Here is a 71,205-nt window from a genome sequence, read left to right as displayed (position 1 = left end):
AGGGTCTGTGGGACTTTGCCCAGTGAAGGAGATAGGGCAAATACCTTAACCTCTTTATGCCTCAGATTCCTCATCTGTAAAATGGGATAATAATAATACCTACGGGGTTTGTATGATGACTGTATGAGTTAAAACGTACAAAATGCTTAGAGTAGTGCCAGGTACATTGAAAGCACCATGTAAATGTGAAATGAGTGAAGGAAATGATAAGCATTGTGTGTGTGTGTGTTGATAGAAGAACACATGTAACACATTAGGATAGTTAAAGAAGTTTACTGTGTCCTGGGAATGCCAGCTGCTTTGGCTGGGTGAGCTTGTGTGGAACTATGAATGTCAAACTTAAATGTGTGGACTTGTCCTTGTAGGTGATGGCTAGCCCTTTCTGAATCTGGATCTTTGCTATGGAGGTTGGCAGAGGACTCCTGTGTGAAATGCTAGTGCTCTTTCACCAGCCCAACAGGTGCTGGGTCCAAGAGATTGCTGGAGCCAGGAAACAGTCAGTTGCCACACATGAATGGAGAACCAGCTCCTGACTGGGTTATGGGGAGAAGACACTACATCTCTCCCCTCAAGGAGCTTCTCATCTCGTTGAAATAAAGTCTGCTTCTGCCAATTCAATTTTCCTGGTTTGAAGTTGTGGCAATGCATGGGTAAAAGGCTCTGTCGTGGCTGAAGAGGCAGTGTATATAGTGATTACTAACCAAAGCTGAAAGATTTGTCTGGGTTTAAAGCCCAGTGGTCACTTCCTAACTGTGCAGCTTTGGTCAAATTACTTAATCTCTCTGTGCTGCAATTTTCCCACCAAAATTGAGGGCAATGATAATAATTTGACCTCCTCACAGAGCTTTCATGATGCTTGAAGTGCGATCATACATGGAAAGTGTTTGTAACTTTGACTCACATAACAAGTGCTTCATAAATGTTACTGTCTATTCTCAGTGACTGAGGGCCTTCCATGTGCCAGGTGTTTGGTATCCCTGGGGTCTAAGGCAGGGGCTTAGAGGTGTATGGATGCACAGGACCAATGTGGCTCATCTTCCTGGAGTGTCAACTTTCCTCAAAGGCTTAAAGGATTAAAGCACCATTTTTATATGAAAACAATATGGATGTACACCGGAATTATTTGGAAAATTCAAGATGTTTAAGAGCAGGTATTTTAAAGACATTCCTTGCTTGGATTCAAAGCTTCGGGTTACAACTTCAGCCCCTGGGGATTCGACACATTCTTCCCCCTCAGCCTTATGGGTTCTTGGGTACAAAAGTTCCAACCAAACAAAAGTGAGCTCATGGAACTCTTACAGTGGAGTATTCTCTGGGGTAAGGGTGATCTCCATATCACATGGGTGAAAACTGAGGTTCAGTTGCCTAGGAAATCCCATGGATGGGAGGAGCCTGGTGGGCTGCAGTCCATGGGGTCGCTAAGAGTCAGACACGACTGAGCGACTTCACTTTCACTTTTCACTTTCATGCGTTAGAGAAGGACATGGCAACCCACTCCAGTGTTCTTGCCTGGAGAATCGCAGGGACTGGGGAGCCTGGTAGGAGGCCGTCTATGGGGTCTCACAGAGTCGGACACGACTGAAGCGACTTGGCAGCAACAGCAGCAGCAGCCTGCTCATAAGGTCCAAGGTATTCTTGACACTAGGAGAGTTTCAAGGGGTACCTTTTGGAACCCAGGGTCCAGTTGATCTTGTCAGACAGAAAACAGGGGTGGTGAGAAGTGTGGGAGCAGAGTAGGCTGAGGAGTGAGTCAGTCAGTCAGCCAAGAAGGCGGAAGCCATTGTTTCCTTGACCATCTGGCTGTTGCACAAGGTCTTCATGCCACATGGTCTGTGAGATCTGGGGTAGACAGGAGGTGGAGGGGCTGACTTGCTGACAAAGAAGACCATCACGATCTTGAACTGGAGTGGAAGAAATGGTGGTGGTGAGACACTTCTCAAATATGGGGTCCGGTGAAGGCCAGAGGGGGACTACAACATGGCCGGTTGGTGAAGCAACGCTGCTGCTGCTGCTGCTGCTAAGTTGCTTCAGTCGTGTCCGACTCTGTGCGACCCCATAGACGGCGGTCCACCAGGCTCCGCCATCCCTGGGATTCTCCAGGCAAGAACACTGGAGTGGGTTGCCATTTCCTCCTCCAATGCATGAAAGTGAAAAGTGAAAGTGAAGTCGCTCAGTCGTGTCCGACTCGAAGCGACCCCATGGACTGTAGCCTACCAGGCTCCTCCGTCCATGGGATTTCCCAGGCAAGAGTACTGGAGTGGGGTGCCATTGCCTTCTCCGGGCGAGGCAGCGCAGTGAAGCCAAATGACTGGAAGTCGGTGTAAGACCGCGAAGTGGGAGTTTCTGCTCAAGGTGGGGACGGGAGCTCGCTTGGCTCCTCCCACCCTCGGTGCTGCCAACCGCGCGCTGAGTCCCCGGCCGCCACCACCACCGGAGGCGCAAGCGCCGCCGAGAACTCATGGCCCAGGCTCTGGGCTGGGGGCGGGACTTGTGGATCCTGATGCTCCGGAGTGGGACGCCGCGGGATGTGAAGGGCACCCGCTGGGACCCGCAGAGCTGGAAACCCGGTGATCAGAGCCGAGCTGACCCTGCGGGAAGTCAGGGCTTGGCTGCACTGCCGCAGGCTCTGCACTCCCGTTCTCCTCGCAGCCTCCCATCTCATCTGTCCCATCTCAACCCCGCGCCTGACTGGCAGCCCACTCCCCCCGCCAACCCCGTTTCAGAGCTTTGACCCCCGCAGTCCGCTTGCTTATAATTCCTAGCCATCTCTCGCTCTGTCCCTGGGTACACCATACTTTGATCCCTATAGTCCGTCTGGCTTTGTCCCTCCCCACCTCTCCTTGGGCGGGCATCCTACTCTCAGAAAGAGTAAAAACTGCATACTATGGTTATTAACTGTGGAAAATTCTGAAAGAGATGGGAATACCAGACCACCTGACCTGTCTCTTGAGAAACCTACATGCAGGTCAGGAAGCAACAGTTAGAACTGGACATGGAACAACAGACTGGTTCCAAATAGGGAAAGGAGTACGTCAAGACTGTATATTGTCACCCTGCTTATTTAACTTCTATGCAGAGTACATCATGAGAAACGCTGGGCTGGAAGAAGTACAAACCGGAATCAAGATTGCCAGGAGAAATATCAATAACCCCAGATATGCAGATGACACCACCCTTATGGCAGAAAGTGAAGAGGAACTAAAAAGCCTCTTGATGAAAGTGAAAGAGGAGAGTGAAAAAGTTGGCTTAAAGCTCAACATTCAGAAAACTAAGATCATGGCATCCGGTCCCATCATTTCATGGGAAATAGATGGGGAAACACTGGAAACAGTGTCAGACTTTATTTTTTGGGGCTCCAAAATCACTGTGGATGGTGACTGCAGCCATGAAATTAAAAGACACTTACTCCTTGGGAGGAAAGTTACAACCACCCTAGATAGCCTATTCAAAAGCAGAAACATTACTTTGCCAACAAAGGTCTGTCTAGTCAAGGCTATGGTTTTTCCTGTGATCATGTATGGATGTGAGAGTTGGACTGTGAAGAAGGCTGAGTGCCGAAGAATTGATGCTTTGAACTGTGGTGTTGGAGAAGACTCTTAATCAAGTCCTGGATATTCATTGGAAGGACTGATGCTGAGGCTGAAACTCCAATACTTTGGCCACCTCATGCAAAGAGTTAACTTACTGGAAAAGACTCTGATGCTGGGAGGGATTGGGGGCAGGAGGAGAAGGGGATGACAGAGGATGAGATGGCTGGATGGCATCACCAACTCGATGCACATGAGTTTGGGTAAACTCCAGGAGTTGGTGATGGACAGGGAGGCCTGGCGTGCTGCGATTCATGGAGTCGCAAAGAGTCGGACATGACTGAGCGACTGAACTGAACTGATGGTCATTAACACATTGTAGGCAGTTTTAATAAATAGTATGTTCCCAGCTCCCTATTCCTCTAGTACTTTGTCGCTGCCTCTGGTATGGCATTTGCAGCCTCCTGTATGTCTTCCTGTTCCACTATATGTATTTTTATCTCTTCATTCGAATATCTGTCCATCCTATCCCATGTTTTGTCTCCATGTCTTACTACCGAACCCATAGCTCCCTACACTCTCCATCACTCCAAGAGCACTTTCCTTCCCCACTCTTTCCCACAGTTGTGTGACACAGCCCAGCCACCCTGGCAACACCTTTTTAGTCAGCTAGAAAAGCCTAAAAGCTCCATCTCCATGGTCTGTTTCCACTCCAGAAAGTCTCCAAGAGTGCCTGGCACTTTGTCGTTTTTCAAACGGAAAAAAAATATATATTTCTTTGAGCACTGAAAAAAACCTTTCATGTTCTGCCCGATCTTTCCCCCTGGTAATTTCCCCCTTGCTCCCACTCAAATGCCACATAAGGAATAACAAACCAGGTCTAGATTTGTCATGGAATGTGTGAATCCATTGAAGGATGGGGGCTATGGAGATCCTCAGATCAGACCATCTTATTATGTGGGCACTGAAGACCAGAGAGGGCAAGATTCTTAGCTTAGTCACACAGTATCCTTGTGGTAGAAGCAAGGTAGAAGCCAGAGTTGCAGTGTCCTGGCCCCTGATCCAGGAGTCTTGGTGGGAATGAGACCCAGGAGCAGCTTTCCTGGTGTTTCTTGGTGGGCTGCTTGATTCAGACACATCAGATGTCCAACCTTGCTGTCTTTTCTTTTCTCCCTGTCCTTTGGGACCTCACCTGGCTGCCTGCCTGCCTGGGTTGAGCATTCTCCATCTAGGGATGCTGTTGCCCTCTGCACTGGCGTGGTAGTTCCAGGAATGCAAGGACCCTTGTTGGGCCTGTCTACCCTGTTCCCTACCCAAGTCCCTAAGAGTGCCCACCATGTTGACTGACACGTTGTTGTGTATGAGTAGGGGAGCCCTGGCCCCGGCTCAGGGTCGAATCAGACTGTGTGTGTGTGTGTGTGTGTGTGTGTGTGTAGGGATACTGGGGAAGGGGGAGAGCTGTGCTTGCTGAAGGGAACATTGAAATGAAACAGGAGTCCAAAGTCAAAAATCCAAGCCATTACTGAGTGATCTTGGAGCCACATCACACATCCTATGACCTCTCTGATGCCATCCTGGGACCTCTGAGGGCTATCCTTCAAGGGAAGGAGACAGGGTGGATAGGTGGCCACACGTCTGGTACTGTCTGCCTGAGTTGAGATTACCAAACCCCAGAGACCCATAATCATGGGGTTAATCTGGGCCAGGCTGTGGGCAGGAACTGTAAAATCTACTCTCTGTCCCCTTCCACCCCCTTGCCCCAGCAGCCCTCCAACTTTGTGGGCTGCAGCATGAGGTCAGGCTGTGGTGGGCTGATGGCGGAGACTGTGGGTGGAAAAGAAGAACCCCTCTTCCTTCATCTCCTCCTCACACTCCCAGAGTTTGTCTTGGGAGCTGCTTCCCGGGAGGGACATGTGGAAGGATCCTGGCAAGGGGGCAGGATCTTGAGCTTAGTTCAGAGGCTCTGGGTGTCCACTACTGCAGGATGAGCTGAGGACAGCACCGGAGGCAGAGGACAAGTCTCCAGTCCTCTGGGCAGCTTGGCCTCAGCCCCTCCCTTTCTCTGAATCTCATCTCAGCCCCCTCTTCCTTTTTCACTCTTTCATCTGCTCTTTCTTGCCTGGCCCCCTGCTAATGCCTGCCCTCAGAGGACCCTTATACCCCACCATCCTTTCCTTTACAGAAGCTCCATGCATGTAATTTTCTGGAAGTCCTACTCCCACAGGAACACACAGAGAGACTCACAGGAGTAGAGAATAATCTGGAAAGAAGGGACCATAGAAACCAGGACCCAGTCCTGTTTTTTCAGATGAGGAAACTGAGCCTAGACAGGAAGGAGCAAGTTTGAGGACTGAAGCTAGACTGGACAGAGGTGGCTGTTGGGAAAGGTAGAGGGAGGTTCCTCTGACCTCAACTGTTGTTTGTGTGCATGGGGAAGATGCAGGGCAAGGTGACAGTCTCTAGCTGGAAGTGGGCTTGCTTCTGTTTATTTCCCTTCAACACACTGTGACCTTCCTCTGAAGGGCAGGAATGGCGTGGGCCGTGGGGCTGGGGGTGGACATCCTGCTCTGGGAGCGTGTACCCAGTGTGAACCCACCTATTTTTTTTTTTTTTGACCCAAGGCAGGCAGACCTCCCCAAGGGAACTAACTGAGCATCAGGGGGAGGTGGTATTGTGGGCCAAGGATGGGGGGCTTGCAGTAGAAAACCTCTAGCTCCTTTGAGACAGTCCTGTAAAGCCAGACCAGAGTCCCAGCCTGGATGTGAAAGGGCTTCATTGCTAGGTCTGTTGTGTGCATGCTGCAGGCCTTCAAGCTGACACTTTTATCTGGTGTTTGGAGACATTGAGGGGTGGGATGGGGGCAGGCTCTTGAATGTCTGGGGAAGAGCTGAGGATGGGGACTAAGTGGGCCTGGGTTTTCTGCCTCCAGTTGCCTAGTCCAAGTGTCCGGAGGCAGTCATGAGCTGCCCCAACACTCTCCTCCTGATGGCTGCAGAAGGCAGGTGGGAGGTAATGATTGCTTCTGTATCCTAGCTCAGAGAAGGCAAGTGACTCTTGAAACTCCCCTAGCCTGTGCTTGGCTCAGCCAGTGCTCAAGCTCCCCTTGCAGCCAGCCCAGGGGTCCCAGCCCAGCACAGAGCTCCTCCTTGCAGGGTGCTCTGGCATGTGGGATGAGCATAGCCATGGTGGTCCCCTGGGGTGTGGGCTGACAGGTGGGTCTTTGTGCTCTTCCCAGGACATAGCTCTCTGTCCCCCACCTGTACTTGGCAGTGCTCAGTGAGGTGTGCTCCTCACCTTTGGAAGCCACTCCCCCCACTACATTCCCGCCTCCCTACAGCTGGCCTTACTCCAGCTGCTCCTCTGAGTGTGAATCCCTGTGACGTGGCCATGGCTCTTCAGGAATTTTTTTTAACAAGCTGTAACAATCCCACATTGTGGCAACCTGATCAGAAGCCCCCTTTCATGAGGCTTGGGGGCCCTAAACCTCCAGGGAGCAGGCCTTTACCCTCCCAGGCCTGACTGGTGGGCTTTCCACGAGGCCTGTTTGAATGTGTGTGCAAGTGTGAATGCATGTGTCAAGGCACCCATGGTCATGTGCTGGGTGGGGCTGGTCTAATTTATTTTTCCCTCACAGCTCCTCCTCCCCTTATTTTCTTCCCTACTGAGTTCCCTGGAATTATTTGCTGCTGCTCTTTAGCTGCATGGGAAAGAGTAGTGGAAGAGTCTTTTGGGTTATTTCCTGATGTTACCCTGGACCATTCTGGAGTGGGACTATGCATCTGATGGCAGTAGCCCAAGAAATTCCCATCTAGACAGGGAGGGGTGTAGGGACTGTTGTTAATTTCTCAGATAGGCACTTATGGAGACCCAAGTGTCTCAGAGTAAGACTCAGGGTAACAGCCTATGGAGTTTCTCTCTACCACTGCCTAGAAGGAAAGTGTTGATTGGCTTTGGCAAAAGCTTAGCTTTGCAACACCTTCAGTGCCATCCTGTCACCCTTTATAGTACTCACATCCATTGTCTCAACTTTACCCACTAGAGATTGTGCTCTCCCCTGATTTTACAGATTAAACTGATGGTTGGAGTGGCACAATGACTTTTCCTGGGTGACACAGACAGAAAGCCATAGAGACTAGCACCCAACTTTCCTACTTCCTGATCCAGGACTCACTCCACCATTGCTCAGTGCCTCTATCATCATATCTGACACTTAGAAGCACATGGTAGGTGCCAGTCACTGTTCTAGGTAATTTAGTCTAGTGGATCTGCTTAGCAGCAATATAAGGTCAGGATTGTGATTATCATCCACACTTTAGCACAGAAAGCTGGAAAGTAAATTTGCCCAAGGTACACAGTTAGTAAGTAGCATTGTTGCACTTCCGTAACCAGGCTGTCTGACTCCAGAATCCACTGTCCTGACTTTTGTATGACACAGTGGGCTATGGTAGTGATAGAATGAGGGCAGCCCCATGCCTCAGGCATAGAAACACATGCATGCACCCTGAGACTTAGTCACCTGCCCTCAGCCTACCCTCATGAAGACTACACTTCTCTGCCTGATGGTTCAGCTGGCATCTAGGGCAGCAGCAACACTATAGGACACACAGGAAATGGGGGGTGGGGGTTATAGGAAAAGGGATGGCAAGAATCTGGAGGTTCCCATTATCTCCAGAGTTATTCAAGATGCTGCCCGGAAAGGGACCTGTGAAAAGGTACCATGTTCTCATCTTCCAGGAACCGTTGATGAATATCTGTTCATGCAAGACCCTGGCTTAGGTTGGGGATCTTGGGGAGCAAGGGGTGCTGGTGTTTGAAGGAGATGAGTTATCTTTGTTTTTCTGAAGAAACTGAGCTCTCCTTGATTTTCTGGAAGCTCATGGGATAAGGGAAAGAGATTTTTAAAAAAGACCCACATAAATAGCCTAGACATCTGCTTGGGCCATTTCAGAATGTCACAATGTGCATCGCAAATATTAGGATTGTAGCTTTTGCTGACTCTTGTGTTCATTCATGACCAGATGTTTTTATTGAGTACCTAGTCTATGATAGGCATTGTGAAGCTCTTGTTCTAACTATTTATAGCAATTGCTCCTTTTGTAATTTTTCTACTTTTTGTAGTTTTTCACTTCCTGTAGTTTTCCCTTTTGTAGTTTTCTGGTTTGATAACCTTTCCTTTTTTTTTTTTTTTAAAGAATTGGGTGTCTCAGAACCCATCATATCTGATTCACTTAAATTTATCTACCAAAAGGTAACTTGAGTTTTTTGCTCATCATTCATTTGATTTATTTATTCATGTATTTATTCATGGTTGTCCCTTGAGTATCTTTTAACATTCATTCACCCATTAGCAAACATTATTGAGAAGCTACTGTAGGCACTGTGCTTGGTGTCATGTGGTGGATGGAATCTGCTCTGATATGGTTTCCTGACTTTCAGTAGAGTACAGTTCAGTTCAGTTCAGTTCAGTTCAGTTGCTCATATGTGTCCAACTCTTTGCAACCCCATGGACTGCAGCACTTCAGGCCTCCCTGTCCATCACCAACTCCCGGAGTTTACTGAAACTCATATCCATTGAGTCGATGATGCAATCCAACCATCTCATCCTCTGTTGTCCCCTTCTCCTCCCACCTTTGAGCCTTCTCAGCATCAGGGTCTTTTCAAATGAGTCAGGTCTTCACATCAGCTTCAGCATCAGTCCTTCCAATGAATATTCAGGACTGATTTCCTTGAGGATGGACTGGTTGGATCTCCTTGCTGTCCAAGGGACTCTCCAGAGTCTTCTCCAACACCACAGTTCAAAAGCATCAATTCTTTGGCATTCAGCTTTCTTTATAGTCCAACTCTCACATCCACGCATGCTGCTGCTACTGCCACGAAGTCGCTTCAGTCGTGTCCGACTCTGTGAGACCCCATAGACGGCAGCCCACCAGGCTCCCCCATTCCTGGGATTCTCCAGGCAAGAACACTGGAGTGGGTTGTCATTTCCTTTTCCAATGCATGAAAGTGAAAAGTGAAAGTGAAGTCACTCAGTTGTGTCCGACTCTTAGCGACCCCATGGACTGCAGCCTACCAGGCTCCTCCATCCATGGGATTTTCCAGGCAAGAGTACTGGAGTGGGGTGCCATCACCTTCTCCACATCCACATATGACTACTGGGAAGACCATAGCTCTGACTAGATGGACCTTTGTTGGCAAAGTAATGTCTCTGCTTTTTAATAAGCTGTCTAGGTTAGTCATAACTTTTCTTCCAAGGAGCAAGCATCTTTTAATTTCATGGCTACAGTCACCATCTGCAGTGATTTTGGAGGCCAAAAAAAAAAAAAAAAGTCTGTCATTGTTTACACTGTTTGCCCATCTATCTGCCATGAAGTGATGGGACCAGATGCCATGATCTTAGTTTTCTGAGTGTTGAGTTTTAAGCCAACTTTTTCACTTTCCTCTTTCATTTTCATCATTAGGGAACCTATAGGACCACTGCAGGACCCACATTCTTATATCCCTCTAGCCTTTTCCAGAAACATGGTAAGTTTGGCTCCAACTCAGAGCCTTAGGGATGCTTACAAATATAGCAACCCAGTGTCAGGAAGAAAGTCATCTCCCTTTCCACCCATGATAAAGATTTCTGACTCTGGGTTGGATTTTGTTTCCAGGAGTTAGTTCTGGCATTCAGGCTTCATCCACACCCAAGACCCAAGAGGACATTGCTCATCTTGAACAAAGTGCCAGCTGTGTGCAGTCTTGTCATTGAGAAGAACAGACATGTACACACCTTGCTTCACCATTTCTCCCCTCATTCTCATCAGGGCTGGCAGGGAGGGAAGGTGGAAGAATTCCAATTTGGCCTAGTGTACTGAAGGCCAGGCAAAAGGGGGGCACCTGGGGCTAGGTCTAGTTCTGCCATTGCCTCAGACGACTTTAAGAAAGTTGCAGTGCTAAAAAATATTAAATTTTGCTCTCCTCTATGTTGTGTACTCTGGGCAACAAGTTGGATGCACTCCTTGCTTTCTAGGAACTTCAGCTTCATTTCTCCCATTTGTTAGGTATGAAATCTCCCATCTATTAGGAGAAAATGACTAGTGTGCAGGTATTATTCCTGCCATGGATTTGCTGGGAAAACTTGAGTGAGTCATTTCTTCTTAGTTTCTATTTTGTAAATGTAGAGGATAGTGATTGGATGGCATGGGGTCTTGGGTACTCCCATCCCTGACTAATAGGGGTCCCTGATTCAACAATGAAATGAAAGTGTGAAATTGTATTGGACCCTTGTGAGGAAAGGCAAGAGAGAAATCAAAACTTTACACTCTGTTTCTTACCAAATTTAAATAGGCTTTCTGGTGGTACTTGTCACAACTCTTGGGAGCCTTCTCATTTCATGATTAATGCATCTTCCCAACCCAGGGATCAAACCCAGGTCTCCTGCACTGTGGGAGGATTCTTTACCGGCTGAGCCACACAGGAAGCCCAAGAATACTGGAGTGGGTAGCCTATCCCTTCTCCAGCAGATCTTCCCGACCCAGGAATCGAACAGGGGTCTCCTGCATTGCAGGCAGATTCTTCACCAACTAAGCTATGGGGGATTTTTTAACATGATTAATGCAGATACCCCCAAATTTCCCTACATTTCTCTGCACAGAGTTTGGACACGGGCAGAGAGCTGGGAATCGTGGGGGAGTTACAGAATGCTGAGGCCTGAACAAGGTGGGAATGGCAACTTCCTTCTCAAATACCTAATGTTCTTTTGGTTGCCCCAACTAATCAGGGATCTCACCAAAGTTGTGTCTTCCGAACTCCTCGCAAATTATTCTCAGCAAGCAACTGAACCTTCCCGAGTGCATGGTCTAAGTATTTAAATTCCCCACACGAGTGCCAGACACAGAGCTTAATAGATATTAGTCTGCGCGCCAGTCACCCCGCTTCTTCACCCTTAGTTGCTGGCCCTGAGTTTGTACCTTCCCCCAATGCCCCCCTCCCCCTCAGCGGTGTGACCGGAGGTAGAGGCAGAGGCCCAGGGATTGGAAGAACTTGAAGGCAGAGCCCCACCCACCACAATTTGGGCCGCTTTCTGGGGAGTTCGGTGGGCCGGACTGCGCCCTCATTGGTTGAAGGTCCCGTAGGTGGGCGGGGCGTCCCCGCCGCCGGACTCGCAGCTGCTCTGTCCCCACCTGCGCCGCGAGTGGCTCCGGGTTGACAACAGCTAAGCGGCCGCAGCAGCTGCTCCTCTGGCTGGCACCGTTACCCCCGCCCGACCCCAGGCTCCGCGCGTGCCTCCCGCCCGCTGGTAGCTGCCTCGGGACTCGAACCCAAAGCGACGGACACGGCCTTCAGGTGGGAGTTAGGGCGACGGCCGGAGGAGGTCGGGGCCAGCGAGGCGCCAGGGCTCCCTCGCCTCGCTTCTCCAGCGCGCTCCGGCCCCGCTCTTAGCGGTTCGGCTGCGCGGCGTCCACGGGAGGCGCAAGGGGAGCGAGCCGAACCACTTGCGTCCCCGGATTTGAGGCCAGAGTCGCCGAAATTGGGGGACTCCCGGAGCCCGCCGTCCGCGATTATCCCGAGAAAGCTCCGCGAGTCAGGTGGTGGAAGACAGCTGTCCGCGCATTACCCCCGGGCCTGGTTGGAGCCCAGGGCCGCGGCTCTGGGGCTTCGGAGGCGGGCTGAAACTGAGCGGGGTGGCGGGGCTTGGGCTCTGTGGTCGAGTCACGCCGCTTCTCCTCTCCTATTCTCCTTCCTCTTCTGCTGAGCGCATTTCCAGGAAGCCCCTGGTTGGGCCGCCTGGGCTTTCCCCTCAGGCCACTGCCTTCCCTTCTGAGAAACGCCCGGACTTTCCTGATATTAAGACAGCGGCGGGGATCAAGCGAAATACTTTGGATAAGTCGCGTCTTTCAGGGCTCCGTTACCCCATGAAGTCCAAGATGGTTTTAGATTAGAGAACCTGTGAGCCATTTAGTAGAAGTTTAGGGGATTTCCCCATTTAGATAGTATGAGGTTCTCTCCTCCATTTCTGTTCTCCCAAGACTTTTTAAAGTACTGAGTTACAACTCAGAAAACCAAAGTTCAGCCACTAATTCATGTGACCTTAGGCGAGTCATGCTACTTCTGTGGGCCAGTGTTTTCAACTGCACCTTGGTTAGTGGGCTGGATTTCAGTATATAAGGGGCCAGTCTCTTCACCCTGACATCTGGTGACTTGCTGCGTGGGTCCAGGCTCTTAAGCTGGCAAAGTATTGTTTCTGAGATGCTTGGGGTGACAGGAGCTATGCAGATGGAGAGCCTTGTCGTGATTATGCAGCTAAGCCAGCTGGAAAACTAGTGGTACTGGGAAAGGCAACCAAGACAGCAGCCAGACTGAAGGTGGAGGTAGTGGGGCCAGCCCTGGGCCCCAGAGGTTGGGCTGGAGGGCCCTGGCTTGTCTCCATCTCACTCAGAGCGCCCATGTTGGGGGGCCCTGCAGGAGACGGTGAGGAATCATACCAAGGGCTATTTCCAAACCCTGACTCCTACTGTGGATCTGTTCCTGCCCCCACTCTAGGGGTTGATGTCCCCACCCATCGTCTGTCTTACTGCTCTCTGAATTTTCTCTTCACTTTCATCCTCCTGAAATAAAAGATAATTCTTGTCTGGGAATGAGAGGAGGCAGCACAAGAGTGTAGAGAAGTAGAGGAGATGGCATCTGCAGGTGCTTTCTGAGTGGTTGATGGAGTAACCCAGAAGAATGTGATGGGAATGATGATTTTGGGGAGTGGGGGACTCTCACCCGAAGGCTACAGCTACCATATTGCTAGACAATCTGGGCTGGTCCTTTGTCCAACTATGTCCTGGATTTGAGATTTGGAATTTCTGTTCCTTAAAAGCCAGAAAGTCCCAAAAGGAGGAGAGGATGGAGTCTATAATGGGGATGCTGTGGCAGATGTCAAGGTTCAGCAGGTGACAGGTTTAACAAAGGCAGGGTGTGCCTCTGCCTTCTTGGGGAAGGTGAGCCATGGGGTCTCTCACTAGAAGAAGGAGTTGTCTCTGGCTTGAATAGATTAAAGATAACTTTTCTTGGGCTCCCAGTTTTGGTAGGATCCTTTCGGAGGCTGTTATGAGATAAAGTAAAGAGGGGATGTGAAAGATGCAAGGGCTTTAGGATGGGATGTGTGAACTCCTCCCCCCTGCAACTGTTAACAGAGGAGTTGAGCACAGGGCTGGGCACATAGTTGTTGGTGTCAAGTGTTTTTGGCAGCTTTATTCATCTGTGATTTGGGGCCTTGGTTTATGTGTGTGTATTAAGGGGGAACAGGTCCTAGTAAATTTGAGTCACTGGATAGGAGGCCCCATTCTGGGTCCTTGTCACCAATCTGAAGTGCTGTGTGTATTGAGCCTCCTCCTGCCCAGCCTTTCACTTTGGAACTTGCATGCCCCACTGTTTCTGTCCCTATTTACCCCGACCTTGCTGGAACTGCAGAACTGAAGGTAAAGTTCCTCAGGAGTCTAGCGTGGTGTCAGGCAAAGAACAGGGGACTGGGAGCAGGACACATGGAGGTTCTACTTCAGGCTCTGTCGTTCCATTCAGTCTCTTAGACTCTTGGTTTCTCCCTGCTTTTTCCGCTTCAGTAGATTAAGTGAGAAGGTCCATGGCTAAGTGCTTGGTAAACTACCAAGTGCTGTATAAATTATTAGTCATTAAGTTCTTGGTACTAGTTCTTGTGAAGGACACAAAGTGTAACCCCCACCTTCCGGAAATCTGTCATCTAGTAGATGGGAGTTAGTGGCATGGATACATGACACACCAAGTCTTTACCTTGGTGAGGGCTTTAAAATATTATTATGAAGAATTTTGAACATACATAAAAGTAGAGATGATCGATGGAGTAAAGTCCCATTAGCCACACATGGCCAATCCTTCCCTATTGATACTTCACTCTCTTGTTATTTTGACATGAATCCCAGACACCTTATCAATTTGTCTATAGTCATATTACATATATATGTATGAATGATAGAGACTCAAATGTTAGACACTGCACCACTATCTCATCTGAAAACAGTTCCTTAATATCATCAAAGATTCTAGCAGTTCATATTTCCCTTTGTTGAGGATGTTTTGCCCTGGGAAGACTGACCTGGGGAGCAGTGAGTTTTGACCGATGGGAAGGTGACTGACAGAGGCAGTGACATTTGAGCTGAACCTTGAAAGAGAGGCCTACGAATGGTCTGAGTTGGAGGGATTATGGAGCCCTAGCCCCCTTGTTTTAAAGTGCCTGCTGCTGTCTCTGAGGTTTCAGCTCTGGGGCTTGGGCTCCCAAGGTTGACTTGTGGAGGATTCTTGTAGAAAGTATGTGCGTGCCTTAGTTCTGTAGGGGTAAATGAGAGTTCTGACTTTCTTGCTGGCCTGCCCAGTTCCAGGGCCACCCAGGAGCTTGAGGTCAGCATGCCTGGGAGAATTCCTGGGAGGCTTCTCGCCTCCTGGCCTTCCCCTGCCCCTGGCCCCCAAGGCCAGTTCCAGTTCAGAACAAAACAGGATGCATTCAGGATGAGCGTCTTTCCCAGCTTGTCATCTAATCACCATGACCCAGCTTGGAGCTTCCTCTCTCATTCATGATAAAAACCCTCACTGTCTCGCTTTTCCCTCCCACCCCAGTAAGGGTGTGCTGACTTCCTCCGTATCCGGGCCAGCCCTCCTCCACCCCCTTGTGTAGCTGAGGGAGAGTTTCCCTCAGCCAGGCCTTGCTACCCCAGAGCCTCCTGCTCTTGGGCTGTCCTTGGGAAAGGAGTGGCTCCTTTCAAACAAACCTGGGGTCCTGCCACTGCGTGGTTAATGATTGAGCCACATAATAACCACCTTGGAAAGTCACCTCTAGGGATGGCCATTAACTAACTCTTTGTCCACCCCAGGCCTTAAAGGGACCCCATTTTGAGCCCTTACCTTCCCCCAAGGGGACATTAATGAACATTCAGGCATGAGAACTTTTGGGGCCAATTAAGCTTCTGCCCCTGTGTTTTCACTTGGGGAAGCAGAAGTAGTCATTCACATTGCTTGAAGGATACATACACATCTTGGGTGGTATTATAGAGGCAGCCAGGGAGTTGAATTAATAGGAATTCAGATGGACAGTGGGGTAAGGTTTTTGTGTTGTTTTTTTTTAGGCATCAGAGTCATAGGGAGTGGGGGTGTTTCAAGGAACAGTTGAATCCCTGATCTCAATTTGAAAGTCTAAAAGAGCAAGAAATGCCCACTCAAAGCATTTGCCATTACTGGGGGGGCGGGGTGGGTGGGCTGTGTGTGTCTGTTTTCAGTCCAGCTGTGGGTCCCTTCACACCAGACTGGGACATAAGACCTGAGTCCTCCATAGTGGAGGAGGAGGCATTCCTCAGAGAGCCTGTATCTTGACAAGCAGTGGGAATTAGGAAGGATCAAGCTAGGACACACGTCCGATATAGATAGCTCTAGACCAGGGGTTTCCAACCTTTAGGCCACAGATTGGAAGCAGTCTGTGGCCTATTAGTAACCAGGCCACACAGCAGGAAGTGAGTGGTGGGTGAGCGAGCAAAGCTTCATCTGTCTTTACAGTTGCTCCCCATCTCTCTCCCATCACCCCCAGATGGGCCTGTCTAGTTGCAGGAAAACAATCTCAGGGCTCTCACTGATTCTGTGTTATTGTGAGTCATGATTATTTCATTATATATCACAATGTAATAATAATGAGAATAAAGTCCACAATAAATGTAATGAACTTGAATCATCCTGAAACCAACCCCAAACCGCACCCCCCACCCTCATCCGTGGAAAAATTGTCTTCCACATAACCGGTCCCTGGTGCCAAAAATGTTGGGGACCACTGCTCTAGACCACAAGTTTTCTGCAGTTTCAGTGAGACAAGAAGGAACCAACATTTAGCGAACCCCATGGGCCTGCGATAGGGTCAGGAAACCTGGCTTCTGGTTGTGCCTCTCTCTAGCTACCTCTCCATGAGTGACTTCAGAAAAGACAATTTTCTTTCTCTGGGCCCAGCTTGGGTCCATGGCATAGACTTGGTGGTCTCCCAGGCTTCCTTCTAGCCATGAGACTATGCATTCCCAGTCAAGAACGTTTTCTTATCCACAAGGCAAAGGTGAGCTGGTTTCAAATTGTACCATGCCTAGTCACTAAATACTCTCAGCTGGCTGGTCAGTTAGGGTTGGCAGGGCCTTGCACTACCACAGCTTGGGTTTTCCTTGAGCGTGGGCTTTTGTGCAGTTTGCTCTCTTGCCCCTCCTCATGTTTGCATCTGCCCCCGGTGGCCACCCTCGACCCATTCAGCCACAAGTTAATGAGTGACCTGCTCCCTCCCTGTGTAGTACCAGCCCGCAGTGCTGCTGAGATCCCAGGTCTCTGTGGGAACCGGCCAAGGGCCTAACCAGCTCTGGTCACCTTTATGCTTCTCCAGCAATACACTAGAGGTAGGAAGCAGACAGAGCTCAGGAAAGAAAGGCCTTTAGAGGGCACTGGGTCTAACTCTCCTTCAGTAGCTCGGGTTTCCCCTCAAAGTATTCGAGCAGTTCCTGTCACCCATTTTCAATAAGCGGGAGCACAGTGTTTCAAGGCAGTTGCTTACATCCATGGAATCTCCAAAGTTTTTTTTTTTTTTTTTTTTCCCGATGTTGAGCTGATCTCTGTCTCCCTTTGGCTTCTACCCCTGGGTTCCAGCTCTGCCCCCTGGGACCACCTAGACCCTATCTGTTCTCTCTGATCTGTGGATGTCTGAGGACAGAACCCGAGTCCCTCTGTGTTTTCCCCAGGCCAAACAGCCTCAGATCCTCCAAATGTTCCTCAGGGGACCTGGGACCAGTACTTCCCAACTTCATTACTGGCCTTTGCACATTCTACCATTTGTGGCTCTGGGGAGCCCCTCGCTCGCCTCCGTTTATTTGTACCCTCAACTTTTCCAGACTTCTCCATTACTTTTTCATGGTGACTCCAGCAGGTTGATTCTGAACACCAGGAGTCCTGGGTCCAAATACCTCATACAATTCTCTCTGATTTGTTTGTCATTCTGGTCCAGGTAGCTCCCATGACTGTGGTGCCCTGGGAGGGTAGGGCCTTCTTCTTGGTGTCCCCACATCTGAGGGTAAGCCTGAGGAGAGGAGGTGCTCACTGGGATGGGCTGACTGCATTGTACTGTGTGAGGGCTGACCATATAGCCTGCTTTTCTGCCACTTGCTTTTGTCTCTTGAGCTGGTGGGGGGTGTGGGAAAGGGATATTTTAAGGAGCATCAAAGCTGGAAATGAGTCTGAGCCATGCCCACAGCAGGGCCTAGAAGTGTGAATCAGATGGGGAGAAACACCAGTTCAGCCATGCCTCTAGCAGTTGATGATGATGACAGTGACGAGTCCTACCATTTCTTTAAAGTTTCCAAGGGACTTTCAGTTCCATGATCCCATTCTGTTCTCAGAACAACCCAGTCAGATAGACGATGTGATCCCTGCAGCAGGATCCTGGCTGATCCCCACCTGAGGCCCAGAGAGAGGAAGCGCTCAGTCTCCAGGGAGGAAGGATTTGGAACCCATGTCTTCTGACCCTCAGCCTTCCCTGTTTCCCCCAAACCACACCTGGCAGCCAAGGCGGCTGGGGCTGACTTGGCAGCTTCCCCACTGCAGAGGAACCTCTGCCCAGGCTGTAGTTCTGTTCCCATGGTAGAGGGAGGGACCTCTAGGGGAGGTGCCTGAGGATTTCCTGTCCTTTATCTGGGCTGGCCAAAGGCAGGCCTGTCTGAGGTGCGAGAGAGGCACTTGCAGCCAACATTTCTGCTCCAGGCTGAAGTCAAGTCAGGCGGGCAGGGGCAACGAGCTTGGGAAGCACGTTGCCCCAAACATCTAGTCTGAGCAGCCCCCACCCGAGTAGTTTCTTCTAAATGGCACAAACAGAGAGGGTCATGTGGGAAGCGGGCCAGAGTGGAGTCAAAGCAAAACACCCCCTGAAGTGTACATGTGACGCCCGGGGCAGGAGAGCGTCACTGTGAGGAGTGGGGACTCTGGTATAATGCAGCACTGGGTGACTTCAGGCAAATTCTGTAACCTCTGTGAGCTTCCGTTTTGTCAGCTGTGAGATGGAGGTATGTACTTACCTCAGGTGTTGCTGAATATTAAATCCAATAGTATAAATAGCACTCTCACTGTTGTTGTTTAGTAGTACTTTCTTCTACCTTGTCACTGTTATTTCTCACTAACTTGGAGACATGCTATGCTCAAACCTGCCACCTCTCGGGCCTAAGTCTGGACTTTTCTGTCATTTCAGACTCTGCCTCCTCCTGAAAAGCTCTTCCTGACTGTGCTTGCCTCCAGGGCTCCCTTCCTCTGGGCTCCTTTAGTGACATTATGACTCTGAAAGAGACGTAGTAACAATGATAACACCGAGAACAATAGTGAATTCTTCTCAATTCTTGACACATTTGAATTTACTTAGCTCCCATGACAATTCAGTAAGGCGTGTACTGCTATAATCACCCCCATGTTATGTATGAAGAAACTGAGTCAGGGAGAGGTTAAAAGAACTTCCCCAAGGTCATGCGGCTCAAGGGTGATGGAGCTGGATCAGGACACAGGCAGTCTGAGTCCACCACCCACATCCTTAGCGACTGTGTCATGCTTTCCCCTTCCCTTTCCCAGATGCCTGCCTGGGAGGCACCCCTGCCTGACTGCTCCCCACACCCACCAGCGATCACTGAGTCCTGTACATATAGTGCACAGGTCCTTGCATGTTCCAGACCCCCCAGGGTTGACAGATGAAGAGGAGAGAAAACACTGAGGGCTGGGTGTCCATGCTCTAAAGCAAAGCTGCACTGAGGTGAGGGAGGGTGTGCAGGAGGGAGTGGGGATTGTTCTGATGGCGGCAGGCCTGCCTGATTAGCACTTTCCAGCACTGAGGGTGGAGAGCAGGCTGCTGGGTGGCATTAGGAGAAGAGACATTTTAGTGAGCTATCTTCACAACCAGGTTGTATTATTTAGAAGGTGTGGGTGGTTAAGGGCATGTGGGTAGCTGGCTGGATTCGCTTTTGTGAGCCCTCCAGCTGGCCTGGCACGTGCTAAAATTGGGTATGTCTGTGAGGGGCTTTGGTCTAGATGCTCAAGTTCTCCCTCCAGTGTTCCCACTTCAGGGCTCTCGGGTGCTGCGAGCTTCCTTCCCTCAGGTTGTACCAGCTGCCAGCTCCGTTACTTTCGAGCTCATTCTGTTACTTGCCTCCAAATGAGCTCCAGAGGGTGCTTCAAGGACAGTCCATCTTAGCGTCTGCCTCCCTGAGAAGGAAGGGCCTAGTACCAGCAATGTTTGTTCAGTTTTCAGACCTTGGTGCCTACCATAGGGCCCAGTGCAGAGTAGGTGCTCAGGTAGTATTGGTTGGATAAATACACAACCAAGGGGGAGTGGATTTGGAGGGGAGAGCCTGGGGATGCTGATGTGAGAACAGATCGACAGGAGGGCTGTGGGCATTTACTCAGTTTCCTGGTTTCATCTGTAGTCCAATAGAAGCCATTTGACCTTCCAGGGGAGTCTGGCATGCTGCAGTCCATGGGGCCACGAAGAGTTGGACACGACTGAGCAACTGAACTGAACTGAAGATTCATAGCCTTAGTTTCCTCTTCTGTGCAGCAGGTCTGCCTTGGACAGGGCTGTTGTGGAGGCCAAAGAGATGCAGGATGACCAGGTGCTTCTCCACTACTGGGAACTGACTTCAGGTTAATGGTTCATACTGCAGAAAAACTGGTATTTTTTTTTATGTCTATGGCCTAGATAATTTCTCCTGTTTAATGAGGATTCTAATGTAGTGGCTCTGACTCTGGAGCCAGACTGCCTCAATGTGGATCTTGGACCACCACTTCTTCACTGATGACCCTGGGAAATTACTCTGTAGTTGTGGGCCTCAGTTTTCTCATTGATCAGATAGAAATATTATCAGAGCACTAACCTCACAGGGTTGTCATGAAGGCTCAATAACATAAATCATATAAAAAGTACCTAATCTAATGCCTGGGACAATAATGATGACTTGTTGCCCTTTGGCTGCTGTGATTATTATCTTATTTTATATTTGCAAATACATCATGTTGTCAGTACTATGATTGTAATGCTATTTGACAGATGAGGACACTGTGGCATAGAGAGATAAAGTCTTATCCAGTGTGATCTGTATAAAGTCTTTAGCTCAGGGTCTGGCACATAGTAAGTAAATATTAGTGTCTATCATGAATTGTTCTTAATATACAACATAATTACATTCAGTATCATAAAAATTGTTATCAATAATGATCACAGCCAGAGCTGAGAAGTAGCAGAGCTAGGACTAAAAGTCAGGTCTTTAAGATCACTAGCTTGTTACTCTTCCCACTCACTGTACCACAGAACCTGGATGCTCTGGAGTCCTAACACGGCCATCAGGCCACTCTTTGGGGTTTTCCTTCCATTCACCTCACCATGGCCTGAACATACCCATCATCACCCCTGTCCCTACCTTCTCCTTTGAGCTCCTTGTCCCAGCCCTCCCTTTGGCCGCTGCCAGGCTCCAAGGCAGGTTTGTGTCTGTTGGCTTCCAGAGGAGAGCAGACCTGGCCTGAGGAGGCTGCTTCTCTCAGGCCCATTTCCTTTCTGTCAGAGACAATTTTCTCTGGATCTCAGGGTGGGGCCAAGCTCCTTCAAGGCATTTCCTGCCCAGAAGTTTATATTTGGCCTCAGCAAGAGGAAAGGGAAGTTGGGTTTAGGAAGGGCGGTTGGGATGTAGAAGTGGTGGTACAGGGTCAAAACAGGTGAGCACCAACATTTTGCAGAACAGGAAAGGGAAGCAGAAGATGGTGGATGTCCCTTCTCTTAAGTAAGTTTGTGTGCTCACAGGAGCTTGGGATGGGAGAGGTAAGTGCTCCATGAGGCCGAATGCCTCCACCCTCATCCAGAGTTTATCTTCTATTCTCACACCTTTGGTCCTTGGTTCCTGAATGTATGGTTTCTTCCCTGGGGCAAGGTGGGCTGCCAGTCAGCCAGTCTGCTGAGTTGCAGATGCATGCTCAGTTCTGTGGAGAAGGCAATGGCACCCCACTCCAGTACTCTTGCCTGGAAAATCCCATGGTCGGAGGAGCCTGGTGGGCTGCAGTCTATGGGGTCGCTAGGAGTCGGACACGACTGAGCGACTTCACTTTCGCTTTTCACTTTCATGCATTGGAGGAGGAAATGGCAACCCACTCCAGTGTTCTTGCCTGGAGAATCCCAGAGATGGGGGAGCCTAGTGGGCTGCCATCTCTGGGGTCGCACAGAGTCAGACACGACTGAAGTGACGTAGCAGCAGCAGCAGCAGCTCAGTTCCGTGTCCTCACTGTGGAGATGCCAGAGGAGGGGGTGAAGTCGAAGGTCTGCACAATGTTTAGTTGGGAAACAGGACTTCCTATCTAGGTATTGCCAGAACATGCAGTAGCCCACACCACATAGCACTGGGGAGAGTGAGATACAAAGGACCCAATTGCTGGAGCTCCAGTGGAATGGGGGACACAGTTTATGTGCTGTCAAGAAGGTAATGGAAATATTCGGGAAGGGCACTTAATTTAACTGGGTGGTAGGGGGTTGATGAGAGATCAGGGAATGAAGCCTTCATGGGATAGGGTGTCTGACCTCCATCGTGATAAATAATAGGAATTTGCTGCTTCAAATCAGGCTGGGTCTTGAATGTGGAGGTGGAAATCAGTTTGATGTCTGCCCCAGCTGTGGGCAACGGGGAGCCCGTTAGGTTGCAGACTAGGACAGTGGCCAGGTCAGAGCTGGGCTCTTGGGAGAAGAAGCTGGCAGGATGACCTGTTGAAAGGTCAGCCTGGAGGCTGGGAACTTGCAGGGCAGAAATAATCCAGGCATGAGAACCTGGAGCACGATTGGGCATGGGAAATCGTGACTGTTGGATGGAAAAATGGATAGAAGTTGGTGGCTAAATACATGAGCAGAGAGAGGACCGAGCAGCCTGCCTGGAGGTTTAAGCCTTAATGTTTGATGCCTTTGGAGGCCAGAAATCAGGAGAGCTGAACTCGAAGGGAAAGATGGGTTTGTTCTTGGTCCCTATTGAGGGTTCTTTCTTGAGTCTCCCCGAAGAGAGCATGTAAGAGGAGGCTCCCCTCTCTACCGATCACACATACTTCTGTTCTGGGTGTAGATTTTGGTGAGTGGCCATTGAAAGATAGGGAAACTGCCACTTAGATGGAGGTACTGGCTTGCCCAAGGTCATTTGACAGGTTCCTAGTGGAGCTAAGATCAGAATGCAGTTCTCCTGACTTTGGATCCAGTACTCTGTTTACCCATACCACAGTGGAGGGCAGTTCCATCTGCCCCATACCAGTTAGGCTGGCATCTCTTGCCTCCAGGCTGGGAACTGGAAGTGATGGAGTAGCACGTGGATTATTAGAACACCTGTCTTTCCTTGTCTCCCATGACCTTGTCAGAGCACCTGGGATGGGGTAGGGGACAGGATCCCCTGAGGGCAAGAAAGCTAATGGAGCCTCTGTGGCAGAGGAGGTGACAGCTTTGACCTTCACTTTCACAAGGAAGCCCTGTGCCAGGCAAAATGTCAGCTGTCTGCTTTGGCTCTGCTGCATCAAGTGCTTGCCTAGGAGACCACAAACAGGGCCACCTCTGGACCCAAATTCTCAAGCAGCCCCAGCAGGCCAGAAGTCTGGCTTAGCCACAGGGCCCTCATGGCTCTCCTCCACTTACAGCTGCAGCTTGGGCTACAGCTTTGTGTATGTGTGTGGAGACAGAGCACAGTTGGAAGTTCCTTGTATCACTTCCATATTTATAAAAACTCCAAAAATAAGAACTGTCACCTCCCCTGGCTGACCCTGAAAGGGGTCCACAGTGTCCAGAGATAAGGGACGTACAGTGAACATTGCATTCATTCTTCACCTCACTTTTCAGGACATCCCCAAGGTGGGCTGGGGCTGCCTGGAGGAGCATGAGGCCCCCAGGTAAGGTGGAAGGAAGCTGCTGTTCCTGGTCTCTTACACTTCAGGTCTGGAGTCAAGCTTTCTTTTATTATGGGAGGCATCCTGTGCATTATAGGATGTTTAGTAGCATCCCTGGCCTCTACTCAGTAGATACTAGCAGCATCGTTCCCCAGTTGTGATGACCAAAAATGTCTCCCAACATTGCCCAAGGTCTCCTGTGATGGGTGAGGGGTTAAATTGTCTCTGGTTGAGAATCCTTGTGGCCCCGTGGCCATGGCATGGACATGGAGTGTTAGAGAAGGAGGGCCACACCTGTGAACCTGCCACTGGCCAGCAAGTAGATTTCGTGGCTTCATTTTGTTGCCACCCAAACCAGGGCTCACATCCGAACAGGTGCAGCAGGGGCCCCAAGTTCTGCCCAGCCACCAGAGGCCAGTCAGTGTCTAGCACTATCAAGCTCGGCCGCTTGACATCAGCAGTCCTTGCTGTGGCACCCCTCCTGCAACGGTTGGAATGTAGGATAAGAGCTATTTTGGTCTCAGTCTCCCTTTCCCCCTCCCCTGGAAGAACCTAGTTAGAGTTGTGATTCCAGCTAAGAGCAGGAGAGACAACTGGTACACCTGACCTCCCAGTGGACAGAGCATGGTAGACCCCGGCATGTCCACTGCAAGGTCAGGAGGGGAAGTCTTGACAGTCCCGGCGTCCGCGACAACTCTTAGTCTTGGCCCTTGTGAAGGCCCTTCTCCATCAGTCTCCCAGAGAGAGAGGTGCATATCTGGGTGGTCACCTGTTGCAGCACCTTTGCTAGGGTCAGAACAAATCCCACAGACCCTTTGTGCAAATTCAAATGAAGTACTGCCTCGGGGCTGAGTGGACACATTTCTCATGGCCAAAGCCCATTAGTATAATCTTACGGGAGAGTGGAAGGAGCAGGTCACGAGCACTTGGGGTCAGCTGAGATCCGAGCCCTCTACTAGAAGGCCACCACCTCCTCAAGGGAGGTCCCTCTCTAGGAGTAGGGGTAGGCAGAAGAACTGAGAGCTGCATCAACCAAGAGAAATGATCTGAGAAGCTCTTTGCCAGGACTTGGCATTTCCCAGGTGCAACAGCAAGACGAGTGGTCGATGGCCCCTCTGCCTACCTTGGCAACAAGCTTGGCTTCACAGACTCCACCCTGGAAACTTGAGTCGTCACATAGATACCTGGGAACTTGGGTTGTCACATAGACAGCAGCTTCCCAGGGCTTTCTTCACCCCTCTGAACATTGGCTCTTTCCCTTAGGCTCACTGGAGGTAGGAGACACCATGCTGAAACAAACCTTGTTTTGGAGATACCCATCCTGTGTTCACCCTGGAGAAGGAAATGGCAGCCCACTCCAGTATTCTTGCCTGGAGAATTTCATGGATAAAGGAACCTGGTGGGCTACAGTCTATAGGGTCGCAAAGAGTCAGACATGACTGACTATCACTCATCCTGCATTGAGGGCCATGAGGGAGATGCCCTTCCAAATAGGCAGCTAAGTAAAAGAAATGAAACCAAGTTTGTTGAAAGCTGCCTCATGGAATAAGTCAGCTAACTGAATAAATTGCCTTCACAGACACCCGCAGATGTCTATCACATGCATTCCCATCACTGTTCGCTGGCCCCAAAGAGAGCATGAGCCAGTGATGAGAACACGCCTGAGTGTAGCCTCTCAATAGAATCTTCCTGAAGACCTATGCTGTGGCTTTTTATCAGGTTATGTCTGTTTTGGGTAGCAGTTCTCGATCGGTGTGCTTTCAAATCACCTGGAGAGATCTCAAAAACAAAACAAAACTAATTATATCCCCAGAGAGTCTGATTTAATTGGTCATGATTTAATTGGGTCCTGGCACTGGCATTTTCAAGTTCCCCAGATTATAATGTGTAGCCCAAATCAAGAGGGGACTGCTCTGGTAGTAACAAGAACACTTTGATCTGGCCCTCTGTGACATCTACCCCTTTCTTGTCCTAGGCCCTGGATGTTGCCCAGTCCTGAGGCCTGAGCCAGATTTTGGGTTGGAAGGGAGCAGGCTGAACCAGGACTTGGGCAGCAGCTATCTCACAGCCCACAGGGTAACCAAAGGCATAAAGGGCTTGAGTTCCCCGACAGTGGTGTGAAGAGGGGTGACTGGCGAGTGAAGAGAGTGGCTGGATGAGACCTGAGCTCTGGCACCTTAGTTGCTAAATTGTCTTTTCTTCTCCTAGCTCACTTTCTCACTTCTTTATACCTAGGACACAATCTGAACTCAACTTTAAAGACTCTGTGGATACAAAGTTCAAGTTGTCTTAATAAAAGCAGCCCTCTCTGATGATAACTTTCATACAACCTCTCAAATCAGACAGAACCCAGCCAGATACACACAGTAACCTCAGAGGCAGGCAGTAAAGTTGTTAGTCCCCAAATTGTAGATTTGGAAACCAAAGCTTAGAGAGTAAAGCAAGTTGCATATGATTTAGGCAGCAAGTGGGAGAGTCAGCTTGATTGGACAAAGCTTTTTCTCCAACTCAGTTATCATCTTTGGGTGTTATTGTATTTCCTCAGTGGGAAATAGTGCTGCCTTTTTCCTAAGTATATAAACTCTTCCCTTGTTCATGTAGAGTTTCTCTAAAACAGAAGCCCTGCTTTTCTCTTCATTGTATCCTTCTCTGTATAGAAAAATGTGCCGTGCTAAGAGGCTCCCTGGATGTGGCCTGTGGAAGTGTAGGTGTAGATACTGTCATTTACCCCTGAGACAGTACACTGCTGCTCAGCTATTTCTTCTTTGTCATTCCCTCTGGGAGACTGAGGCATGATTGACTCTGGAGCATTCTAGTATGTCCTCTCCCCCAACCCTTGAGGGGATCGACTGGGCCCCTCCCCAGGGAATCTCAGCTTAAATCTTAGTGGAATCCAGCTTGTGCCAGTCGGATGCTGTCCCTGACCTGTCCTGGCATATTACCCTAGTCTTGGCCAGCAAAATGGCCTGCAGAACGTAGTAGTTAAAACTGTTGGAATTTGCGCATCTGGACACAGGCAGGACCAGGGGCCACAGACATTCCTCCATCACTCGTCTCAGCCTGCCCAGTGTCACTCTTCCTGCCAGGCACATAAGACAATCCTTGGTCTGGGCTCCCTGGGCCCCAGCCCCAGGGAGACTGACTACTGGGGATGGGTGGTCACTCCTGGCCCCAGCCTGGACAGGCTAGAATTGGTGGGAAGGACAAAGCAAAGCACCTTAGCTCAGCCCTTAATCACTAAGACAAAAGTCCCTGACCACTCCATCTGGGAGGGAGCCTCAGGGCCTCTCAAGCCTCTGTGAGGTGGTCTATTGTCAGGAGCCAAAGTCCCTGACATCCTGCCAGGTAATAAGCCATTACATTCTTTAGATTCCTGCCAGGAGGTGCTGCTGAGGATTCATTCAGACCCTGCTTCCAACTCCTTGGCTGCTTTGTCTTTTGGAATTATTGTGGCCTCTTTGATAATTCTGCCTCCTACTTTCACTTCCTTGAGCCATCTAGTTCTAATTCTGACAGAGATACAGATGCAGCCATTATCCAGGCCAGAAAAGAATACTCATTGGGTCTTTTTCTCCCATTTTCTCTTTTTCCTTGGGACCCTTCTGTCAGTGTTGGGTAGGAACTCTCTGCTGAATGCTCGGTACAATGTGCCAGTGGTTTTTATCCCTGGTATTTTATTTAATGTTCTCAGTAGCTATTAGTGGGGGATTCTATTTTTGTCATTTTACAGAAAAGAATACTGAGTCATAGAGAGGTTAAACAACTTGCCCAAAGTTAGAGAATTAGCTAGTCAGACTGCTTAGTCAGAGAGCAAGTGACTGACCAGGATTTGAACTCAGACTTGTCACCCCACTAGATCAGAAGGGCAGAAAAAAGTTTGGGGACCTGGAGTTGGTTCCTTTGAATCTAAGCCCTTTGTTTATGTGGCGTCTGAAGGCAAGTGCCATAATGCAATGGAAAGAGCACAGGACATGGAATTAAAAGATGGTAGCAATTTCAGTTGTGACACTTAATTCTGTGTGATTTGGTAAAGTCCCTTGGGCCGTTTTCAGTATGTCTATACTGTAGCTTTTAAAAAATACTGATTTGGAGAGTCTTACCACAGATCAATTAAACCAGCCTCTGGGGGTGGGGCTCCCAGGGATTGGTATTTTTACAAAGCTTCCTAGTTGATTCTAATGTACGTCCACGGGTGAAAATCCCTGAGCTAGCTAATTTGTGCCAGTGCTTCCCAAACTCTAATGTGCATGCAGATCACTCAAGGACTTACTTAAATGTAGATTCTGTTTCAGAAAGTCTGGGATTCTGCCTTTCTAACAAGTTCCAAGGTGAAGCCGATGCCACTAATCCAATGATCACACTTTGAATAGCAGGAAGCTAGAGGCCTCTAAGGGCTTCCCTGGTAGCTCAACTGGTAAAGAATCTGACTGCAATGCAGGAGACCCTGGTTCAATTCCTGGTCAGGAAGATCCTCTGGAGAAGGGCTAGGCTACCCACTCCAGTATTCTTGGGCTTCCCAATGTTGGAAGACCTGGGTTCGATCCCAGGGTTGGGAAGACCCCCAAGAGAATGGCAACCCACTCTAGTATTCTTGCCTGGAGAATCCCCATGTACAGAGGAGCCTGGCGGGCTACAGTCCATGGGATCACAAAGAGTCGGATGAGACTGAGCGACTAAGCACAGCACAGCACGGAGGGCTCTATGTATGAATGAAAAGCCTTGGCACCCACCTGAGTGAGCTGGTACCCTTCCCACCAACCCTGGCCAGGGCTACTGTCAAGCACTGGGGGCGTGGGCAGCCTTCCCCTCTCCCACGGGCCCTTGTGACTCAGGTGAAAGGTGCAGATGTGTAGATCAGGACTTCATTTCTGCAGTCTTCCACCTCCTCCAGGCTCAGGAAGGGCATCCGGATGCGTCTCCCTCTGCTGCCTCCTCCTTGTTCTCCCTCTAGCCATGAGTGACCAGGGGCTACAATGGTCTTCGAGTGTGTGTTCCTGACATGCAGACCTGATCCTGAAGGGTGGTCCCCCTGCCTGGGGTGGCCTTTTCCCGGGGGCGGGGGGCGGTAGGAGCAAGAAACAGGGAAGTGGCTGTGGCAGCTGACTCAGCTGTCCTACCAGCAAAACCATGTCCGTCAAATGTGGCCTGGGCTGGAGTGAAGTTCCTTAGGGCTGTTCTCACTGTGTCCCCAAATCACCACTGACCTGGAGATCCAGATCCTTTTCTGGTCTAGCATTGCCCCCTGCCAGAGGGGCTGAGGTACTGCTAGCTGGGCTCTGTGGGAGCAAACACTTTGCAGTGCTTCTCAGAGGTCCTCGTGATTCCTAGATCTCTGTCGTAGGTTAGAAGGTTATGGTGATGTAAAACACGTGTGCACACAGATGCAGGTGTGGGTACAGACTGAGGTGCCTGAGGGGGAGTGCATCCAGGTGCACGGTCCCACACTGATCTATGTGGATCACGGACATGAGCAAACTTGGCTACAGTTACTTGCGGAGACAGATACTGGGACGGCAGCAACCAATGCACACGCTCTCAGAAATGCAGAATGTTCATCCCTACCCTTGCCCTGTTGGCCCATTAAGCCCTCAGGGGCTCCAGAGGCTGCAGAGCCTTTTCTTCTGTGCAACAACTCCTCATTAGTGACCCTTGGGGAGCCTATCTTTTTCCGACCGACTTCCACCTTCCCGCATTCTTCCTTCCCTTGTCTACCCACCTAGCATCTCTGAAATACATTTGTGTCCTTTACCTTATGATTCCTGGCTGCCAGAATCTCATCTTGGATTTCCCTGTGGGAGAGCACTGGGGAGAGAGCTCTTCCTGTCTTGGAAAATCCTCGCCAGTCTCCTTGGAGGCTCCTGGTTATAGTCTGTAAGGAAGTGGAAGAAATGTGGGGGCAGGAATCCATGGGCAGAGCAGCTCTGCAGAGGCAGCAGCCTCTCTGTGGCCCCAACATCAATGACAGCTCCTATGGTCCCAGCCCCACTGCTCCCTGGCACCATGGGTGGGGAACTGGGCAGTCCCAGGGTTCTGCTGCAGATACTCAGCCTGCCATGGCCAGGAGGGCCTCCGCTGTGGCTTTAGTCCACCTGCAAGTCTCCACTGAGGCTAGCAGGGGTGCCCCACCCTGTGCTAGGCACTCCCAGGGAAGAATTGAGAGGCTAACCGAGCCATTGCCCTCCAAGACTCCCATAAGCCAGCACTGTCAGCTGGACAGTCAGCTGTTGTGCCACAAAGAGGCCAAGCCATGGGGGAGGGCTGGAGCAGTCCAGGGAAGCCCCGTGGGGATGGAGGCATCCTCACCTGGACCTTGGTGATGGGGGAGGAAGAGCTGCTTTGTTAGAAGGGGTCGGAACCTTGAGCAGGAAGCACACTGAGCTTGGACACTGGCCTCTGCACTACTGCCTTATTGTGTGAGACTTATAGATGAGTCCTTCCTTTCTGAACCTGTTTGGATATGTGTAAATTGAGCATATTAAAATCCGCACAGCTTATGGTGTGTGTTAAATGAGATTTGTTATCAGAATGCTGGGGAATATTAGGTATGATGATGGAAAACAGAATAACGCTGTTGAACATTTTGTATGCCTAGCTGGACCTGAGCTGTGGAAGGGGGTGCCTCCCCGGTGGTGGAGGAAGGAGTGGATGAGGACACAGTGGTGGTTTCTTCCCCTGAAGTATTCCTTGACCCCAGATGTTCCTTGGAGTTGTTGCTGGTGGTGGTCCTGTTCTTGGGCAGAGAATGCAGTGTGAGAGAGGTGTCCCGCCACATCCAGGGAGTTGGGTTTAGGGAGCAGAGAGGAAATCCTAGCTGTGACATGGAGTGAATGTGCTAGCCCCTTTGTGCTTCTGTTGTCATTTCCAGGTCACCAGAGCTTTAGGTACCTCCCTGCTGGAGGTTCAACGGTGCATACCCAGGGTGGCTTGCCTCCAGCACCTGCTAACCTTCTTCCTCTGCCTGTCTCTCTTCCTCTCATCTGTTTTAGAAGCTGAGGCCAAAAAAGCATGCAGGTGGCTCCGAGCAACAGGATTCCCTAAGTATGCTCAGCTTTTTGAAGGTAAGGTCACTCAGTGGTTCCCCCTGCCCAACCCGAGTTGCCTTATCCCTCCATTTTTCAGTTGGAACATGGGACCCATAAGATTTTTTTTCTCCCACCATACAAGAAGCTGTTTATCCTGGCCTGCTCCCATAGTTACAACCTCTGTCCTGTCTTTTCTCCTGCCTGCTCATCAGCTCTCACAAGTTCTGGGGTCTCCCATATGTTAAAGTGCCTTGTCTCAAGCAGGCCCGCTGCACTGCACAGCTCCCAAGGACGGTATTTATGTAGACGTAACATGGAGGGTGCACTCTGGAAGCCCTGCTTTCACCTCCCTTCCCAGTGGCCTTATTTCTCTGCTTTCCTTCATTTTTCTGTTTTTCTCTAGGGTTATTCATACTTGCTGTTTCCATTCTTCCCACATCCCCATTTCTACCTTCGCTTCATCCCCACCTCGCTAACAAAACAGTCCTTGTCAAGTTCACCAGGGACCTGCATGTGGTTAAATTCAGAGGTCCCTTCTCAGACCTGACTTAATCTCTCAGTAGCATTCAGTGCAGTTGGCCACTCCAGCTCCTGGACTGCCCTCTTCTCCCGGCTTTCTGGCAGCCACTGTCAGTCTCCTTCGCCGGCTCAGCTTCTTCTAACTGCTCCTCATTGTTAGAGTGTCCCGGGGCTCTGTCCTAGCCCTTCTTCTCTCTGGACATTTATCTCTGAGGAGATCCTTTTCTGAGCACCATGTATATTCTGATGACTCCCCAATGTCTCTCTGTCCAGACCTTAGGCCCAAACTCCAGATCCATCTCTTCAACTCTCAATTCAGTATCTCTGCTCAGCTGTCTGACAGACGTCTCAGATGTTACCACCTGATGGCGCCACCACCACTTAAGCCCCACATCCCGGCATCATCCTCTGGTTCTCTTTTCCTTTGTGCCTGTATCTAACCCTTCAGCAAGACCCTGCTCCCTCCAGACTATATCTTGAATCGATCCACTTCATACCACCTTACTTGTCACATTAGTGTGACCTGCTTGCCCAGCCTAGTGCTGCAGCCTCCTTTCTACACTCCGTCCGCTACTCTGATTTTCAGCAGCTAGAGTGACCCAGGGAGTGCAGGCCTGACCACAGTACACCTCACTCCACTCTGTCACTCACTCCTCCGTGGGCTTCATGGCACACCCAAAATGAAGTGAGCGGCAATGCTTTGTCCTGGCCGACAAAAGTGCATCACCCAGCTTCCACGTGCTTCTCTCCACTTTGCTCACTACTCTCTGGGCTTCTTTCTACCACTTGCTCACACCAGACTCTCGCCCTCCTTGGAGCCTTAGTTTTGGTCCTGCTGGAGACCTTTTCCCAGACTCTTTGCCCAGTTGGGCCCCTTCTTGCTCTTCAGGGCTCAGCTCAGAAGTTACTGCCTTAGTAAGGCCTCTCTTTACCCTGTCACCCTGGCTCATGTCTTTGCTAGCATTTGTAACAGCATAGTTTGTTTCTCTCACATACTGTTCACCATCTGTTGCCCCTGTGAGAGCGCAAACTCCATGAAAGCTTGGATCGTTTTTGTCTCATTCGCTGTTGTGTCCCCAGTGCCTAGCAGAAAGTTGGTGTTCAATTAACATTAGTAAATGAGTCCATGGGCTTGTTTTACCAGTAGGCAGAGAGGTGTGAGATTTTGCAGGTATTCTCTCTTCCTCCACTCCTTGCTCTTCCCTTTTCCCTTCTCAAACCCCAGGGAGCAGGTGCTCTTGCTCTGAGCAGAAGGGAAAGGGAGCTATTGTTTGACTGCACAGTGTCCTTGTTCTTTCCCTGGTGCCCCTGGTTCACCTTGGGCCAGAGAGGAGGTTCCCTGTCTTGCGCAGCCTCCCGCATGGACCTGCCTCACTGACTGATGGGTCCTCTTGTCCAGCTCGACCTTTCTGTCTTCTCCTTGATCTTCCCTCTGTGGCCAACCGTGAGCTCCCTGGGTCCCTGCTTCACTGCAGCCTTTCTTCTCCTCCTTAGCTCTCACCTGCCTAGCTCCCTGCTGCCTGGGCCCCCTTCTTCTCACTGCAGGGTCCCTGGCACTGAGTTTCTAACCTGCTGTTCTCGACTCATCTCTGCTTTTCTCTGCCATACAGAAGGTTTGTTTCCTGTGGATATTGGCTCTGTGAAGAAGGACCACAGTTTTCTGGACGAGGACTCTTTGGGGGCCCTGTGCAGGTAGGGGGGCTAAGGGCTAGGCCTGGGAGGTCATGGGCCTGGCTTGGGGCTTCCTTATGGGAAAAAAGCCATCCTTGCCCCCCCGACAGAGTAACCTGCCTATTAACAAAGCGCATCTGCTGCTCTCCTGCTCTTCACTCTTCCCTCTGTCTCTGTGCCTGTGATATCCTCACCGCCCACCCCCAGGCACTAGAAAGCCAAGGTCTTGGGCCTTTTTTTCCCCTTCAGTTAGAGCCTCCAAACACTCCTCTAATTCGTCCCCCTCTACTTTTTGAGGCCAAACTACGACTTCTTGGATCCATCCTTCTAACTGGCCTTCCTGCCTTCCATCTCTGCATTCCCATCCTTGCTCTGATCCAACCCCACAAGAGCCACCAGAGTCAGCTTCCCAGTGAGTGCTCCTCTGCTTGAAATATGTCGCCATCTGCAGAAAGAAGTCTAAAGCTTTTTTAGCACGACACCTGAGGCCTTTTGCAACATGGCTCTGACCAGCCTTATCAGTCTCAGTCCTCCCCTCACACATGCACTGATCTGTTTACTGACCATTTCCCTCTCTACCTTGTCACAGGCTTTGGTTGAAGACTGGGATAGGAGTCTTTGTCTCTCTGTCGATCCAAATCCCATTTCTGTTCTCCAGAAAGACTTCTCTCTGACTGCACCCCCCTGCCTTCAGGAAAGTTGCTCGTCCCACCCTCTGTGTGCCCTCTGTGCCTTCTGTCTGCTCTGTTCTTGAATGTGTCCCATCTCTGTAGTGGTTGTTTTTATTTTTTGTCTCACATCTGTAAGTTCCTAGAAGACAAGAGCCCATGATATCTAAAGCATCATGTCTAGCACTGAAACCTTCATGAACACGGGGACTTGGGAGATGTTTTGATGTCTTGAGCACGTGAAGCAGTGGACGGCATCTTCCTAGTGTCTAGGCTAGTCCCTGCAGGCTCAGTGGCTTGTGACCCTTGGGTGAACCCTGCTTTGTATTATTTGCAGGAGGCTGATGACCTTGAACAGTTGTGCCTCGATGAAACTGGAGGTTCATTTTCAATGCAAGCAGGTGAGTTAGGGCAAGAATAGGATCTGTGGTCTTGTGGCACCATGGGGAACCCAGGACATACACAAACCACTTATAAAACTAGTTCCAGTGTCCTAGGAGTCTGGGCTGTCCAGGGTGTTGCCTTGCTCCAGCCTGGGAGTAGGATGTAGGGGGCTTTATGAAGCTGCTGGGTTTCCGCTAGCCTGGTCTCGAAGTTGGGGTATGAGAAAAAGTACCCTGACCCATAGCATCACTCAGCCTTATCAGCCCACCACTCCCTCCTGGATTTTCTAATAACTTGACCTAGTGATGGCCATCCCTCAGGGAAGTCCATCTGCCTACATGCCTTCTCTGTGATGGCAAAAACTCCTTGACTTAGGGGCAGAGACAGAATAATGTGATGGAAAATCATGGCCTATATGCTCTTAGAAGATCTTAGAAGTCAGGATGTCCAATCTCACTTCATGAAGTCTTACCACACTAAGCCTCATTTTCTCCAGCTCTACAATGAATTGAGGGCAGCATTAATACCCTCCAAAAACCTTTCTGACTCTGCTAGTCTGGGCTTGCAGAAACTAAGATAGCTCTGGGTCTGCATGTAGCCCTGGAAGGTGGGGAAATGAACCTATCCTTCCCTGGGGTCAGACTTTATGGGTTTTTCTCTGGAGCTTTTTCCACCAGAGGCCTGCCGTCAACAAGTCGCCAGGGAAACAGGAGACCTTGGGCTCCTAGCCCCAGCTCTGCACTGACTTTTCAGTGACTTTGGACAAACCTCTTCCCCTCTCTAGTCCTCAGCTTCCCCACTTTGCAAAGTAGAAAACTAGAAAATGTAAAATATCCTTTCTAGCTCTGGCATTCTGGGATTCTTATCTAAGACTGTAGCCTCAAGACTCACTGGGAGGCTGCTGAGGACAAGATGTCGGGATGCTTGGATTCCAGCCCGGCTGTGTCACTCACTTGAAAGTGAAATTGTTAGTCCCTCAGTCATGTTTGACTCTTTGCAACCCCGTGGACTATAACCCCTTCAGGCTCCTCTGTCCATGGGATTCTCCAGGCAAGAATACTGGAGTGGGTTGCCATGTCCTTCTCCAAAGGATCTTCCTGTGACATTGTATGACCTTGGGCAAGCAGCTTCTCATTTGTTTGGGTTTCCCTGTGTGTAAAATGGGTAGGGATTTGATTGATCAGATGACCACTACCCTCCATCCAGGCTTTCTCCATGACTCCTGGCTTCTTCTGGCACTCCCAGAGTGCAGAGCAGTGCCTCCCACTCTGAGGATGTGTTCTCAGTCAGAGAGCAGGGCCCTTTGCCCCCAAGTCCCCAAAGAGTTTGGAGGCAGAGAGTGGAGCCCAAGAAAGGGCTTGTGGACTGGCTACCTGTGACCCTACCCTGTGATGCCCTTCTCAGAATGAAGACTCAGAGGAGGAAGAGCACTGTACCATCAGCAACCACTGGACCTTTGAGCGAGAAAGTAAGCAGTGGTCTCACATGGGGTCCTCTGACTTGTTGGCCCCGCCAAGCCCTGGCCTGCCAGTGACCTCTAGCTGTGAGGGCGTCCTCACTGAGCTTAGTGCCACCTCCCTGCCTGCCATCACCGTGAGCCTACCACCTAAGCCAGCGGATCTGCCCTTGCTAGGCCATTCTTCCAGCCCAAGTCACTGGCCCTTCCTCAGCCCCACTCGGGGCCAGGAGGGCCCCCAGGACAAAACCAAGAAGCACCGTTCCCAGAGCTTCCTCAAGCACCTTGAGTCTCTGAGGCGGAAGGAAAAGGGTGGAGGCCGGCAAGCAGATCTGGAGCACAGCTCAGTCACCTCAGAAAAGGTTACCAAAGCCTTCTCTTTCCGAAGTCGCCATGGCTTCCTCTATCGGGCCAAGAACCAGGCGGCCACTTCAGCCAGTGGCAGTGGCTCTGAGACTCAGAGGGCCTGGGAGGCCTGGCCTGAGGCCATGTTCCAGCGTCCTCCGCGGGCACACCAGGGTGATTGCCTGGTGCATGTGCCCAGAGACCACAAACCAGGCACATTCCCTCGCTCCTTGTCCATTGAGAGCCTGTGCCCAGAGGATGGACACCGCCTGGCAGGTTGGCAGCCAGGTAGGCACTGGGGCTGTGAAGGGCGCCGGGGCTCCTGTGGCTCCACAGGCAGCCACGCCAGCATCTATGACAACATGCCGGAGCTGTATCCAGCTGAGCCTGTACTGGCTGGGGCTGAGGCTGAAGAGGAGGAGGAGGAAGGTGGGGACAGCTACACTCACCTGGATGACATCCTCCAGCACGTGTGGGGGTTGCAGCAGCGGGTAGAGCTCTGGTCTCAGGCCATGTACCCAGACCTGGGGCCTCGAGATAAGGAAGAAGAAGAGGAGGACGAAGTAGAGGAGGAGGCCACTTCAACAGTAGAAATAGCCACCGATGGAGTGGAAGGCCAGACCAGTGAGGCTCGGACCCAGGGAGAGGCTCCAGCCCTCAGGGAGTCCCTAGCCCTGGGCCACGTGGATGTGCAACTTGGAGTCCTGGCTCAGCCTCAGACCCCTGCCAAGACTGAGTTCCTGGCACAGTCAGAGACTGGGGCCCTGGGCTTTGCCCAGGATCATGAGGAGGAGACACATTCAGGGGGGGAACCAACCTCTTCCTCCAGCCTGTCTGTGGAAGAAGGACACGTTTCCGACACTGTGGCCTCCTCCAGTGAGCTGGATAGTAGCGGGAACTCCATGAACGAGGCTGAGGCTACAGGGTCCCCGACTGGACTCCAGACATCAGTATCCCGTGAGCGACGAGATTCAGGTGTCGGGGCCTCACTTACCAGACCCTGCAGGTGGGAGTTCAGGGTAAGGGTGGGGCAGGGCTTCTGTTGTCTCTCTCTTTCTCCCTTCTCCCTTTCCCTCCTCCTCCTCTCATCTCTTCCCTACCCCTTTTCTCCCCTCCCTTCCTTATCCGCTCTCCATATCCCCCTTTCCTAAGGCCAATTTTTTAGTCACAAGGCGCAGGGGAAAGTTCCTAGGGGCTGAGTGATTGCCTGCCAGCAGTCAGTCCCAGAAGAGAAAAAGAAAGTACAGGACTCAGGAAACCTAGAATGTAAGCTTTAGGACCTGCCTCTGCTATGGCCTGTGCAAACTGTAGCTCCTTTTGGGTTTTGGGTAGCCCATGTGTAAATCAAGGGCATTGCAGGAGATGGTCTCTGATCCCCAGCTTCACTATTCTGGGTCTTTCAGAACAGCCCCTCCCCTGCAGTCTTGAATGGAAGAGGGGCTCATACTGTTTGCTGGCACTAGATGGGCCTGATCTCTGTACCACCCTCCCTGACAACATCTTTGCCTTTGGGCAGCCCTGGAAATCTAAGCTTCCTCCACCATGGAGCCCCGCAGCAGTGCTGACAGTGGTCCCATCTCTTTGTATATTTTTTCTTTGGTGGGGGGAGGAAAAGGACCAGAAGAACACAACTTTTCCTAAGGTTTGCTGAAAGCTGCTCCTCCAGCCTTCTCTACCCCCTCGCCCCTCACTAGGAAGCTCCGTTGGCACAGCTTTCAGAACTCTCACCGGCCCAGCCTCAACTCGGAGTCGCTGGAGATCAACCGGCAGTTTGCCAGCCAGATACACCTCCTGCACAAGGGCTCACTGCTGCGGCTCACCACTTTCATGGAGAAGTACACCATCCCCCACAAACAGGGCTGGGTCTGGTGAGTCCTCCTGGGCCAGAATGGCCACTGAGCTGCTTATCCAGGTCTTAGATCCCTCCCTGCCCCACTCCAGGGTCCTGGGAGGGTCACCCTCAGAAAGTGGGTCAGGCAGGCAGAGCCCCTATGTCAGTGGACCAGTGGGATGTGCTGGGAAACTGGAGAGGCCAGCATGACTCCAGGTGCCTTATTTTTTTTTTTTAATCTCAGTTTTTTTTATTTGTTTACTTTACAATATTGTATTGGTTTTGCCATACATTGACATGAATCCACCATGGGTGTACATGTGTTCCCCATCCTGAACCCCCCTCCCACCTCCCTCCCCATCCTATCCCTCTGGGTCATCCCAGTGCACCAGCCCCGAGCACCCTGTATCATGCGTCAAACCTGGACTGGTGATTCATTTCACATGTGATAATTTACATGTTTCAATGCCATTCTCCCAAATCATCCCACCTTTGCCTTCTCCCACAGAGTCCAAAAGACTGTTCTATACATCTGTGTCTCTTTTGCTGTCTCGTATACAGGGTTATCGTTACCATCTTTCTAAATTCTACATATATACATTAGTATGTATTGGTGTTCTTCTTTCTGGCTTACTTCACTCTGTATAATAGGCTCCAGTTTCATCCACCTCATTAGAACTGATTCAAATATATTCTTTCTAATGGCTGAGTAACACTCCATTGTGTATATGTACCACAGCTTTCTTATCCATTCGTCTGCTGATGGACATCTAGGTTGCTTCCATGTCCTGGCTATTATAAACAGTGCTGCGATGAACATTGGGGTACACGTGTCTCTTTCAATTCTGGTTTCCTCGGTGTGTATGCCCAGCAGTGGGATTGCTGGGTCATAAGGCAGTTCTATTTCCAGTTTTTTAAGGAATTTCCACACTGTTCTCCATAGTGGCTGTACTAGTTTGCATTCCCACCAACAGTGTAGGAGGGTTCCCTTTTCTCCACACCCTCTCCAGCATTTATTGCTTGTAGACTTTTGGATCGCAGCCATTCTGACTGGCGTGAAATGGTACCTCACTGTGGTTTTGATTTGCATTTCTCTGATAATGAGTGATGTTGAGCATCTTTTCGTATGTTTGTTAGCCATTCCGGGTGCCTTATGTATGTCTGTGCGAGATGCACGTGGGATTTACATGAGTGTGTGCCATGAATGAGGAGGGGGTGAAGGGGAACCCCAGGCCCCCCAGCTATACCTCTTCTATCTCAATTTCCATGCTACCACCAAGGAGATTATCCTGAAATGCAGCTTTGGTGGTCATTTTCCTGACAAAACCCTCCTCAAAGAATAAGGTCCAGTTTCCTTCCCATCATGATCCTTTCACATTTCAACCCCGCCTCATCTGTCAGGGTCTTTACTCTACCACACCCAAACAACAGCACCATTCAGGCCAGTAGACCAGTCAGCCTTCTCTGAATGTAGAATCTGGTTCCTGCCTCTTTACCTTTGGCCATGCTCTTCTCTCTGCCTGGAATATCTTTTTTCCCCATTTCTCCCCTGGGACAAAGCCTACCTATCCCTCAAGAACTGGCTGAATTTCTACCTTCCCTCTGAAGCCTTCCCTGACCCACTAGGTACAGTTACCCTCCCTTGTGGGTCTTCCTTAAGTTCTTGGCTCACTTCTGGCCATGTGTATTGTCACTGCCTGTCAATGCAGTCATCTCCTTGACCAGACTGAGAGCTCCCTGTGTTCCTCTGGGACTCCCTAGGACTGGGCCTAGAGTGGGTGCTCAGTGAATGTTGACTCTGGGCAGATGACATATTTCTTATCCCACCTGAGTCCCCAAGACTAGAGACAGTCTCCAAGCTGTGTCTGGGCCTACCCTGTCTCCATTCCTGATCTTTTGTCTCTCCCTTGAATAGGTCAGTCCCCAAGTTCATGAAGAGGAACAAGACACCTGACTACCGGGGCCAGCAGGTATTTGGGGTGCCACCCCTCATTCATGTCCAGCGCACAGGCCAGCCACTGCCCCAGAGCATTCAGCAAGCCATGCGCTACCTGCGTAGCCAGTGCCTGGACCAGGTGAGGCCTTCCAGGGAGCATGAGGAGAGATGGCAATGGGAAAGAAGTCCAAGGTTGAGGGATTGGGGGAGGGGAGCCACTCTGGCCTTCCACCTGGGTCAGGCTGGCCCAACAGAGACTTCCTATACTCATGAAGGCCAAAGAAGGATGGACTCAAGTTCCCTTTCACCTGGCTCTGTGCCAGCTTTTTCTCACCCAAGTGCAGTAGCCCCCATCTACCAGGAGCCTACCTTAGCCTAGGACCTTGTTTTCCTATTCATTCCCCTAAGGCCATCCCTCTCCTTGGACCCAAAGCTATAAAAACCCATCTCTTTGGTTTTTCCACTTCTCTCCTACCCTGCCTAGCAGGAAGCTTGCAGGCTTGGGGGTCTCTGGGGTGGCCTACACTCCTGACACCCAGTCTATGGCTGGCCTCACAGTCTCCTTGCCTCCCCTCCATGGGCCAGGTGGGCATCTTCCGCAAGTCTGGGGTGAAGTCCAGGATCCAGAACCTGCGTCAAATGAATGAGACCTCCCCTGACAATGTCTGCTATGACGGCCAGTCAGCCTATGATGTGGCTGACTTACTGAAGCAGTATTTCCGGGACCTGCCCGAGCCCATCTTCACCAGCAAGCTTACTACTACTTTCCTGCAGATCTACCAGCGTGAGTCACCCACCTATCCCCAGTAACTTGCCAGGTTCTCAGCCTTCCTGAATCCTAGGGTTTGTGGAAGATAAACCTTGTGGAGGCAAGTATAGGCATGCCCATGAGCTCAGTGAAAGATTTTCTATGCCGAGTTATAAGGTTGTTAAAGACCACATTCTATTCCCCAAACCCTTTATATGGAAGGATAGACTGAGGCCCTGAAGAAAGGCAGGGACTTCCACAAGGGTACACTTCACATAGAGCTGGGCTTGATCTAGCACCCAGAGTCCACCTTCCCCCTCACCAATTTCACTTTGGGACTGCTGTGCCTTCTGCATTCCCGGAATGCAGAGGCTCTTGGGGAATAAGGAAGCCCTTCTGTCATGCCTTCCTCACAGTCCTCCCCAAGGATCAGTGGTTGGCAGCCACACAAGCCGCCACCTTGCTGCTCCCTGATGAGAACCGAGAGGTACTACAGACCCTGCTCTATTTCCTAAGTGACATTGCCTCTGCTGAGGAGAACCAGATGACAGCCGGTAACTTGGCAGTGTGCCTGGCACCTTCTATCTTCCACCTCAACGTCTCCAAGAAGGATAACCCCTCACCCAGGTGAAACAGGGCAGGGCATGGCAGGGAGGGTTTGGGGCTCATTGGCTTTTTGGCCCTGGTTGGCTGGCATGGCAGTTCCCAGGCATCACCACAAGGGGTCAGTCTGACTCTTCAGGGGCCTGGGGCTAGTTGGATGCTGTGAAGCAGGGGCTTGGAAAGGCCTACTGCTGCTGCTGCTAAGGCGCTTCAGTCGTGTCCGACTCTGTGCAACCCCATAGATGGCAGCCCACCAGGCTCCGCCGTCCCTGGGATTCTCCAGGCAAGAACACTGGAGTGGGTTGCCATTTCCTTCTCCAATTCATGAAAGTGAAAAGTGAAAGTGAAGTCACTGAGTCATGTCCAACTCTCGGCGACCCCATGGACTGCAGCCCACCAGGCTCCTCCATCCATGGGATTTTCTAGGCAAGAGTACTGGAGTGGGGTGCCATTGCCTTCTCCATGGAAAGGGCAACAGATAGTTTTGTGTTCAGGACTGGCAAGTGGGCTTCTGGGGAGCTTGTCTTGTGCCCTTGTGCCATCCTCTCTTCCTGGCCCTTCCCTCCAGGATCAAGAACAAACGCAGCCTAGTTGGCCGGCCAGGCCCTAGGGACTTGAGTGAGAACATGGCTGCCACCCAGGGCTTATCATACATGATCAGCGACTGCAAGAAACTTTTCCAGGTGAGTCACTCTAGGCCATGGTGCCTACTTCCCAGACCCAGTAGAACCAACATACCTGACCTCTGCACCCTAAATCAGGGTTAGGGCCGATCTTGACCACATGCACCTCAATCTCCTACTTTTAGCTCTTCCCCTGCAGTTTTTCATCTACCACCCGCAGCAGCCAGACCTCTGCTCCCTTAAAGTGAACCTGGCAGACCCCACAGGCTCTAGAACTGGAGGTCCCTGACCCTCTGCCACTCCCCATGGCCCCCAACCCAGTCTGTGTATGCCCTCCCAGGTGCCTCAAGACATGGTGCTGCAACTGTGTGGCTCCTACAGTGCGGCTGAACTCAGCCCTCCGGGCCCAGCCCTGGCTGAACTGCGGCAGGCCCGGGCTGCTGGTGTAAGCCTGAGCCTCTATATGGAAGAGAGCATCCAGGAGCTGCTGCACAATGCTGCTGAGCGCTTCAAGGGCTGGATGAGCATGCCAGGGCCCCAGCACACGGAGCTGGCTTGCAAGAAGGTGAGGACCTTGCTGCCCAGGCTGGCCATGGAACCAGGGGAGAGGAGCAGAGCACAGGCTGTGTGTAAGGATCCTCAGGGAAGGAGCTGCCCCGCCTCTCATTGTGCTTCTGCATGGAGAATGGAGAATGGCAGGCAGCAGAGCAAGCACCATAAGAAAGTGAGAAGCAAACGAGACCAGGGCTCTGTCTTAGGGAGCACCTGCTGGCATTACCTTCCTGAAGGCCTGCTCCAGACAGGTCATGACTTTTAGAGCCTCACTCCCATCCCTCCCTGCACCGCAGTCATGCTGAGCTCCTTACATTTCCACCTTTGTGCTTCTTACCGCTGCTGTTCTTCTGCCAGGACAGACCTGCCCCAAGCATTATATTTCCCCAGCCATTTTCAGCCCTAACTTGATATGCCCCCTCCTCCGTTCAAAGGCTCCAGTCATGCCCCAGGCTGGAGGTTACTTCTCTCTGTCCTTCTTGACATGAGCCATGTTCCTTCTCCAATTCTGATTATAAGTAAGGCCACAAGTCCGAGGTTTGCCATGGTCATAGTAAAAACCCCCTCACAGGATCAGGGTAAGAGGCTTGTACAGGGCCTGGCACATGCAAAAGACACCAGGAGTGGCAGCTTTTGTTGCTTTGGACGTGCTCTGCTTTCCATGCTAGGTGGGGGAGTTCATTGAGGATGACCATCATCTTCGGTTCCAGAAATTCTAAGTACTATGCCCATTGCTTGGTAGAGCCTAGTAGGCCTTGGAGAATATGTGTCCTGTCATCTTTTTGTGCTCTTGAGCAGGCAGAGGAGCAGAAATCTGGAAAGGAGAAAGAGGACAGGAAACATAGGGCTGGTCTGTCTGGATCTGGCTGGGGTTAGCGGAGTAGCCCTGCAGCCTTCCCTTGTTGGGGGCTGGAGTGAGGGCAGGCCGGTGCCCAGGGGTGGAGTAGGAGTTCTCCAGGCCTGACAGCTGCCCCTGTCCCCACTCTTGTTGCTCACAGGCGCCAGACGGGCACCCACTGCGTGTGTGGAAGGCATCCACAGAAGTGGCAGCCCCTCCAGCCGTGGTGCTACACCGTGTCCTGCGGGAGAGGGCCCTCTGGGATGAGGATCTTCTGCGGGCCCAGGTGTTGGAAGCCCTGATGCCGGGTGTGGAGCTGTACCACTATGTCACTGACAGCATGGCACCCCATCCCTGCCGCGACTTTGTGGTGCTCCGGTGAGGGGCTTGAGCTGTCACTCTTCTGTGCTTGGGGGACTGGGGAGGTGGGGAGGAAACCAGTGCCAGGAAGCTGAATGTGTGCATCCCTTCCCCACAGGATGTGGCGCTCTGACCTGCCCCGTGGGGGTTGCCTCCTCATGTCTCAGTCCCTGGATCCTGAGCAGCCTGTGCCAGAGTCGGGGGTGCGGGCTCTGATGCTCACATCCCAGTACCTCATGGAACCCTGTGGCCTGGGCCGTTCCCGACTCACTCACATCTGCCGTGCTGACCTCAGGTACAAAGCCCCCTCAGCCCTGGTGTCCCCCCCACCCCGCCCCATGCCCCTGATCCTAGGAGGCAAGTCCTGTCTTCCTTGTCCCTGGTAGGGGCTCAAGGGGAGAACCCACAACTCATGCCTTCCTGCTTCTACCTCCTCAGGGGCCGTTCTCCTGACTGGTACAACAAAGTCTTCGGACACCTGTGCGCCATGGAGGTGGCAAAGATCCGGGATTCCTTCCCGACCATGCAGGCAGCTGGCCCTGAGACAAAGTTGTGAGCCTCAGCCTGATCCCAGAGTGCCACTGCCTTGGCCCCCTGGCACGAAGGCAGTGATGGGGGGATGAGAGCAGAGAGCCCCCAGATGGATGCTGCTCCTAAGGGTAGAGGCAAGGCCATGCAGTCCTCCTTACTTCCTGAAGTTCCTCCATATGCACAAGGGAGTAAAAGAGAATTTCAGTGTCTGGTCTCCATTCCACCTCCACCCCTGAATCTGTGTTCTGCCCTTCTGAGAGAAAGGAGTCGTTTTTAGAGCAGGAAGACAGCTACTGCCCTCTGGGTCCATGGAGCGACCAGTCAGTCTAAAGTCTTCTCAGCTCTCCTGCCTGTGGGCTGAGGAGGCAGAGAGCCCCAGCTCTCTGCTATTCCAAGAGGTTAAGTCATCCTGTTTGCTGCTAGTGTCCTTCTGAGGTTGGACAGGAGGTTCTGGTCTTGCCTTTGGGCCCAGCATTGATCCTGAACTGGCTTTTGCAGAGAAATTGAACTGGAGTGGACAGGCACAGGGGCAGAGCACAGCACAGCCCCAACCACCATGAGCTGTTTGATTTGTGTAAATAAGATGCTGATTTTTACGAGGCTGATTTAAGGAGGGGGCAATGATGGGTCCCAGTGGGTGATATGACGATTTGGGATAGCTTGGGATGTGAGAGTGGGGAGAACCTTCCTTTATCAGATCTCAAGAGACCAATGAACCAGTCTCCCCTGACTTGGGCTCCATACTTTATCTGCTACTCTCTAGGGTCCCATGTAGCCATTGGCCATGCACTGCCATGGCTAGTGAGTAAACAGACACTGCACAGGCTGAATAAAAGCAGGTGGTGGCGAGGAGACACTATCTGTGTTTGTATCACTTTTTCTGCTCTTCTTGCCTGTGGTAGCAGGCTGATATGACAGCCCCTTCCTCCAGCAGAGACCTGGCCCCTGGTTCAAGCAGCCAGCCCATCAGATGGAAGGGCTTAGTGTCACCTCAGCCCACTGGGACTTGATCCAAACCTGACCTATCCCACCTACCAGTCGTGTTGGTTCACATGCAAAGTCAAATGCCAAACACCAACTGGTGCTTTGTTATTTTTGGCTGAATAAACAGGAGTGGGATGGGTTCCAGCCAACCAGTTGTAATGTTTAAACCTATTTTATTTGTACCTATAAATACTGTACAGTCAGTATTTTATCAATATTAAAAATGTTTATGTACATATAGATAAATATATATATATATTATACAGACACATCTATCTATCTATATATATACACACACATATTCTATCATGAGTGTACCATAATTTGTGGGTCGGGGCAGAGGTCTAGCAAGCCTCAGGGGGCAGGGCACTTAAGATGCAACAGGGGAGGTGGAGAGCACAGTCCATGTGATACCCCCCAGTGCAACAATAAAGCATTCCTAGAGATGCACTCTATCTGTGTGGTTGTCTTTGTGGAGATGATTGGCCAGGGACAAGGGACAAGTTACGATGCAGGTTCAGTTCAACCTCAGGTTCAGATGTTGTGAACATTAACACAGGACACCAGGGGAGGCCACAGGAGAAATGGGGAAAGGCCTCAGTCTTTCTCTTTGGGAGTTGATTGGGGCTGGGGGGAGGTAGGATTCCAAGAAGCCAGGGCTTCAGTAGAAGCCACAAACCCTATTCCCTGACTTGACCAGGTCCCCTATCTGAGCAGCTCCCAAGCATGACTTCATGCATACTAATGATAGCCCTATGGAACGATGCCTTTGGCTATGCTGTCCTTTCTTCCTCTGTTGCATACAGCTCAAGCTGATGGATAAAGAGTATGACCCAGTCTCAGGAAGCGTGGGGACCCTGTTCTACCCACAGGACATGTCTCAGTGCCTCAGGGCAGCCCCTGATTTGGCTCCAGTGACCAGCAAAGAGAGGCCTCCTCATATTGACTTCTGTAGGAAGCACTTTTTTGGTCACATTGCTGTAGCCATAAAATTCCCAAGCTCTGAGGGGCAGCTGGAGAGAGTATAGGCTTTCCAACCAGTCTATTTGTACCCTTTGAGTACTGTCGAGCAGCCTGGAGAAAACAAATCCTGCTCACTCTCTTTCTGTCTCTCTCTCTCTGTCTCTCTCTCAGAACCTCAGCTTCCTCTTGGGCCAAACAGGCCAGTGATCACTTCGTCACAAGTCTGACTTGGTAACTGTCCAGTGATCACCTCGTCACAAGTCTGACTTGGTAACTGTTCAGCATGGCCCATTCCAGTCTGTACCTCTTCCCCACCTGAACAGATCAGGGTACTTGTCAAGTCCCTTTCTCTGTCACCTTCTTCCAATCTCTTCTGGGTTCAGCCATACATACATGTCATTGAACTTTCCTCACTGCTGCTGCCTGGGGGTCTTGGCTAGACCTGGAAGAGAGTGGAGGAGAGGGCCTGTTAGCCCCTTGACTTTGGGAAAACAATGAAGGCAACCTATGTATGATGGTAGGATAGGAGATAACTCAAGCAGCTCTGGTGTTAAGCCACACTGGTGTGAAGCCCAAACCAGTAGTTTTCCAGGCAGGCAGCTAGGGGACCTTCTGGCACAGTGCTGCCCCACTTGGTCATGGAAGGAGGCCATGGTGATGGTAACAGAGAATGAGGTTGAGCATGCTGTTCATGGGTGGCATGAAATTGACCTCCCAGGTGATGGCCACTAGGAGGCAGAAAAGGGTTACAGAGGAGGCTCTTAGAAGGGCCAGAGAATTCTCCTAGTCTTTTCAGCTCTGGACTCAGGCCCTGGACCAGTTGCCTGGTGTGGCTCCTCCATGTTTGTCTTTCTGAGAGAGGTAGTACCAAGCAGGGGAGCTTCTCTGGTCTTTAGTGTTATTCCCCTGCGTAAAGCACAGGCTTCCATTCCTCCAACCCTGCATCTCTGCCTGGCCCACCATGCAGTCTGTGAATGGACTGCCATAGCTTATAGACATGGGAGTAGATGTCATGATGATGAGGGTCACCCAGGCCACTCCCACACATGGCAGGCACCACCCATGGCCATTTGTAACCCTCAGTCTTATATCTTGATCCACCTTGAGTTGGCCTTTCCCTGTTGCCAGAGAATTTTTATCTTCAAATTCTCAACCCATATACTTCCCCAGACCCACTACTTGAATGAAACCAGACTGTGGGTGAATTCCACATGGGAACTGGACAATCTATCTGCAAGCATCAATTTGTTATTTTCTGTAGTCTCCAGTGCCCTGTTGCCAGAGTGGCTGAGGGTAGATGGTAGACAAACCCAGACAAGATCTATCATCACCAGGTTCTGTGACTTGAAGTGGCACATGAAACCTTTCTGATTTGGTTTTTCTCACAGAAGACAAGGCTAATGATTGTTTGTGTCTTGTAAGGTTGTTGTCATAGTTAAATAAACCAATGATTGTGAATATGGCTACACAGTGCCTAGGACATGGCAGACATGAATAAATCATAGTCTCCCCTGCCCTGCCTCCTCCCTGCCAGTCAGCCTCTGTGCAGGGCTTGGGCCTGGGTGTGTGGCTGGGTGGGGGTGGGCTACATATGCATATCATTTCATAACTTGCACCAAAACCCCACAACCTCGGCTTTCACCATTCTGGACACACCTACCTCTTCACCAGGCTCTAAATATCCTGGTGATCTCTTTGTATCCTAACCACCGATTGGTTTTCACCCTACTTCCTCCTGAAGAATTTGGCCCATGGGTTGATCTTGCTGCTTTTCTTCCATGCCCTCCTTTCTTATCCTGTCCTCTCTGTCTCACCTTGTTCATTAGGGACCTCGCTGACATCCATTGTTTCAGTTTATACCTCTGTTCAGAGGCCCCTACCATCAGGACTGAGAGCTCCATCACTTCTTTTGGCTCTGGCCAATATTTCCCACTGTATAAATGGACCTTTCCACCTGGAGGCCCCACCTGCATATGAAACTTAACAGGCTCAAGCCAAACTCACCATCTTCCCACACAGTCTGCTCCCTGCTTCCTGCTCTGTCTCAACTTGTGGTGCTCTCTCTTCCTGGCTGCCCAGCTCAGATCCCCACATCAGCCATGATCCCTCCTTCTTTCTCAACCAATGCATGCATACATCCATTCATTCAAATTCTCATCCATTCTGCCATTCAACATGTAGTTGTGGAATGTCAGTTTTTTGCCAGACTCGGCTGAAGCACAGAGAATACATCAGTTAACAAGACTGATAAGATTCTCACCTGCCTTTAGTGCCGTTCTAGTAGATGGATGGGTGGAGGGAGGTGGACAAGCTAACTTCAGCTGTGATAATGGTGATGAAGGTATTAAAATCTGCTGAGGTAATAGCGACTGAGCACTTACTCCAATAGGGTGGTCACAGAGGGCCTTTTTGAGCAGGTGATATGGAAACCAAGACCTGAGGAGAAGAAATGGGCCATGCAAAGATTTAGGGTAAAGAGTTATGGGCAGAAGAAATACTGAGCAAGTACCATGACCTTAAGGTGAAGACAGAGTTGACATTTCCAGGTCAGGGTGGCTGGGGTGCAGGGAGTGGGGGAAAGTGGGAGGTGGGATCAAAGGCGTAGGGCCAGATCACGTGGGCCTAATGAGGAAGTAGCCACATCTGGTTGAGTCTTGCTGCATGGCGTCCCCCTTTCAGCCCCTGCCCCAGTGTCTGCAACAACCCAGGTCACTGTGCATATCTTTCTACCTGGATATTCAGCAGAGGTCCTTACCTCCTGTCTCTCCTCTTGCACCCTTTTCCACCCATACCCAGTACCAGGTTAATCTTTCTAAAGTCGAGTGTCTTTCTGACTCCAAAACAGTCAGTGCCTCCACTTTCCCTCCCCCTCCAGTTGACTGCTAAACTATAGCATTCAGGACCCCACAGCGCAGCCTTGACCTGTCTACCACATTTCTTCCCCCTTCACTTCTGTCCTCCAGCCATGTCCTGGGCATGCTCTTTAGTTCCTTTACGTAGGACTATCTTGGACTCAGGAGACACAGGTTCAAGTCTCATCTCTGCCAGTTCTTAGCTGTGGGGCTGTGGACAAATTATTTAATCTTCCGGGGCCCCAGTTTCCCTATACATAACTAAAATGAGGTTCAGAGAGATGTGTGAATTATTTAACAAGGTAGGTTGATTATTGCAAGGTACTCTCACCCTCCAGCCTCACCAGTCTCGCAACACTCAGGCCCAATATGTCTCTACAATAAAGTCATTCCCAGAACTTCCAGCAAGATTTGTTCTGTCCCTCCTCTGAGTTGTCATTGCTCTTTGCATCTAAGACCTCCATCTTGCTGATGCCTCATCTTAGGATTCTTTGGGTACCAGTCACATTGCCAGTATCCCCATTAGTTTGGGAGCACCTGGGATCCAGATCCTGGTGAGATTCATCTCTGAGTCCTTCATAGTGCCCAGCTTGAGGAGGTTGGGAGGTCCAGGGAAGGCATCCGGAGACACAGAAGTGGGATCAAGTCCTGGTTCTGCCACTTGTTAGCAGTGTGAACTTGACTCTCTGAGCCTCATCTGTAAAATGGGTTCAGGAATGCCTACCTCTCTATGGTGTTGCAAGGAACCCACATATCCAGTACAGTGCCCAGTCTAGTCCTAGGCAGAAAGGGACCACTTCCCTGTGTTTACTGTGTAGGCTCCTTTACTCCAAGCCCTTGCTGTCCAAGTCCCACCCCCTGCAACTTGGTTTGTGCTCTTCTATCCTTTCTGTTTACACCCTCAGCTAGCCTCCCCCACCCAGGCTGCCTCTGAGCTCATGAAGTATTTTTTGAGTGGAATTTTATCACATAAAACTGACCTCAAATGTACAAGCCCATCTCTTCGTCTAGGCTATGACATCCAGGACAGGGGCCAAGTGAGAGGTGTCTCTGTAGTTCCAGTGGCCAGCACCGGGTCTGGTCTAGAAGAGCCAACATCAGGGAGCTCAGGGAGTGTGTACTGAATGCAATTGAATGTTTGTATGTAGGAGCAGGGAGACATGAAAGAACATGAAATTGAGGTTGTGGGAATGGGAAGGGGCCCTGGAGCTCGAAGGAACGTGGGGAAGATTGAGTAAGGACAGCAACAAACTTCTGCCACCCAGGAGGGAGCACATGGATACTGATTGCTGACTCTATACCAGGCCCATACAGGATATCTTTTAACTTCAAAAGCCCCCTGTGCATTGTTATCATCCCCTTTTCCTGGATGGAGATCTAGAGTCTGAGAGGCAAGGAGACTTACCCTGGGGTGCGCAGCAAGCAAGTGGCTCAGCTGGGACTTCTGCCCAAGGTTGTCTTCTTCCCACTCCCCCCTGAGAGCGAAGTGAGAGGATGCTCCCACCTCTTGCTGGTAGTGTCAGTGTGTCTGCTAGAATGGTGGAGAGGGAACCGGGAGTGGTAAGCATGAGAGCTATTGAACAGGGGGGAAAAGCATTTGAGGAAAGCTGAAACCAGAATGGAGGGCAGAGACACAGGGCTGCAGGGATGCACACTAGTCACAGAAGTTACTCTCCTCTGCCCCAGGCCACCCCCACAGGCTGCTGGGGGCTGGCCTGCCTGCCCCTAGGATTCCTGCCCTGCCCGAGAAGGGCTATAGGGTGGCCTTGGGCTGCTGCAGCCTCTAGACAGCTGGATGTTATCTCAAGCTAATGGAAAAAGCCTGGGATTGAGCAGAGACTGGGGCAGCATATGGACTTTCAAGGCCTTGCCTACTTTTGTCTTCATAGGCCCTTCCTTCCTAAACAATATTTTAAAATTGCATTGATATAAAAAAAAATATTGTCTGGACCAGACTAATCATTATAAATATATCCATTGGCATTATATTCATTTTTCTCTTCTGATAATAAAGTTAAAACATTTTTGTGGGCCCTAGATGCTGGGCCTACAAAACTAATAAGCTGGACCTGGCAGAGAGCAACACAGAAGCTATAAATGAGTAAAAACACCTCTGCTCAGGGAGAGAGAGGTCCTGAGGCCTGCACAGCTGGGTGTCCATCTCTACATTTCTCTTTGGGCACATTGAACAAGAATGTGGACTCCCCTTATCATTTCCCGGTTATACTTCCTAGTCCAGAGAGGCAAGCAAGTTCCTATCAGGGCCTCTAACTGGCTTATATGACCTTAGACAACTTCTTGCTGTCAGATGACAGTGATTTATGGCCCCAAGCTCCTGACTGGGAGGCAGAGCCCCCAGCTCCTAGCTTCCCCTTTGAGGGGCCAGGGAAGAACTGAGCCTGGCCTAAGACTGGCCTCCTTCCAACAAGCTCCCCCAGGGGCGGAGTCAGCTGAACCAGTGGCTCCAGCTTGTCCCTGGGGTGGGACATGTTGTCCAGGTCACAGAAAAACATCAGCATAAACAAGCACTGATTGTGTAGTCAGAGGAAATGGCCATGTCCTGGCCTGTGACAGCTTTATGAGGAGGGGAAGCAGAGTTGAGGGGAGACAAAAATGGGGGTGGAGGGGCAGGAGAAGGGAGACAGGGCCCAGGGCCCGGGGCCAGGAGGGGGGAGTTACAGAAATGAAACCCAGCCCCTCCTCAGTGTAGTTGACGCAGTTTGCATATCTGTTTTCTCATTAGATGCTCACAAAACCTCTGGTGGCTCAGACGGTAGAGAATCTGCCTGCAATGAGGGAGACCTGGGTTTGATCCCTGCATTGGGGAGATCCCCCAGAGGAGGGCGCAGCAACCCACTCCACTATTCTTGCCTGGATAATCCCGTGGACAAAGGGGCCTGGCAGACTGTAGTCCATAGGGTTGCACAGAGTCAGACATGACTGAAGCAGCTTAGCACGCATGTGGGGATGGGTCTGGAGCAGAAGCTTGCCCCTACATGCCCAGAGGGAGACTTTTCATTTAATTCATTAGGAATTTCAAGAGGAGAAAGCCAGGAGCTTGGGGCTCAGCCATGGTGTGAGCACCTAGCAGGACAAAGTCTTAAAAAGACCCAGCTGGGCTACAAAATGTAAGTGATGCATTGGCCTAGGACTTGGCATTGAAAATCTACAGTTTTACTACCGGTATACTGGTGAGTCCTAGTGTCCTCCGCCAGCCTCTGTCCCCTTCCCTCCCACCAGCTCTCACCCCAAGCCACCTGAGTCCTGAGGTCTTGTGTGGATGGGAGTGTCCAGGCCTAGCCACCAAGTGTTAGCCCTGGAGTTACAGGATTTAGTGGAAACAGGAAAGGAACATGGCAGAGAAAAGCCATCAGAGAGGTACTGGGAGCTTTGGAGCTGGACTAGCCCACCACATGGCAGCCTTTCCAGGAAAGGGAAGCAGAACGACAGTCGCTGCCTTCAGTCTAACTCAGTGCTTCTCAATGGAAGGCAGTCTTGTGTCCCAGGGGACATTTGACAATATCTGGAAATGGTTTTGATTGTCACAACTAGGGGGCGTGGTGGGGGGAGGCATGTGCCAGTGGCACACGGAATGGCAGAGAGGCCAGGGATGCTGCTGCTTAGAACATAGGACAGGCTCCATAACAAAGAATTTCCCCACCCCCAAACATCTATAGTGCCAGGGCTGAGAACCCCTGGTCTAACCCAATGCCTTCTGACTGTGATTGGGGTTAACTGGCCAAGACCAAAGTCTGGAGATCAAGAATGAGAAGGTAAAGGGAGAAGAAAAGAAGGATTACAGGGAACTGACTGTACCACATAGCCCTGCTCTCGGAGCTCTAAAGGAGCAGCCCTCACAGCCACTGCAGCTTGGGCAGCTGGGTGCAGAGAGAAGTGGCAGGATGTAAGGAGAGAATTGTCAAGCTGGTGCTTTGGCAGTGGCAAGCAAAAAGACAAGATTGAGTACCCTCCAGGAGCTCAACACTCCACGAGACACCCAGGGAGGGACAGTACCTAAGAGTCATCTCTCACAGCCACACAATCCTCCAACTATGCATTGCTCTGTCCACTGGCTTCTGTGCTTCTCATCAGTGCTTCAGGGATAGGCAGGATGAAGATGCTTCTGTCTGCTCTGGGATAGTAGAAAAAACCCTACTCCATGAGTCAAGAGCCGTGAAGTTGTGAGGGGTCTCAACCCAACTCTTTTGCTTCTCAACTATGTGAACCTGAGGAAGACCTCTACAACCAGCTCTTTTTCTAACCCCACAGGATCTAGGAGGCTGAACCAGGGTATACCCTCCATACTCTCCATTAGGGGGTAGATGTGGGGGCTTCTGGGCTCCTGTTCCCTGAGAAGAAGCCCCTGGCCCTCTCCTGGGTATGGGTAGGCCTATGCATATACACATGTGCCCATGGATATATGTGTTGCACACACATACTCATGTGTGCACACACAAAGTCATACACACAGTCCAGACTCTGTTCCCTGGCTCAAGCAAATGTGAGGAGAAGAATGGATAGGATCAAGAACTTACAGAAGGCAAGGATCTTAGCCCCAGGATGGTTTCAGAAGCAGCTGGGTGAGCTTACTGCTATCCAGACTTCTGCAAGGAAGTGAATCTCACCAAGGGGGTGCAGCAGGTGGCTGTTGCTGAGGCAGGAAGCCCAGCTCTCAGGTGGGGTGCAGTCAGAAGCATGGCCTCCAGTCAGCCTTTCTTGGACTGCAGCCCTCCTCCTAGACAGCCTCCAGGAAAGTGTCACAGAGTTGCCCTGACAACGTGGCCAAGAAGTTTGTAAACATCTGAGATGATGTCTCTTTCCGAGTGGAGTTCTTGCCAGGACCTCAGCCTTGTGCTATCCTGGTTTGCCTACACACAGAGGGTGAAACCCAGCAAACAATGTGTGGAGAGGTCTCTCTGTGTCATTGTTCATGGGGTGCTTAGACTGTGCAGCCAAGGTTAAAAAGCAAATAAGTGCCACCAGGGTAAGAGACCAGTGCATGATTCCAGGTTGCTGACAACCGAGGACAGGCATGCCAGGTTTTACTTATAGTAAGAGAGGAGAAAGGGTTCTCAGGATTCAGTCCCTTGCAGAGTGTGGGTCCCCCAGGGCTGGAGGATCTGTTCTGAAGCATGACTGCAGGTGCTACACTTCATGCTGCAGCAGAAGAACCCCATTCTTCCCCTCCCTGCCTCCAGAGGCTGAAATACAGAAAGTTGGGAGCATACTTGAGGGTCACTGATAGGGGGGATTAAGCAGAACAAAGGAAAGTACATAAAACCTGGAACAGAGAGAGAGTCCCTCACAAGGCCTTTAGCCCTGCACAGCATTCCAGGCCCAAGACCCAGTGCGGGTAGCGGGTGGACAGCTGCAGGAGACTGCCTTTCCCAACATTCACTGAGCCTTTTCTTATCTCCCCTCCATCTTGCTCCCATCTCCAGAAGGACAGAAACCTACTCATAGCCACTAGGGAAATGTCCTGAAAAAAACAGGGAAGGGGTGCCAAAGAGGCCCCAAAAGCCAGAGCAGACCAGGGGCAAGAGCAGGGCTGGGTTTAGGGCTTATGTGGGCAGCAGGTGTGCTGGAGGGCACATGAGGGCTGGCTTGAGTGGAAATGTGTGTGGGCTGCAGCCTTATTGGATGCCAATAAGCCAAGAGCCATTGTCCATTTCTAGAAAAGCTGCATAGAGCATCTTATATAATGTTCTGTTCTTCTATTTCCAATCCATTAGCTTGGCACATAGAAACTAGGGCACTACAAGGGCTTCCTGACCAAAGCTTTCATATACTTGCTTTTGCTCTTTCATTCCCTCTCTCCTCCTCTTAAGCTCTCTTTCTCCTTTCTCTATTTCTCTTTCTGTCCCATCTCTCCATCTAGCATTCAACAAGACTGGGCTCTGGGCCCAGAGTTGAATAAAGCGCAGACTGCCTACAAGGAGTTCAAAATCCCATGCAGGAGGAAAATATGGAAATTGTTCAATACATGGCAATAACTCACAAGTCAGACATAGGCACAGCCTGGAGAGTAAAGGATGAAGAGTGGATGGGGAAAGCCAGAGTAGGTTTCATAGAGGAGGCACAGTCTAAATGTCTTCAAAGGTGAGTATGAATTAGGCAACAATGGGAAGACCAAGGAAGGCATTCCAGTTGAGGGGACAGCATGAGTAAAGGCAAGGGAGCTGGAGGTGTATGCAAGTACCAGATTGTAAATGGCATTCAGAACCAGTGTTTCTCAAACTGGATTCTGCTGAGTGCTATGTCCTATGAGAAATACGGGATAGATGACATACATATTAGCACAGTACAAATGCTGATCTGCTCTACAATAAAGACATCTGTTTTACTTTTTTGAATGAAGCATTTTCCTAACATACTTGCCCTGGGAACGCTTTTTGTATTCAGATCCCAATGATCATCCCAGGCCACATAATTTGGGGACTGCTGCCATAGACTCAAAGGAACAAGCAGAGGGTTTTAGGTTGCGAGTGACAAGATTGGGCCTGTTTTTTGGAAGGCTCACTCTGGATGCTTGTGTGGGTTGTGGACATGAGAGGGCAAGAAGAGCTGCAGGGAGATCAGGGGAGATAACTGTAATCATGAAGGCAGGAGAATTAAGAGTCCCACTCATAGCAAAAGTACAGCAGGGATGGTTCATGACGTCTGAGCTAGCCTTGTCTTTGAATTGGGCCCAGTTCTTGTGCCCTGAAGCTTGCCACAGCCCAGGACTGAGCCCTCATGGTCAGCCCAGTCCCACTTCAAGTCTGCCTGTACTTTCCCTGACCAGTCCTCCTCCACCTTTCCAGCCTCAGTTCCTCCAGACTGCCCAGAATGCCAGTGTGCTGACAGTTGAGGAGGTTGGGTTTCTGGCTTCTCTCCATCTTAAAATCTTGAAAGACTGGGTTCCCACAACACCCACCATCCTCAAATCCATTTCTCCCTAATGGAATGTGTAGTATGAATATGACTGGCCCCAGGCTTCCTTCTGTTTTATGAGACACTTTATGATCTCCCACTAGAGGGATTGTTTTGGGAAGGCTAGCTGAACAGTGAAGATGGAGGTACAAATAGTAGCTCATCTTCCCGTGGATTAGCCTCAGTTCCACACCCTGGTAAAGTGTGGAAACACTCTGATGAGCTATTGCTGTAGGCAATAGCAATGGGCACCTTTCTCCACATGGACACACACTGCATACACTGAACAAGGCCCCCAGCCTACAGGTGCCTGACTGGCCCAAATGTTCACAAAAAGAGCATGTAGCCAGTGACACTCAAATACTCATTCAGAGACTCACACACACACATAACATCTTGACCTGATTGCTTATATGAATTCATTCGGACACCAGGGATATTTTGTTCTGACTGCTTTAATGGGGTGGATTTGACACAGATATTTTTATAAGGCTTAAAATTAAAGCATTAAATTTTCACCTTAAAAATGATTATTTTTATCAAGTTCTATTTGAATAGGACATCCCAAGTTAGATCCTGTAATTTGGTAGTGGTAGTGAATAATTCTCTTACAACTCTAGTTTAAAAGTTAGAAAATGAATGTAGTAAGTATAATCATAGCTAGTTGATATCCATAAGTTATTATTAGCTTAAAATGAGATGTTACAATTTTAATATAGTTTATGTATGCCTCATGGTAACTGTAAGAAGAAAACCTCTACAGATTTTTACATAGAAAGAACATTCAATAGAAGCACATGATAAAGAAATCAAAGCATACTGATACGAAAATGCATCAAAACATGAAAAAGAGATAACAGAACAAGAAATAAGGAACAGTGTATCTTCAAAACAACCAGAAAACAATGAATAAAATGACAACAGTAAGTTCTTAAAAAAATTATAATGGTAAGTTCTTACCTATCAATAATTACTTTAAATATAAATGGATTAAATTCTCCAATCAAAGGACATAGAATGGCTAAATAGATTAAAAAAAAAAAACAAGATCCAATGATATGCTGCCTACAAGAAATTTGCTTTAGCCTTAAAGATGCAAATAGACATAGTGAATGGATGGAAAAAGTCACTTCGAATAAATGGTAGTTTAAAAAAATCAAGATATCTATAATTATACCAGACAAAATAGGTTTTAAACTAAAGATAGTAAAAAGAGACAAATAAAGTCATGACAAAATGATAAAGGGGTCAAATTCATCAAGAAGATGTAACAATTATACACATTTATGTGCCTCATATCAAAGCACCTAAATATATAAAACAAAAACTAACAGAGCTAAAAGGAGAAATAAACAGCAATATAACAATGATTGGGAACTTTAATACCCCCCTCTCAACAATGGATATATCATCCAGATAGATAATCAATAAGGAAAAAGCAGATTTAAGCAGCACTATAGACAAAATTTGTCTAACATACATATATAGAAAATTATATCCAGCCATATCAGAATGCATTCTTCTCAAGTGCTCACAGAAAATTTTCAAGGAAAAACCATATATTAGGCCACAAAACCATTCTTAGCAAGTTCAAGAAAATTGAAATCATACCAATTATCTTCTCTGACCACAATGGAATGAAACTAGAAATTAATAAGAGGAAAACTGGAAAGTTCATTAATACATAGAAATTAAGCAACAACCTCCTGAACAACAAAGGGATAAAAAGAAGAAACGAAAGGAGAAATGAAAGACTCTCTTGAGATGTATTGAAATTGCAACACAACAGACCTGAATTTACGGGATGCAGTAAAAACAATTCTGAAAGGGATGTTCATAGCATTAAACATCTACATTAAGAAACAAGAAGGATTCCATAAGCAACCTACACTACACCTTAAGGAACTAGAAAAAGAGAAACAAACTGAGCCAAAAGTTAGCAGAAGAAAGGAACTGGTATATATGAGAGAAGAAATAAATAAAAGAGGGAGCAGAAAAGATCAACCAAACTAAGAGTTGATTCTTTGAAAAGATAAACAAAGTTGAAAAGCCATTAGCTAAACTAATCAAGGGAAAAGGGGATAGGATCCAAATCAACAAAATTATAAATAAAAAGGAGACATTACAACTAATAACTACAGAAATACAAAGGATCATTAGAGGCTGCTATGAACAGCAATATGCCAATAAACTGGTCAACCTAAAAGAAATGGAAAAAGTTTTAGAAATATATAACTTACCAAGATTGAATAAGAATGAACTAGAAAATTTCAATAGACTGATTACTAGTAAGGAGATTAAATCTGTAATCAAAAATCTCCCAGTGAAGAAAAGCCCAGGATCAAATGGCTGCATTGGTGAATTTTACCAAACAATTAAAGAAGAATTAATACCAACCTTTTTCAGTCAGTCAGTCCTTAACCCTAACCTTAACCCTTTTCAAATTCTCCCAAAAAAACCAAAAAGGAAGAAGTATTCCCAAACTCCTTTTACAAGGCCAGCATTATCCTGATACCAAAACCAGAAAAGGATACTACTAGCAAAGAAAACTATAGGCCAATATCCCTGATGAATATAGATGCAAAACTTCTCAATAAAATACTAGCAAACCAAATTCAGCAACACATCAAAGGATCATGCACCATGATCAAGTGGGATTTATCCCTGGAATACAAGAATGGCTCAAAATCACAAATCAATAAATGTGATACATCATGTTAATAGAATGAAATAATCATATGATCATCTCAATAGATGCAGAAAAAGCATTTGACAAAATTCAAAATCTATTCATAATAAAAATCTTTAACAAATTAGGCATAGAAGGAGCATATCTCAACATAATAAAGGCTTTACATGAAAAGCTCACAGAAGCTTCCCAGGTAGCACTAGTGGTAAAGATCCCACCTGCTAATGCAAGAGACGTAAAAGACATAGCTTTGATCCCTGGGTCAGGGAGATCCCCTGAAGAAGGGCATGGAAACCCACTCCAATACCCTTGCCTGGAGAATCCCATAAACAGAAGAGCCTGGAGGGCTACAGTTCATAGGGTCACAAAGAGTTGGATACGACTAAAGTGACTCAGCATGCACGCACATATGAAAAGCCCATAGCTAACATTCTACTAAATGGTAAAAGCTTGAGAGCTTTTCCTCTAGAATCAATAAGAAAAAAAAAAAAAAAAACAAGAACAGGATAAGTGTGTTCACTCTCACCACTCAATTCAACACATATTCAACATAATGCAAGAAGTCCTAGCTAGAGTAATTAGGGAAAAAAGAAATAAAAGTTATTAGAATTGTATAAGAAGAAGCAAAATTGTGTCTATTTGCAGATGACATAATTTTATATTTAGAAAATCCTAAAGATGCACACGCGGGCAGCAGCCGAGAGTAGCTACCCTGCGTCCGAGGTCAGGGTCGGTGGCGGAGAGTTCCAGGCTGCGACAGCGCAGAGGCAGCCAAGAGGAGCTACCCCACACCTGAGGCCAGGGGCGGCGGCCTACAGGAGCAACCCTACGTCCAAGGAGCAGTGGCTGCACAGGTGCAGGAGAGCCTAGAGGAGCTACTCCACGTTCAAGGTCAGGAGGGGCGGTGGTAAGGAGATACCCCTCATCCAAGGTAAGGAGCAGTGACTGCACTGGAGCAGCCGTGAAGAGATACCCCACGTCCAAGGTAAGAGAAACCCAAGTAAGACGGTAGGTGTTGCTGAGGGCATCAGAGGGCAGACACACTGAAACCATAATCACAGAAAACTAGTCAATCTAATCACACTATGACCACAGCCTTGTCTAACTCAATGAAACTAAGCCATGCCCTGCAGGGAAACCCCAAGATGGGCAGGTCATGTTGGAGAGGTCTGACAGAATGTGGTCCACTAGAGAAGGGAATGGCAAACCACTTCAGTATTCTTGCCTTGAGAACCCCAAGTATGAAAAGGCAAAATGATAGGATACTAAAAGAGGAACTCCCCAAGTCAGTAGGTGCCCAATATGCTACTGGAGATCAGTGGAGAAATAACTCCAGAAAGAATGAAGGGATGGAGCCAAAGCAAAAACAATACCCAGTTGTGGATGTGACTGGTGATAGAAGCAAGGTCCGATGTTGTAAAGAGCAATATTGCATAGGAACCTGGAATGTTAGGTCCATGAATCAAGGCAAATAGGAAGTGACCAACAGGAGATGGCAAGAGTGAACATCAACATTCTTGGAATCAGCGAACTAAAATGGACTGGAATGGGTGAATTTAACTCAGATGACCATTATATCTACTACTGTGGGCAGGAATCCCTCAGAAGAAATGGAGTAGCCATCATGGTCAACAAAAGAGTCCGAAATGCAGTACTTGGATGCAATCTCAAAAACGACACAATGATCTCTGTTCCTTTCCAACGCAAACCATTCCATATCACAGTTATCCAAGCCTATGCCCCAACCAGTAATGCTGAAGAAGTTGCAATTGAATGGTTCTTTGAAGACCTACAAGACCTTTTAGAACTAACACCCAAAAAAGATGTGAGGGGACTGGAATGCAAAAGTAAGAAGTCAAGAAACACCTGGGGTAACAGGCAAATTTGGCCTTGGACTATGGAATGAAGCAGGGCAAAGGCTAAAAGAGTTTTGCCAAGAGAACGCACTGGTCATAGCAAACACCCTCTTCCAACAACACAAGAGAAGACTCTACACATGGACATCACCAGATGGTCAACACCGAAATCAGATTGATTATATTCTTTGCAGCTAAAGATGGAGAAGCTCTATACAGTCAGCAAAAACAAGACCAGGAGCTGACTGTGGCTCAGATCATGAGCTCCTTATTGCCAAATCCAGACTTAAATTGAAGAAAGTAGGGAAAACCGCTAGACCATTCAGGTATGACCTAAATCAAATCCCTTATGATTATACAGTGGAAGTGAGAAATAGATTTAAGGGACTAGATCTGATAGATAGAGTGCCTGATGAACTATGGATGGAGGTTCGTGATACTGTACAGGAGAAAGGGATCAAGACCATCCCCATGGAAAAGAAATGCAAAAAAGCAAAATGGCTGTTTGGGGAGCCCTTAAATAGCTGCGAACAGAAGAGAAGTGAAAAGCAAAGGAGAAAAGGAAAGATATAAGCATCTGAATGCAGAGTTCCAAAGAATAGCAACGAGAGATAAGAAAGCCTTCCTCAGCGACCAATGCAAAGAAATAGAGGAAAACAACAGAATGGGAAAGACTAAAGATCTCTTCAAGAAAATTAGAGATACCAAGGGAACATTTCATGCAAAGATGGGCTCGATAAAGGGCAGAAATGGTATGGACCTAACAGAAGCAGAAGAAATTAAGAAGAGGTGGCAAGAATACACAGAAGAACTGTACAAAAAAGATCTTCACGACCAAGATAATCACGATGGTATGATCACTCACCTAGAGTCAGACATCCTGGAATGTGAAGTCAAGTGGACCTTAGAAAGCATCACTATGAACCAAGATAGTGGGGGTGATGGAATTTCAGTTGAGCTATTTCAAATTCTGAAAAATGATGCTGTGAAAGTGCTGCACTCAATATGCCAACAAATTTGGAAACCTCAGCAGTGGCCACAGGACTGGAAAAGGTCAGTTTTCATTCCAATCCCAAAGGAAGGCAATGCCAACAAATGCTCAAACTACCGCACAATTGCACTCATCTCACATGCTAGTAAAGTAATGCTCAAAATTCTCCAAGCCAGGCTTCAGGAATATGTGAACCGTGAACTTCCAGATGTTCAAGCTGGTTTAAGAAAAGGCAGAAGAACCAGAGATCAAATTGCCAACATCTGCTGGATCATGGAAAAAGCAAGAGAGTTCCAGAAAAACATCTATTTCTGCTTTATTGACTATGCCAAAGCCTTTGACTGTGTGGATCACAGTAAAGTGTGGACAATTCTGAAAGAGATGGGAATACCAGACCACCTGACCTGCCTCTTGAGAAATCTGTATGCAGGTCAGGAAGCAACAGTCAGAACTGGACATGGAACAACAGACTGGTTCCAAATAGGAAAAGGAGTACGTCAAGGCTGTATATTGTCACCCTGCTTATTTAACTTATATGCAGAGTACATCATGAGAAACGCTGGGCTGGAAGAAGCACAAGCTGGAATCAAGATTGCCGGGAGGATATCAACAACCTCAGATATGCAGACGACACCACCCTTATGGCAGAAAGTGAAAAGGAACTAAAAAGCCTCTTGATGAAAGTGAAAGAGGAGAGCGAAAAAGTTGGCTTAAAGCACAACATTCAGAAAACGAAGATCATGGCATCTGGTCCCATCACTTCATGGCAAATAGATGGGGAAACAGTGGAAACAGTGTCAGACCTTATTTTGGGGGTCTTCAAAATCACTGCAGATGGTGACTGCAGCCATGAAATTAAAAGACGCTTACTCCTTGGAAGAAAAGTTATGACCACCCTAGATAGCATATTCACAAGCAGAGACATTACTTTGCCAACAAAGGTCCACCTAGTCGAGGCTATGGTTTTTCCAGTGGTCATGTATGTATGTGAGAGTTGGACTGTGAAGAAAGCTGAGTGCCGAAGAATTGATGCTTTTGAACTGTGGTGTTGGAGAAGACTCTTGAGAGTCCCTTGGACTGCAAGGAGATCCAACCAGTCCATCCTAAAGAGATCAGCCCTGGGATTTCTTTGGAAGGACTGATGCTAAAGCTGAAACTCCAGTACTTTGGCCACCTCATGTGAAGAGCTGACTCATTGGAAAAGACTGTGATGCTGGGAGGGATTGGGGGCAGGAGGAGAAGGGGACGACAGAGGATGAGATGGCTGGATGGCATCACCAACTCGATGGACATGAGTTTGAGTGAACTCTGGGAGATGGTGATGGACAGGGAGGCCAGGCGTGCTGTGATTCATGGGGTCACAAAGAGTCGGACATGACTGAGCGACTGAACTGAACTGAAAGATGCATCAAAAAAAAAATACCTTTAGATGAATTCAATAATGCTGCAGTATAAAAAATTAACATGTAAAATCAGTAGCATTTCTATAACAGCACATTTTCTGAAAAAGAAGTTGATTTCATTTACAATAACATTGAAAACAGTAAAATACTTAGGAATAAATTTAACCAGGAAAGTGAAAGATTACTACTCTGAAAAATGTGGCATTTATGAAAGAAACTGAAGAAGACACAGATAAATGGGAGAGTATCCCGGGTTCATGGGTTGGAAGAACCAATATTGTTAAAATGTTAATACTACCAGAAAAAAATGGTTGATACTACCTAACTGCCAAAAAACTGTAGATTCAAAGCTTATTTATCAAGATTCCAATGACACTATTTATAGAAGTAGAAAAAAAAAAAAACACTCCTAAAATTTATATGGAACCACAAAAGACCCTGAATGTTGTAGAAATCCTGACAAAGAACACAGAGTCATCATGCTTCCTGGTTTCAGGATGTGCTATAATCATCAAAATAGTAGAGTCAGTTCAGTTCAGTTCAGTTCAGTCGCTCAGTCATGTACGAATCTTTGCGACCCCATGAATTGCAGTACGCCAGGCCTCCCTGTTCATCACCATCTCCCGGAGTTCACTCAGACTCACGTGCATCGAGTCCATGATGCCATCCAGCCATCTCATCCTCTGTCTTTTTTGGGTGTTAGTTCTAAAAGGTCTTGTAGGTCTTCAAAGAACCATTCAATTGCAGCTTCTTCAGCATTACTGGTTGGGGCATAGGCTTGGATAACTGTGATATGGAATGGTTTGCGTTGGAAAGGAACAGAGATCATTGTGTCGTTTTTGAGATTGCATCCAAGTACTGCATTTCGGACTCTTTTGTTGACCATGATGGCTACTCCATTTCTTCTAAATAGTATAGTACTGGTATAAATTTCAGCTTCTTTGGCATTAGTGGCTGGGGCAAAGACTTGAATTGCTCTGATATTGAATGGTTTGCCTTGGAAATGAACTGAGATCATTCTGTAGTTTTTGAGATTGCACCCATGTAGTGCATTTTGGGATGGAGAAGGAAATGGCAACCCTCTCCAGTATTCTTGCCTGGAGAATCCCAGCGTTTCAGGAGTCTGGTGGGCTGCCGTCTCTGGGGTCACACAGAGTCGGACATGACTGAAGCGACTTAGCAGCAGCAGCAGCCGTGCACTTTGGGAACTTTTCTTGACTCTGAGGAATACTCCATTTCTTCTAAGGGATTCTTGCCCACAGTAGTAAATATAATGGTCATCTGAATTAAATTCACCCATTCCCTTCCAGTTTTGTTCACTGATTCCTAAAATGTCAATGTTCACTCTTGCCATCTCCTGTTTCACCACTTTCAATTTACCTTGATTCATGGACCTAACATTCCAGTTTTCTGTGCAATATTGTTCTTACAGCATCAGACTTTACTTTTACCACCAGACACATCCACAACTGGGCATTGTTTCTGCTTTGGCTTAGTCTCTTCATTCTTTCTGGAGCTGTTTCTCTGCTCTTCTCTAGTAGCATATTGGGCACCTACCAACCTGGAGGGTTCATCTTCCAGTGTCATATCTTTTTGCTTTTTCACACTGTTCTCGGGGTTCTTAAGGCAAGAATATTGAAGTGATTTGCCATTCCCTCCTCCAGTGGAACATGTTTCATCAGAACTCTCCACCGTGACCAGTCCATCTTGTCTATTTTTGCTTCATTGACTATGCTAAAGCCTTTGACTGTGTGGATCACAAAAAACTATGGAAAATTCTTAAGCAGATGGGAATACTAGACTACCTTGCCTGTCTCCTAAGAAACCTGTATGCAGGTCAAAAGCAACAGTCAGAACTGGACATGGAAGAATGAACTGATTCAAATTTGGGAAAGGGATATGTTAAGGCTGTATATTGTCACTCTGCTTATTTAACTTATATGCAGAGTACATCATGCAAAATGCCAGGCTGGATGAAGTTCAAGCTGGAATCAAGATTGCTGGGAGAAATATCAATAACTTCAGATATGCAGATGACACCAACCTAGTGGCAGATAGCAAAGAGGAACTAAAGAGCCACTTGATGAAGGTGAAAGAAGAGAGTGAAAAGCTGGTTTAAAATTCAACATTTGAAAAACTAAGATCATGGCATCTGGTCCCCTTACTTCATGGCAAATAGATGGGGGAAAAATGGAAAGAGTGACAGATTTTATTTTCTTGGGCTCCAAAATCACTGTGGACAGTGACTGTAGCCATGAAATTAAGATGCTTACTCCTTGGAAGAAAAGCTATGACAAACCTGGAAAGCATATTAAAAAGCAGAGACATTACTTTGCTAACAAAGGTCCATATAGTCAAAGCTATGGAGTTTCCAGTAGTCATGTATGGATGTGAGAATTGGACCATAAAGAACTGGACCATGAGGAATTGATGCTTTCGAACTATGGTGCTGGAGAAGACGCTTGAGGGTCCCTTGGACTGCAGGGAGATCCAACCAGTCCATCCTAAAGGAAATCAACCCTTAATATTCATTGAAAGTACTGAAACTGAAGCTCCAATATTTTGGCCATCTGATGTGAAGAGCCAACTCATTGGAAAAGACCCTGATGTTGGGGAAAACTGAAAGCAGGAGAAGAGGGTGACAGAGGATGAGATGATTGGATGGCATCATCAACTCAATGGACATGAGTCTGAACAAGCTCTGAGAGATGGTGAAGGGCAGGGAAGTCTGGTGTGTTGCAGTCCATGGGGTCACAAAGAGTCAGACATGACTCTTCAACTGAACAACATATATGAGATAATGGATGTTAGCTGAACCTATTGTGGAAAACACCTCACCATATAATTAAATCACACCATAAGCTGTATACCTTAAACTTGTAAAGTGATGTATGCCAATTATTTCTCAATAAAACTGAAACAAAACTGGGAATCGTAAAATATGCATTATGGACGTATTTTATGCACATCAAAAAAGATGCATAAAATCAAGTCAAAGTCTTGGCCCTGCACTATAGAAACAGCAATAAATGCACATCAATGCTTTACTAGAAAAAATAGAAAAGGGCATCCCTGAACTTACCCCCTTCACCTCACTTTATTGGTGACCCTAGCTGTGATGGAGATTGATGAAGGAATTCAGGAGTGAAGGGAGGATCAGGGATGTCAGAAGAGTCCATTGCCTGATGATAAAAACAGTGTTTTTTGTCATAAACCAGCAGCTGTCTGGGCATAATGTGTTCAATGGCTCCAGCAGAATGTTCCTCAAAATGTGTGTTAAAATGTGCTAAAAAACTAAAAGTAGTTACTATATGAACTAGCAAGTCCACTCCTTGCTCTCATATAACTTCCCAGCTACATGAAGCTGGAAAAGATGGAAACTTTAATTCAAAAAGATACATGCATCCTCATTTAGATTTTAAAAGTATCTTTGATATTAATCTCTCATTTTGATATTGATTTCTGATTTAAATGCTTTGTTCTCTGCAATCACCCTCTGTGTTTTTTCATTCTTTTAACTTTATTGAGGCTTTTGATAGCTAAGTCAAAGATCTCTCTTGATAAATGTCACATTGCACTTGAAATTATGCGGGTTATTTTCAAATATTTTTGATATTGATTTCTAACATAATTCCCCAGTGATAAGAGAACAGACTTATGATTTCAATATCTTTAGATTATGAAATTTTTGCACCTTGTGTTATGTCCCCGGATATGTTTCAGTATCTCCTGGTTATAGTCTATGGAAACTTGAATAGAATTTGTATCCTACTGCTATGTGAAATTTGTATAAATCTTAATTATGTTGAGTTGGTTCATAGTGCTTTTCAGGTCTATTATATCCTTCTACTTTTCTGTCTACTCATTCTATTAATTTTTGAGTTTGATATTGAAACTCTAACTAAAAATATGAATTTAACTATTTTAAAATAATTACAATAATAGTGGAATTATATGTAAGTTTCCTCTATATTTTTCAATTTTCTGTAAATGTGTTATCATACTTTCATAATTTAACAAAGAAAGAAAAAAGATACATGCATCTCAATATTCATAGCATCACCATTTTTGATAGTCAAGACATGGAAGCAACCTAAGTATCCATTGACAGATGAATGGATGTAAAAGATGAGGTATACATACAGAATGGAACACTACACAGCTATAAATAGAGCAAAATAATGCCATTTGCAGCAACATGGATGGACCTAGACATTCACATACAGAGTGAAGTAAGTCAGAAAGAGAAAAATTAATATCATATATCCATTATTTGTGGAATCTAAAAAATGATACAAATGGACTTATTTATAAAACAGAAACAGACTCACACACATAGAAAATAATGTTATGGTTACCAACAGGGAAAGGGAAAAGGGATGAATTAGGAGTTTGGGATTAGAGATACATACTACTATATTTAAAATAGATAAAAACAAGGCCCTTCTTGGTATAGCAAAGGGAACTATACTCAATATCTTGTAATTACCTATAATGGAAAAGAATCTGAAAAGGAATACATAATTAACATGTATATGCGTGTGTCTGTGTATGTGAGTCACTTTGCTATACACCTGGAACTAGCACAACATTGTGAAATCAACTATACTTAAGAAAAAAGAAAGAAAATATACGCTGATTATGGTCATGCATGGAGATGCAGGGCAACACAAGCACGTGTTCACACAGTGGCACAGAAAAACAACTCCAGACACAAAGATACACGGGTGCACACACAGAGAGACACACACCCCTGCACAAATGCACATGAGTCTCTGACATGCATCCTTTCCTTTCTCATGTACTGGGTTATACAACCCTGGGTTGTGGTGTGTCCTGTTGTGCCTCTGCTGGCATTAGATTGTGTGGTGGGCACATCAGTCACAGGGCAATAGCAGAGGCAGGCCAGCTCTTATACCCCTTCAGAATGCAGATACTGGATGAACTGCTTGTCTGGGAGCTGGTGGGGCTGAAGAAGGGCTGGAGACCTGGACCTGGGCCCAGACACAGACGACCCTGTAGCCCTCACCCAGCAGTAAGTCACATACATGGCCAGTCCTGCTAACAGAGGTGACAAGGCTTATGTTGGCTGGTGCTTTGCATGCCCCTTGCAGGGCCCAGGGACTGTTCTTGTCTTCAACTACTTGCCTGTCAGGGAAGGAGGCAGCCTATCTGGGAAAGGGAAGGGAGGGGGCCTGGGCCTCTGGCCAGATGAGGATTATGTAGAGGAAGGAGACAGGAGGGCAGTACTCTTCAGGCTGAATGAGGTATTGGTCCGGACAAGTCCCAGATCAGGCCTTCTAAACAGACCACATTGACAGGGGACAGGGCTAGTGATATGCTTTCACCTCTCACTTGGGTGAGGCCCAGCAAAATTACAGAGGGAAGGGGCCAGCTGTTCTGTTACTTACAGGCCAAGCTGGCTCTGCAGCTGAAGGGGATTGGCCTGGTACATGGCACTGTCTCTCACCACACCCCCATTCCCAGACACACACACATACACACACATACACACACATACACACACATACACACACACACACACACACACACACACAGAGGCATCATGCCAGTCCAGCCAGAACCTTCTGTTCTGAGGCAACTGTTACAGGGCTCCTGATTTTCCATCCTTATGGGAACTTTGTTCAATTTCAGGCCAACTTCTGACCTTATCAGTTTTATTTTCCCAGAGACTTTTGTAGCTCCTTTTAGTCAACTGTCATAGAGTTGTTGTGAGGGTTAACTGAGGTAATATTTAGTAAATAATTAGAACAGTGCCTGGCATATAGTGAGAGTATATTTATGTGTGTTAATAAAAACTCATAGCTACTATGCATTGAGTACTTCATAGGCATTTGGTACTTTACATGTATTATTTCATTTCATCCTCTTAACTGAACTCTGAGGTTGGTACTATAATTATCCCCATTTTAAAGATGAAGAAATTGAGGTCTATAGAGATTTAAGAAACTGTCCAAGGTCATTTATGTATTAAGGGGCAGAACAGTGTTTACAATCCAGGCAATCTGGTTCCAGAACCTTAGTGTTTCATCTCTAGGCTATTATGCCATGTGAGCTAGGTGTGCAACTCTGGGACACTCACCTTCTCTGCCTTAGGATCAAAATCAAGGATTCATGAGGTTGGCCCTTCAGGGGTTCCCTCAAGCCCTCAGGATAAAATCTCAGATTTCTGATGTGCCATACCAACTATCCCACAACTGGCCCCTGCACATGTGCCTCATCCTCTCTTATGTTCTTTGCTCTGGCCATGCTTGACCTCTTGCACTTCCTGGAATATGTCATGCTTTCATTTATTTCCTAGGCTCTGATCATGCAGGTCCTTCTGCCTGAAAAGCCCTTTCTCTTCCCTTTTCCCTGGTTAACTCTTATTCCTTACTCAGATCTCAAGTCAGAATTCATTTCCTCCTGTAAGCCTTCTTTGGTCTTCCTCCCAACCCTACTCTGGGGTATGTGCCCCGTGCTTCCTTCACATGATGCTGGCCTGTTTGTGTGCCTGTCTTCTCAACTATGGATTGTTAAAAGGCAGAGACTCAGTTCCTCAAGTCCCCAACATTTAGCCTGGGCCTGGTCTGATGGGAGCTCAGGCCATGCTTTTGAGCAAATGACTGGTAATATCAACTGAAAGAGGCAGAGCTGACTCTAGAGAAAGGGGTGCAAGCCAACCATCTGAACTGACTCACCCATTTAAGGCAAGAGAAGACATTTGGAAAGGCTTTGTCACCCCAGCACTGGGCCATCAGAAGGTAGAAGCAGGAATGATTCTGCCCTTGTGGGTGAGATGCAAGAAACAAGGTCAATACTGAGGAGAAAGATGGCAATGAGGAGAGGGATGAAAAAAAGGAAAAGGAAAGAAATGTAAGAAGAGCATCTCCTTCTACCAAATGTGTGCCAAATATATGAATGGTGGGTTACTGTGTTGCATTCAGACACTCCATCTGTGGGTATGTTCTCTCCTAGAAAGAAGACATTTCCGGGGTTACTGATCTGGGGAAGTGGCAGATCCAGATCCAGAAACTCAAACTGCTAGAGATGGCCCTTCAGTAAGACATAACCTCTGTAGCCCTATCAGATCCATGGACACCATGGGTGGCGCCTGCATTGTGGAGGCAGGCAGGCCAGGAGCTGGAATGGGACTGGCATGGGCCTCAGGAATGGCTTCTTTTGTAAGCCAGATAATGCAATTTTATGTCATTTCTATCCTATTATTCATGTACCTGTAGGAAAGCCTTAACTCTACATTCTACACTGAGGACAGAGAATGAAGGAAAATGTTCTAGGTGCCCCCACAGTCCAAAGCATTAACTGGGTCCTGCCTGTGTGAGTATGAAGTCCAGGGAGACTAGATATAGCAGTAATTAATGAGAGGTCCCCAAGGTAAGTCTCACTCCTCTGCCAACCTTGGGCCATCTGGGCTTTCTTATTCTTTTTTTAACAGATGCCAAGGGTAGTTTTTATAAGAAACAGAAAAGAGGGCCTAGGAAAATGAGAAAAGGGGAAGAGAGATGGAAAGATGAGAGGAACAAAGCCTCCTAGGACCCAGATCCCTTTGAGTGTTAAATAATGTCTCTTTAATAAGAAACAGTCAGGAAGAAGTCTTGGCAATCAGAAGCAATAACAACCTTACAAAAAAGGCTTATGCAAATAGGCTGCCTGGAAATGCTCTCCATTCACAGGTTTGTGAGTCAACAGGCTGGACGACCTGGCCCACTCTGAGTTACAGACTTGAGCAAATCTCTGAAGAGGTTGAAGGAGGGAGGGATGAAGGGAAAGATGGAGGGAGAGAGATGGGGGAGGGGTGTGAATTGATTTGGAGAACAGGGTCAGAACTGCCTGGTTGCCAAACCCAGAGCAGAATCATGTCCTTGTAGCTGGAACTTGAATATATCTGGGCCCAAGTCCCTGGGAGATGGCTCCATGGGACCGATTATTATGGATCCACCATTGTCTTATGGCTGACTGCATCAGTAGCCCACCAAAGTGGCAGGGCAGATATTCCCATCTTTACAGACCAATGTACAGAGGCCATCAATGGACAAATGTCCAAGTGACCATAGCAGAGCAGTGGTAGAGTCATAATCTGAACCCAGGTCTCCTGATTCTAAATCCTAGGACACCCAAGGTAGAAGGAACTCAATGTCTAGGAGGAACTGGGTGACTTGGTATATTAGTAAGGGGTCTCTGGAGAAAAAGAACCAATAGCATAGATAGATAGATAGATAGATAGATAGATAGATAGATAGATAGATTTATCATAAGAAATTAGGTCACACAATTACAAAGGTTGAAAAGTCCCAAGACCTGCCATCAGCAAGGTGGAGACCCAAGAGAGCTAATGTTTAAGTCCAAAGGCTTGAGAACCAGGATGACTGATGATGTAAATGCCACTCTGAAAGCTTTAGACTCAAGAAGAGCCAGTGTTACAATTCAAGTCTGAAGGCCAGAACAGAGTGATGTCCCAGCTCAAGCATTTGAGCAGGAGTTCTCTCTTATTCATAGCACAGGGGAGGGGCATGGCAGCCTTTTTGGTCTATTCAGGCCTTCAAGTGATTGGATGATGCCCACCCACATTCAGGAGGCAATCTGCTTTACTCAGTCTACAGATTCAAATGTTAATCTCATCCAAAAACACGCTCACAGATACACCACAATAATGTTTGACCACATAGCTGGGCAACCTGTGGTCCAGTCAAGCCAACACACAAGATAAACTATTACTTCCATGGAGAGGATGAAGCTGAGCCTATGGCTCCCTCTCTGTTGGGAGTTACTCATTGCATGGGACTTGGTAAAGTGTGTTTCTGGGGAGGTAAAAGATGAGGAGAGGGAGAGAACAGAGGAGCAGGCCTTTTGGAATGAATAACGAGATAGTCCATGGGTCAGGTGCCAGGAGGTTAATGGGAGGCCATGGAAGACCAGGCCTTTATGAGTGTGTGTACATACATAAAATGATGGGGCCACTAGGGGCTCCTGTGTTGGGTGGGTTGG

At 48.5% G+C, this 71,205-nt stretch overlaps 1 protein-coding gene across 3 annotated transcripts; it reads left to right on the top strand.

The window, feature by feature from the left end:
• Positions 1–11,724: 11,724 nt before the first annotated feature.
• On the top strand, positions 11,725–44,855 carry STARD8 (StAR related lipid transfer domain containing 8). Of its 3 annotated transcripts, XM_068962833.1 has the most exons (14): positions 11,725–11,852; positions 30,449–30,520; positions 32,614–32,695; positions 33,680–33,743; positions 35,131–36,533; positions 37,222–37,395; positions 39,274–39,433; positions 39,880–40,078; positions 40,459–40,669; positions 41,214–41,328; positions 41,609–41,833; positions 42,819–43,036; positions 43,137–43,313; positions 43,457–44,855. In XM_068962833.1, the coding sequence occupies exons 4-14, from the start codon at positions 33,687–33,689 to the stop codon at positions 43,572–43,574; spliced, it is 3,057 nt and encodes a 1,018-aa protein (XP_068818934.1). In that variant the 5' UTR covers positions 11,725–11,852; positions 30,449–30,520; positions 32,614–32,695; positions 33,680–33,686; the 3' UTR covers positions 43,575–44,855. The 3 variants fall into 3 exon arrangements, with proteins under 3 accessions (XP_068818934.1, XP_068818935.1, XP_068818936.1); XM_068962834.1 differs by lacking the exon at positions 32,614–32,695; XM_068962835.1 differs by lacking the exon at positions 30,449–30,520 and having other exon boundaries at positions 11,736–11,852.
• The last annotated feature ends 26,350 nt before the right edge of the window (positions 44,856–71,205 follow it).

The sequence above is a fragment of the Capricornis sumatraensis genome, chromosome X (genome assembly GCF_032405125.1).
Source record: "Capricornis sumatraensis isolate serow.1 chromosome X, serow.2, whole genome shotgun sequence".
NCBI classification, from domain to species: domain Eukaryota; kingdom Metazoa; phylum Chordata; class Mammalia; order Artiodactyla; family Bovidae; genus Capricornis; species Capricornis sumatraensis.
The sequence above is the reverse complement of the archived record's forward strand: the minus strand, read 5'-3'. Positions and strand labels throughout refer to the sequence as shown.

Coding starts and splice junctions, on each gene's coding strand:
- STARD8 (XM_068962834.1), top strand. CDS start 33,687: ATGACCTTGAACAGTTGTGCCTCGATGAAACTGGAGGTTCATTTTCAA. Junction 40,079..40,458: donor TTTCCTGCAGATCTACCAGC/GTGAGTCACCCA, acceptor CCTTCCTCACAG/TCCTCCCCAAGGATCAGTGG. Junction 43,037..43,136: donor CGCGACTTTGTGGTGCTCCG/GTGAGGGGCTTG, acceptor CCTTCCCCACAG/GATGTGGCGCTCTGACCTGC.